The sequence below is a fragment of the Primulina huaijiensis genome, chromosome 1, assembly GCF_012295235.1.
Source record: "Primulina huaijiensis isolate GDHJ02 chromosome 1, ASM1229523v2, whole genome shotgun sequence".
In the NCBI taxonomy this organism is placed as follows: domain Eukaryota; kingdom Viridiplantae; phylum Streptophyta; class Magnoliopsida; order Lamiales; family Gesneriaceae; genus Primulina; species Primulina huaijiensis.
Window position 1 is genome coordinate 19959624 of NC_133306.1, and position 72089 is coordinate 20031712.

The 72089-nt window shown below is 32.5% G+C and overlaps 4 protein-coding genes and 2 pseudogenes across 9 annotated transcripts in view; 2 read left to right on the forward strand and 4 right to left on the reverse strand.

Annotated features, from left to right (window-relative positions):
* LOC140982935 (nonsense-mediated mRNA decay factor SMG7-like) overlaps positions 1–3712 on the reverse strand; it is a 7643-nt gene extending 3931 nt beyond the window's left edge. For 2 of the 4 annotated variants that reach the window (XM_073449747.1, XM_073449729.1), the window contains exons 1-6: positions 3432–3712; positions 2343–2501; positions 1565–2176; positions 1316–1438; positions 579–814; positions 1–497 (exon numbers count right to left, since the gene is read on the reverse strand). The exon at positions 1–497 is cut by the window's left edge and continues 1470 nt beyond it. In XM_073449747.1, the coding sequence (XP_073305848.1) occupies positions 1–497; positions 579–814; positions 1316–1438; positions 1565–2176; positions 2343–2417 (1543 nt within the window). In that variant the 5' untranslated portion in view covers positions 2418–2501; positions 3432–3712. Of the gene's footprint in view, positions 498–578; positions 815–1315; positions 1439–1564; positions 2177–2342; positions 2502–2699; positions 2723–3431 lie in introns of those variants that run through there. The other 2 variants (XM_073449737.1, XM_073449742.1) reach the window with 2 other exon arrangements.
* Positions 3713–20758: 17046 nt separating this feature from the next.
* LOC140982956 (uncharacterized) lies at positions 20759–23987 on the reverse strand. Its single transcript, XM_073449753.1, has 6 exons — positions 23612–23987; positions 22970–23076; positions 22066–22174; positions 21779–21940; positions 21524–21697; positions 20759–21033 (listed from the first exon to the last, which is right to left on the reverse strand). The coding sequence occupies exons 1-6, from the start codon at positions 23906–23908 to the stop codon at positions 21004–21006; spliced, it is 879 nt and encodes a 292-aa protein (XP_073305854.1). The 5' UTR covers positions 23909–23987; the 3' UTR covers positions 20759–21003.
* Positions 23988–27748: 3761 nt separating this feature from the next.
* LOC140982962 (protein STRICTOSIDINE SYNTHASE-LIKE 2-like) lies at positions 27749–32548 on the reverse strand. Its single transcript, XM_073449766.1, has 3 exons — positions 32174–32548; positions 28756–29022; positions 27749–28393 (listed from the first exon to the last, which is right to left on the reverse strand). Exons 1-3 carry the CDS (start codon positions 32509–32511, stop codon positions 27790–27792), a joined length of 1209 nt encoding a protein of 402 aa, XP_073305867.1. The 5' UTR covers positions 32512–32548; the 3' UTR covers positions 27749–27789.
* A 1985-nt stretch (positions 32549–34533) lies between these two features.
* On the reverse strand, positions 34534–35401 carry LOC140972314 (protein STRICTOSIDINE SYNTHASE-LIKE 10-like; annotated as a pseudogene).
* A 3814-nt stretch (positions 35402–39215) lies between these two features.
* LOC140972324 (two-component response regulator ORR10-like) lies at positions 39216–51819 on the forward strand (annotated as a pseudogene).
* A 15717-nt stretch (positions 51820–67536) lies between these two features.
* Positions 67537–72089, forward strand: part of LOC140982967 (uncharacterized) — a 5402-nt gene continuing 849 nt past the window's right edge. For 2 of the 3 annotated variants that reach the window (XM_073449792.1, XM_073449776.1), the window contains exons 1-5: positions 67573–67682; positions 68715–68881; positions 69697–69802; positions 70866–71048; positions 71736–72089. The exon at positions 71736–72089 is cut by the window's right edge and continues 117 nt beyond it. In XM_073449792.1, the coding sequence (XP_073305893.1) occupies positions 68834–68881; positions 69697–69802; positions 70866–71048; positions 71736–72089 (691 nt within the window). In that variant the 5' untranslated portion in view covers positions 67573–67682; positions 68715–68833. Of the gene's footprint in view, positions 67683–68714; positions 68882–69696; positions 69803–70865; positions 71049–71735 lie in introns of all 3 variants that reach the window. The other variant, XM_073449785.1, reaches the window with a different exon arrangement.

The window sequence follows — 72089 nt, forward strand, 5'->3', positions numbered from 1 at the left end:
TGTTTGAAAAACATGTTTCATCTTCATCCTCATTCAGAAACAAATAGCCACTTGATAAGAGCTTGTTTAACAAGGAAATGCATTTGTTCCAGAAAAAAGTCCTTGCATTGACTTGTTTCTCCTCCAGCTCACAGCAAACAGCAACATCATGACGACAGGCCAACCACTCTACAAAAACCATAATGCCAGGCAATAGAAAGCTCGACGCTGGATCATTTAACTGGTAGCACCTTTCGAGCATGAATCCCATAAATTCAAAGGTAGCAGTGAAAGCATTTTGAAGTAAAACTGAACGCTGTAGTATATCAGCATATGACTGGTTTTCATTATCCTTATTTAAATTGTGCACCGTAAATATTACAATGGCAACCAGCCTGACAGTTGTAAGCTTACACTCAGCATTATCTGAGCCAAAGGTGAACTCATCAGGCCCAGAAGAAAGAAGTTCCAATAAATCATTTTTCACCATTGAAAACACTTCCGGAAAAGTTTCCAAGCTGTCATCACAGTTAATAAACAACAATAAGTTAAAAGTATATTAATATTTCTTACATTTCTCTCCAAAATTCAGAACTGACCTTGTGCGAGTAAAGAGAATTCCATTCAGTCTAACAAATCGCGTGACAAAGGCTTTGAAGAGATCAGATTTATTTGAGGCTCTTTCCTTGACTGAATTAGTAGATACCCGATTATTCTCTTTATAAGATTGTCTTGTTTCCCCTTTGCCTCTTCCTTTCCCAGGAATTCTTGAAGGTGTTGTCTTCGCGGAAGTAACTTTAGCATCACCAAGAAGTTTGGTATAATTTTGCCGATTCTGCAAAATAAAAGATAAAAAGATGACGATAGTTCTGATATCATAAAGATCAAAAAGCATCATCCTTCTTCCTAAATCCTACCGCATCCTTGCACTTTGCATTTGTCACAAAATCTATTGACCATAGTTAACAAAATTCGACACGAACCTAGATTTTTAATGACAACAGACTCTCATATAAAATGCAAAAAACATATTTAATTACACCATTCTTGCTAAAACACATTTCAATTAGGTGCAAAAGGAACATGCTTGAAATGCCAACACAAGTAAAACATAGACAAGTCGACAAGGTAACAAATGCATGATTCGTGCACTATTAACTACCTTGCTATACAAAACCCTATGCAATACGGGAAGTAACAACTTGATAGAATATAGGTAAAAGAAATTATACCACCAATCCGAGCCGTTAAACTATGTAAAACCTTAAGAAAGACAACAAACAAGTCATAAGTGAGTCTTGTGCAGTTAATGTATTGTAATCACATAGAAGTTTACCTTCTCAAATGCAATTATCAAATTATCTCTTGCAGTAATAAACGGGTTATCAACAGCTAGACTTCGGAAATAGCGATATATGGATATCAGCTCATCATTTGAATATCCAGCAAGTATAGCAAGCTGAAAATAATAAAGGACAATTAATAATAAGTAAACAATCAAAGGTAACTATAAAAACTGGAGGAATATTTTAATCAAATGCTCCAGGGTAACAAAATCTGTTCAATAAAATACGAACTGACTCACCTGATGATGTGGATTACCACTTGAAGGCCAGAGTGAAGAAGCTTGCATATAATAACTAGATGCAGCCGTAAAATCCCGAGCTTTAGAATCTCCTTCGCCATATAAGCCCTTGTAACGAGCAAGATCCCCAAGATAAATCAAACAACGATGACAGGACATCAAGCCTTTTTTCTGCTCAGAAGATTTTTCTCCATCTTTTGACACCGGAATCTGATTATCAGAATCATCAGAAAAGAATCCCAGTGGCAGACCATATTTTGCTCTGATCTTCAACATCAAATCGTGATAAAATCCAGTCGCCTCAGAAAGGAAAGTCTTAAGCTGGGAACGGATCTTTGTAAGTCGATCAGGTCCGTCACGAACTTGACCTTTCCCATTTTGGGATGCGGCTAAACCTGCGGATGCTAGAGCTGCGTTGAAGAGTGTCCTCAGCTCCTCGATCCTCCTATAATGAAGCTGCCACAAAGTATATTCTATGTCATGTTGCTCAGAGAAAGCATGATCTTCAAGGACAATTGCTTCATAATTTTCTCGCATGTGTTGCCATGTGTTAGGCTCTGAAGGGATCCTGGCCTGTGCTGCTTTTCTTCGTTTATTTTCCAATTCGATATTCTGTAGAAATCGAATTCACGTGGCCGGAGGAAATAATTATTAATGAAAATGCAAGTGTTCCAGGAAAAAAATATATTTCTAATCAATAATGACTTGCGTGCGTTTACAAACACAACACCAACCAAAAACGACTCTATAGAACTTTCATAGTAAAGAAAAGACATACCTTGTTAAAGAGGCGCTGAACACCTTCTATTGAGGAACTTTTTTCTTCGTTGTTATCCATCAGAATGGTCATCATCCATCAAACAAAGAAATGAAAGAATCAATTCCACCAAATGAAACTTCTGAAGACACATAACACATACGGTCCATGAAAAATTGCCTGTAGCAACGTTATGAACAGAAAATTAATCAAGAAAGAAGACTAAAAAGCCAAAGCTCTTAAGCGTCACTCTATTCGTGTGCCAAAACAAAAGTATTGACTATCTGAAAACCCAACATTTAGGTATAAATGTTGTCACACCAATAATCTAGCAAATCTTCTTGCCCAAGTTATGCATATAAAAACAACAAAACATACTCCAGACAAAATTTATGAAATCCATAACCCAGATTACAGATCCATGTGCCCTTATACTCCCTAGATGCTCTATTTTATAGGACTGTCTGATTTCCAAAAAAAATTCTACAGAACACGTTTAATATGTGCATAAGAACAAGTAGAGAATAATAATTCAACTTATCGTTATATGTCTGGCGGAACCCATTCATAAAAAAGGGTCAGATAAAGACAAAGACAAAGACAACCATAAGCTAGACCACAACTCCGCCATTCCGTACCAAGGTTATTTCAGATGTAAACTCGGGTAGGGACCTTCGTGTTCAAAGGACAATGAACTTCACCAAAGCGATTGACCCACAAGCTAAGTACTACTAAAAACTCCAAAATCAAAGGAACTTTAGTGATTAATCGGTATTTTAAAATACTGATACTAAAAGAAAAAAGATAAATTTAAACTACACATATTAATACTAAAAGATAAATTTAAAATACACATTAAACCAAAAATAATAACTGCACAAAATCATATCGAAACTCAATGATTTACCCCTATACCCCCTATACCCCCGCCATCACCACCAAACATCTCCAAAGAAAAGCACAATTCAAAACCCTAAAACAGATAACCAAGTTCACAAAACAAATAAATAAACGAGGTATCCATGATTTAAAAGAAAATCTCGAAGATAATTAAACCATGAACAACGAGATAAACAACAAAAAATAACATTATCAGATAAATAATCTAACCTTAAACCAAAAAAAGCACCAGATCTGCAAATATCTCACCGCGAAAAACCTAATTCCACGAAATCGATAAATTCCCTGTATATTACAAACACCAGAAATAGGAAAAATATATATGTATAGGAATCTTGATTGGTGGCTGCAATTTTTCAACGTATAAATTTGGGTGGTATCCGGGGATTTTCTGGCATTAGCTTTGAGAGAGAAGAAAAAGATACGCGAGAGGAAAAGAAGAGGAAGAACAGGAGACGACCCTTGCTTCTCCTTTTTTTTTTTTTAATCTCTGAAAACATCGTAATAAATAAAAATTCATTTTTTCTCATTTATAATAGTTTTAGTCAAAATTTAGTCAAATTTATATGTCAAATATATAATTATAAATATAATTAAAAAAAATATTGTGACATTGTTTTATAAAATATTTTTTAAAGTTTTAAAATTATATTTTATTTTTATTTTTTTAGTATAAGATAAGAAATCATCTATACGATTTTTTGTGTCTGCTGCTCAAATTTATTTATTTTTACTGCTTGACTTTGTAAAATCATTTTAAATTCTCAAAAAATACATTAACAAGCCAAATTTTTACACGAGATTATTCTTTTTACAAGTAGGTCTCTTGTGAGACGGTCTCACGAATCTTTATCTGTGAGACGGGTCAACCCTATCGATATTCACAATAAAAATAATACTCTTAGCATAAAAAATAATATTTTTTCATGGATGACCCAAATAAGAGATTCGACTCACGAAATTGATCCATGACACCGTCTTACAAGAGTTTTTGTGTCTTTTTACACCATTATAATGTACAAGTTTAAATTATAATTTTAAATTTTCCTCAAAATATTAATTTTAAATTGCTTTAAAAAAAATTAATTAATTTCTTGATGCATTAGCAATAGTTATAAAAATAACTATTAATTTTTCTTAATTTGCTTAGTTTGTAATTTTTCTCAGTCAGAATACCAATATAATTTTGAGAGTAAAGTAAACCTCACCAATCATCACCCCATATTTGTAATTGGTTAGTTTGACATATACCTAAGTTTGGATAATGACAAAATAGTATCAAGCTATTTTAGGTTTAATTGTAGTTTGTACATATTTACACGACTCTAATCGCCGGACAAGTCAAGTCGTTTATCGTTTACTGTAGAAATTTTGATAAATCGAGTCGTTTATCGTTTATCTGAACTAAGGGTTCTACACACAAACCAAACAATTGTGTCTTTGTTGTGATGATAATAAGAGTTTCGAATTAGGCAATATGATGAGTCATAATCCATGTGGATTTGTATAAAGATTGTATGAATCTTTTTTAATGCAATCTTTCCTAAGTGGAATTACGGATGAAGTTGGAGTTATTTATCTCCGAACATCTATTACACCACTGTGTTTTTTAATTTTTTTTCAATGAATTAATTATTATATATTATAATTCACTTCTAATCGTTCTGTTAATTGATTGATTGACAAAAGACAGTGAAAAGCTAACATGAAATCAGATTTTATCCAATGGAATATAGTCATAAAAATACAGGTAAAACCAAAGAGTTTTGGTTACCAAGTGTTGTTGGACGATTTTTCTGATGAACTCAGGCACAAAAAGAATTGGTAAAATTGTACCATAAGACATAACATTTCAAGAAAACTGGAGATTGCAACGAATTTTTGTGAGATATGACAATATATAATCCAATATAAACTCAACTGTACTTCCTGTATCATGTATTATGTGGGTTCTGCTCAAGTGTGTGCATGGGACTTGCACAAATGCAGAATTTCTATGTTCGTAATCTATGGTGGCTCAAATGGAAGTGTAATCAATAAAAATTTGAGTGCAAATAATTGTTGTCTGATAATATTTTGGCAAAAATTTACGTGAGACGGTCTCACAGGTCGTATTTTGTGAGACGGACATCTTATTTAAGTCATCCATGAAAAAATATTACTTTTTATGCTGAATATTGGTAGAGTTAACCCGTCTCACATATAAAGATTCGTGAGACCGTCTCACAAGAGACGTACTCTAATATTTTTTGTATAATAATTTGTTAACTTTGCGAGAATTCAGTAGCCCGAAACCGGGGGATCTCACTTCAACATCTGTTCCAAACGAATTTATCTTCAATAATGATATTAATTTTTAGGTAAAATATTTTATTTCGATATCTAACTAAAAATAAAAATTCAGAGCATATGCAATCAATCTATTCAATTTTACTTATTTGTTGATACAGTTAAAATAAATTAGCACATAATTAATTGGCACTTGACATTTTAAAATTTTTTTTAGGGAAATTATATTTCTGATCTTGTAAATTTGAAAGTTTCTGTTTTTTCATGTTGTCGATCAATTCGTAGTAGTCCATTAATTTGCACTTTTTAATNTTTTAACTCAAAGATTCAATTTTTTTTATTTCAGTATTGTTATTTATTATGTTTCATTGATGCTCTTCAAAATAAACGAAAAAAATTACTCTAATGTAGTCCTAGCATTTGAGCACTAAGATAGTATTTTTTTTAAAAAAAAATAAATAAATAGGCTTATGAGAACGAGGGAAAATAATTTTTTTAAACATAATTTGTTCAATTTTGGGTTTGATTCATTATATTTTCAGAGTTAGTTTTAGTAAGCCAAATTTTAATTTTTGTCTATTTTTGTGCAATTGTTGACGTGATATTGTACAAGTCAATAATTTCTCATGCAACATCATCATTTTTGGTACGATATCAGAATTTTTTGGTGTCACGTCAGCACTCCGACAAAATGGGACTAAAAACCAAATAAACTCAAAGTTAGTGCATCGAAACCAATATTTCATAACTTAGTGGACCAAACTCAAAATAGGAAAAGTTAGAGACCCAAAAAAATTATTTTAAATGAGAATGAAAAAAGACATCTAAATTTATGGAAAATAACCTTTTGGTCTTCTAACTGGTTCTATTTTGAGTTTTGATCCACTAAGTTTTCAAATTTTGGTTTTGGACAATAACTTTGACAATCTTTTTTTGTGTTAGTCTTATTTTGTAAGAGCATTGACGTGAACCAAAAATTGCTGGCATGTCTTGTATCACATCAAAAGTTTGACAAAAATATCATTAAATTAAAATGTAGTGCTCCAATGTTGGATCAGATTATGAAATGAAATCCAAAATAAAGGAAATAAATGTTATTATTCGAAAAACAAACTTTATAACATAATCAATAGCATTAAATACAATATGTTGTATCAGAACAAAACAAAGTAAATTGATAATAAATTGAATAAATTTTAACTGAAATAGATGAACACCACACTCTAAACAAAACTTGTTATTTCAGAACCCACTGCAACAAAATATAGGCAAACAAAAACACCAACCAAAAAATTGTTGCAACCTAAAATAGAATATACATTCAAATGAAAACAGAAGTATAAACCAGCACGGGTGTGGAAAGTAATTTTAGCAACAGAATTATAGTAGGTAAAATAATCATGTAAGTAACAAAAGAATGAAACAAACAAACTAAAAATTATAGTAGGTAAAATAATTATGTAGTAACAAAAGAATGAAACAAACAAACTAAAGTCAGTAACAAGTACAATTTTTTTAAAAAATTTGTCCTCTCCCCGTGGTGCTTGAAGGTCGACATAGATGTCTATTTCCTAGAATATAACTGTTCAACCGGTAGCGAATTAAGCTCAAAATAACTGATATGATATGTTGGGATACCATGGAGATTAGCATTAATTTGATATAACATTGCATCAAAATATAACATGCATATCATCAATAATGAAAAGAATGCATGTGTATGTTTTAAAGTGATCAAACATGCTCTCATTCATTCCATTCTCTTTCGTATAGTTATGTTTCTGAAATTTAAGAAACTCTTGATCACACCTTATTTTGTTGATCATGCCTTCGATCATGCCTTTGATTTTGTTGAATACACCTTCATCCGATGATTATTTTTTATAAAATAAAAAACATCATTTTTAAGCATTATTATTAATCGAAATCTGAGTGGAAAAAAATTTAAAATATGGTATGATATGGATCTAACATGGTGAAATTATAACTGTTATATGGACCTAACATGACAAGATTGTAACAATTATATGAACCTAACACAGTGATATTGTAACTATTATATGAACCCACTTTTTAGAGGAGTAGCATATAAGTGACACACATCATTATTTGTGAAGAAATCATAGCAATTTAGGTGCTTATATATTTATGTTTTTGTTTTTTTTAAATATTATGAAAGAAAGATATGTTATGCTCTATCAAGCTTTTGTGTTTTTTTTCCTGAAAATTTACGATTTTTTTGCACTATATTTTACCTTCTATCACCACATGCCATTTTAGAAAGTTACATGTGTATATATTTTTATTATTTTTTGTTTTGATCGATCCTCATTTGTGAAGTGTTTCATCCAAACACCATCCATTACCTTATCTCTCTACATGAGAATGGAGAAGAACAATTATGAGGCTTTTTTTCGAATTTTATTTGTTAAAAACGTCAGTGTCGATATGCTTTGGGTACGGAGCGTGACAAAATAGGTGGATATTTATTGGTAAGGTTTAGGAAACAAAATAAAAAATAACACATCATTGTTTACATAATCAAATCAATCAAATTTGACTAACTCAAACATGTTCTTTAATATTTGTCAAAGTTGTGTTTGAATTCTCAAATCATGGCTTGATTATTTGGCGATTCTCCCCCTCAAGCCCATTTTGTGAATTTGATCAAACTTGCAACAAATTTACAATATTCCAACTTCCATTTCAATGATATCTTGGTAATCATATCATATACATCTTTATTTATGTGAATCTTCTCACACTACAAAAAAAAAAAACGGGGCCGTCGCTAAAAGGGTTAAGCTATTATAGCGTCGGTGTATAAAAACCGTCGCTATATGAGCGACGGTTGGTCAAAAACCGTCGCTAATATAGCAACGGTTTATCAAAAACCGTCGCGAACTTTTGAAGACGATGGTTTATCGAAAACCGTCGCGACAAAAGCGACGGTTTATCAAAAACCGTCGTTATAGTAGCAACGATTTATCAAAAACCGTCGCTATTCCATCCGTTTTTTTGTAGTGTCAAGTTTTAATTAACAACTTCTTCTCTAATATATCTCGTATCCAATGATAGAGAACATAAATATATTTTGAGCTTGAATGCGATGAAAGATTCTTCTTAAGATGGATTGCAAACTGAATATCACAAAACAACTTGTATTGATATTTCATAAAACTTAATTCCTACAAGAACTCTTTCATCTACAACAACTCCTTGCATGTCTCGGTTGCTTCAATGAACTCTGCTTCAATTGTTGAAAATGCTACACAATTTTGCGATATGACTGTCATGACACAACTCTCTCTGCTAATCTAATCATATATCCTAATGTTGACTTTCGAGAGTCTACGTCTCCTGTCATTTCTGCATCTGTGTTGCCTATAAGATCAAGTTTAGATCCTCCAAAACTCGGTCTATGTTTAGAGGTACCCCATAAATATCTGAATTTCCATTTTACTGCAGTTAACTCTCGTTGTAAAGTATCACCAAGCATCCAAAACTCAGTCTATGTTTAGAGGTACCCCATAAATATCTGAACTTCCATTTTACTGCAGTTAACTCTCGTTGTCACTTGTCAAGTATCACCAAGCATTAGATGACGGAAAGAGAAGATATATCCTTGAAGAAAATCATTGTGCTAAAAATATTAATAATAAATTAAAGAAGGATTCAAGTATTGATGCGGAAATTAGTGCAAGAAACCAAGGAGAATGCTAATTCATTGCATAATGTCTATTTGAAAAAAAAAAAAAAAAAANATTTATTGGTAAGGTTTAGGAAACAAAATAAAAAATAACACATCATTGTTTACATAATCAAATCAATCAAATTTGACTAACTCAAACATGTTCTTTAATATTTGTCAAAGTTGTGTTTGAATTCTCAAATCATGGCTTGATTATTTGGCGATTCTCCCCTCAAGCTCATTTTGTGAATTAATTGATCAAACTTGCAACAAATTTACAATATTCCAACTTCCATTTCAATGATATCTTGGTAATCATATCATATCCATTTTCATTNATTTACATGAGGTATTTTTAGACAATTGAATTTATCGATCCTGAAATTATGGTAAGTACGAAATAATATTAAACATCAACGCAAAATTTTCTATTTATTGGAATTTTTTAATAAAATATTTAATTAATTGATATTATAATATATATTGTGTGCAAATCATAAGATTACATCTTGCATTATATTGAAGAAAATACTGATATTTTTTAGCATTTGAAATCAAATCTTATGATNCAAGCTGTTGAAAGTTCAAGATTATCCGCGACGTACATGTGCACGCTGTTAATACTATTATTCACGACGTCCTTATGTACGCCGTTAATATAACTATCCGCGGCGTGCAATGTACGCCGTTAATATCTTTGAACATATAAAAATTAGCGACGATTTTATCACAAATTGTCTCTATTTAGCGACGGTTTATAAACGAATAGATCGTCGCTAAATTAGCGACGATATTTTAACCGTCGCGTATTTAGCGACGGTGTTTAAATTTAGCGACGGTCATAAGACTGTCGCTACATTTAGCAACGGTTCAAAACCCGTCGCTAAAGTTTNTACACTTTTCAATTCAACTTCATCAAATTCCAGAAGATCGGCGAAGTTCAAAGCGCGATTTAAGGCGTTCATCACATACCTCTTCAAATTTTGGAGCTTAANTTTGATACAATGTTACACACTTTTGCGATTTGACTGTCATGACACATCTGTCTCTGCAAATCTAATCATATATCCTAATGTTGACTTTCGAGAGTCGACGTCTCCTGTCATGTATGTATCTGTGTTGCCTACAAGATTAAGTTTAAATCCTCCAAAACTCAGTCTATATTTAGAGGTACCCCATAAATATCTGAATATTCATTTTACTGCAGTTAACTCTCGTTGTCAAGTATCACCAAGCATTAGACGACGGAAAGAGAAGATATATCCTTGAAGAAAATCATTGTGCTAAAAATATTAATAATAAATTAAAGAAGGATTCAAGTATTGATGCGGAAATTAGTTTGGAAACAAGAAACCAAGGAGAATGCTAATTCAATGCATAATGTCTGTTTGAAAAAAAAAAAAGCATAAAAGAAAAAAAANTAACTCGAATCGTACCTTCACTTAATTATCACCAAAACTAACAGATAAAATGAAAACCTAGCAATATAAAATACAAGAAAATGTTCGAATGAGATTTTGAGAGTGTGGAATGTGGAAATGAACATAATCTTTATAGGTTCCAAAAGTCACACTTTGTCATGTAAGATTAATTTTGCAATTAAAAACAACATTAATCTTATAATTAATTAAAAAATGTAGAGAGACTGAATACACTTTCACATGAACCACGATTTTTCATTCGAATTTAATTCCCAAAATTCCATTTTTCAATATTTAGATCAAAGTTTGACAAGTTATTCGACTAAAACCCTAAATTAGACAAGTTATTGGAGCAAAAAATTATTTTTCCTAGGAAATTTTTTTTTTCCAGATTTTTCTACTTATGATTAAGGCCATATCCTAACCCGACAATTTACTTGTTAAATGGAGATCTTATTCGGCTCGTTTAATTTGTATATAAAATAACATTTAATACAATAAAAAAAACGGAATAAAAGATTATCGAAGATGTCAGAAGTTTAGTAAACATTTTACTTCTAATGTATTTGATTGATATAATGATTTCAAAGCTCGTGAGTTTACGTAATTAATTGAATCTTCTCACGTCATAATATATATATATATATGTATTTGATTGATATAATGNATCCAAATTTATACATCAACTAATCATTCAACAAGCTCAGAGAATTGCAAAGTCGGGAATTCATGGCGGAGCTATGGCTAACTATGCAAACACCATGCGCCGTCGTAGCACCGGGACGAGGAAGATCATAAGCCGCCGCTGCCACGGGAGGAAAGAAAAAGAGCCAAAAAAAAATTTATATGATTTATTTCTCGTAATATTCCTTCATCATCACAGTCAAACAAGGACAGAAAGCACCGTGGGAGCGTTGCGACGACTCCTAGGCTGAGAATACTACTACAAACACCGCCATGAATTGAATCTCGCGCTCTCTTGCGATATATATATATATATATATGTTAATTCACTTATCATGGAAGCTCAGCTCACTCGGCGGACGTGGCGGGGCGAAGGCTAGGAGCACGAGAAAGGCCATGATGGCCACGGGTATGAGGAGGAACAGCATCGGAGGCGGTGGAAGGGACGGCAGAACAAGCGGCAGAAACAAGAGAAACATCGTCAACAACACCATTAAAACAATCGACCATCTGAAGCTGAAGAATCTGAGCATCAAAGTCTTCGATGGCGGCTGCCCTTGGCACGTAGAATCACTTTTAACCTTTTCTATTTTGTAAATCATCCTCCTCCTCCATTAATTAAAGCTCCCAAGTTTTTCCTGTGGAGAGATGATTGTATTCGTCGGGGGTGAGTTAATCTGCATAACATTTATAAACTGAACTTGTCAAATACGTCTAATATATATAATATAGGGTCAATTTGGACGTGGAAATATTTAAGGTAAATTGCATAATAATAATGTGTATTATTTTAAATTGGATAAAACCTTATATGATAAATAAATAACTTTATAACTTAAAATTTTTAAGTTTATATCTAATTATTTCTCTTCTTATCGACAAATTAAAAACGAATTTAAAATAAATATATTCGTTTGTATCTCTTATATTTAAACACCACAAAATTTTAAATATTTTGCAAAGACGTTATGCTAACACCAATATTATTTCAAAATTTTGAAGACACCTAATTTATATTAGATTCATGCACACGTACACAATAAAATGTTCCACAAGAAAAGTTAATAACAGGATTTTTTTATAGTGGTATAAAAAACAAATCCGACCCGAAAAAATCATGTTAGGGTTTGGGGTTTTCTAAATGATGATGCTATTATTTTGTAAACTATTGATTTTTGAAACAATTAATTGAAAGTTATTTTGACATGGGTGGAATTTTTTATTGTTATTGATCTCATTAATTTTTATCATATAATATTTATTTTGTGAAATATTTATATTTCATAAAAAATTGCTTATTTTAGGAAATAATTAATAGTTTACACATATATATTATACTCTTAAATTTAAATATTTAAACCAACGAAACATAATTATCATATATTTAGGCAATAATTTGTTATTATGTGTTTAAATTAAAATATTTATTAGGTGTTTTGAATCTTTTTAAAATATTTTTTTAAATAATAATGTTTGCACACTTGCATATTAAAAAAAGCATAAAAATTATTTTTTTTAAAAAAAAATCGGGTTGGTTGGATGGGTCAGGTTAGCGGGGTTGGTTCGAATTCCTAGTTTTCGAGTTGGTTCAGATTCGAGTTGAAATTTTTTTTGTAATCCTTCAATCCGACCGAATTAACACCCCTAATTTTTTTAGCTATAAACTTCAAAACACGTGAAAGTCTAAGCCTTTTGATTTTGTGCATGGGCAAGAGCATATTTAAAATGTCACATGGAGTCTTTATGAAATTTACCTACTCCTGAAATTTAGCTGAAAGGAAGAAAAATAAAAAGCATTGTTGTGTTTGGATAGAATAGAAGTTGTTGGAACATTTCATGTTTACAATCTTTATTTGATTTTGATGTTAACAAAACTTGTCATTGTGTTTCTAATAATCTACCTTAAGTGCGCAGAAAACTGGAACTGAAATAATCAGTTGACAGCCCAAACTGAAGACTATTGGATACGCCAACTGAGCGCACCAACTGATCTTATGAACTGAACAAAATCCAACTGATATATCTTAAATCAGTTCAACTGACTAACCAGCTGAAAGGTAGTTCAGCAAGAAACCTTCAGAAGCCCGGTCAGCTGATGAAGTGTTCAACTGATGAAGATCTCAGCTGATCAGTTCAACTAAACCAGTGAAATCAGTTCAGCTGATGAGCCAACTGATTTTACCTCTTCAACTGCAGACCAGTTCAACTAACTAGTTCAGAAATTCAGTTAGGAGCAATCAGTTGTGGAACACGACAGTCAACATTATTGGCTTCCAGCTGTGTGCAAAGGTACATAAGCTTTTGTCCAGTCAAAGGACAATAATGGACCGTGCAGCAAAGCTTAAAGACAAATTGTTCCAGAAGAGATTTCGGAAAAAGATGAGACACAAACTCCAAGGAACGCATTCTAGCTGCAACGGTCACGTGTGCTGAGTCTTGGTATACGGTCATCTTGCTGCTATAAATACAGGCCAAGATCAGCAGCAAATACAACAACACAGAGAGAGTGTGAAAAACAAGAATGGCACGATTATTATTCATCAGCTTTCAAGAAGCATTACGCACAGTTGCGAGGGAATACTTCAAGATATATCAGCTTAGTATAGAAGCTATTTTCTCTCAGTGTGTGGGAACAACTTTCTGGTGTATTCATTATTCAGTTTTCACACACATACACACACACCACCACTCAAATACAGTCTTGCACAAAGACAATAAACTTGTGTACGTAGTCTTTGACACATAGACGTTAAAAAAGTGTTGGTTGGAAGGTGCTGGCTTCAGTCTAGAGTAGGAGTTCAGTTAGACAGTAGTGTAAGTCCTAAGCTGTGTAGGATTTACACAATCAGTTGTATAAATCTAAATCTTTTAGTGTATCCTACCCGTGAAGGTAGAAGGGGTGACGTAGGAGCAGTTGAAGTCTCCGAACATCCATAAACATATTTTGTGTATTTAACTGATCAACTGTTGTTTTCAAACTAAATGGATTAGCAAGGATATTCATCAGTTCAGTTGTCACCATAACTGAATTGGTAAATGCAAAAACTAATCTACCATTTAATCAGTTGTTCAGTTGCATATTATATAAAATATATCAGTTTCCTTAACGAATGATTACTTCGAGTGTTTATCACTTGATTTCTAACAAAACTCGATTTAATTCATCGTTGTAAATATTCTTAGACCACGAGCTATTGCAGCTCTTGGAGAATATTGTGTTTGAAGTACTTTTGGTGCCCAGCACACGATCCAACAAAAGTAATTTTTGGGATCGGTCATTTGGCTCACTGTATGCCTCTATTCTCCATGGTAATAACTCAAGTTCGAGTCTCTTCTTTCATTGTGTAGAAAATAAAAAAGAATATAAGTGCTTTTCTTCTCTTTTTTTAATGAAAATTTTACCTAAAAAGAGAAATTGAAATCTTACAAGATACAAAATTCTCTATCCTAAATAATATATAACAATATTTACTATTTGAATGAGTATAGTCGGCTACTTTTTGATCAATTTGGATAATTATATGAATATATATATATATCGATCATCATACAAGTGTTGTAGAAATAATGCAATTTGAAAAGTAAAATTCAAATATAAACATGATATATGATTGTATATTGATCGGATAAACTCTTTCGTTTTCTAAATGCATGCATACTCGTGACTTTGTCATTACAAAGGTCGAGTCTAGATTCATTGTCTCCTTTCAATTTAATATTCAATTCCATCATTCCATTTTCCCTTGCCAGTTTTCTATTTTTATTATATATTTATGAAACATATTATTGATAACATAATCTCTACAAAGAATTATGTAGGACCGAACGGTTGCCGCTTTACCAAAAGCTATAGCTGCTGGTAATTGTGCAACTCAAATCTTTTAAACCGTACAGCAGCTCAAGCACCACGGTTCGATCGCTCTTCCAAGCAGGGACAATTATTGCACCCAACAGATTATATAATATCTATAACTCATATATTAATTATATATATATACTATGTAATTAACAAATATTCTTTTCGATCTAACACGAAATATCATTTTGTTTATATAAAAGAATACATAATTAATTTCTTTCATCCATTGATTTCTCATCTTCTACATAATTAATTAAGCAAGAGCTACATAGAATAATTATTCTTGTTATGTATATTTGATGTGGCTCTTTTCATTTCAAAATTTTAATAGTTATAATTTTATATATATACTATGTAATTAACAAATATTCTTTTCGATCTAACACGAAATATCATTTTGTTTATATAAAAGAATACATAATTAATTTCTTTCATCCATTGATTTCTCATCTTCTACATAATTAATTAAGCAAGAGCTACATAGAATAATTATTCTTGTTATGTATATTTGATGTGGCTCTTTTCATTTCAAAATTTTAATAGTTATAATTTTATATATATACTATGTAATTAACAAATATTCTTTTCGATCTAACACGAAATATCATTTTGTTTATATAAAAGAATACATAATTAATTTCTTTCATCCATTGATTTCTCATCTTCTACATAATTAATTAAGCAAGAGCTACATAGAATAATTATTCTTGTTATGTATATTTGATGTGGCTCTTTTCATTTCAAAATTTTAATATTTATATTTAAAATATAATTATTTTATAATATATTAAATATTAAACATTTAACACGTAACAAATGTACAATGTTACTCGGTATATTGGGGGATGTTCGGGGTTAGGATTTTATGGCTGGGTATGTTTTTGTCAAAGCAACACGTCAGTATACCAGAAAGAAAAGTCATGTCAAAGGTTGGGGTGGATTCATAGTACCTAATGAATGATTGTGTTTTTATAATAATATATAGATATCGTATAAGGTAATATTCTTGGGATTAAAGAAGCACTAGTTATGCTTTATCATATCTTAACAATCATCAATTTTAATAATAAAAAAATGTTTTAAATTTTATTATTAATAGTATCTATATGCGGAGGTTTATATCAATAAATTTTAGTGTTATGGTATGTTGAGTCATTTTTAGTTTTAGTGATGTATTATTTATAAGTAATTAAACTCAGAAACATTAAAATTCAGCACATCGAGTAAATTTAGTAACCGTTAAGTTGAAAAGATAACGTATTTTTCTGAAAACTATCTAAGGTCTGCAAAATAAATGGGCAATCCTTCATTGAATGTTTACTTTTTACATTTATGAGCTCAAACTTATTTGCTTATTAATTTAAGAATGAATTCAAAAAATCAAACATTCAAAAGAATGTTTAGTACATTATTTAAAGATGATATATTATAACTCTTGATTGTTAGTGTCATAAGAATTTATTGTCGTGTATTATTTTTAAAACAAGATGGATGATATGTGGCATCTTGTATGATTTCAGTTATGGTCATAGTACAACTTATTTATAGCCGTTCAATTCTGAACGCTAGAGATCGTCTATATAATATCATTCCAAGATTCAGAAAATGCTAGACATTTGATATTAACTTGCCTGCTATTATCTTCTAAAACATTCACAAGTCTTTTTGAAAACATTCGAAGCACACTCTCAAAGCTTTATCAGATCATCTTAGAGATCATATTGTGTTGTTTCATACTCACCGATTAACTCAGTATTCATTTTATCATTTGAGTGAGCTATTTAACTGGCAAAAAGAGTCTTTTTGTTAAGAAGTTTGTATAAAGTCTTGAAAAATTATTACTAAGAGTTTCAAAGTTAGTATTTAAGACCTAATAAAGTAGATGTTTGCAGAAGACATAAATATCAAAGTCTTTTAATGAATACATTCGAGAAACAAAAGAAGGGGGACGTAGAAAGATTTTAGCATTTGAACTTCGAGAAACAACTTTTGTGCATTTCATTTTATGCTATATTGATTTTCTTTTGTTCAGAAAGTTTTGGTAGACATATTCCGCTATCAATTATCTGCTGAACATTGAAGGTCAAGATACGATTTCAGTTGCTAACACCAATTGACTTTATCAACAGTCAGATCAAGAAGGAAAATTTGTGAGGTGTTTATTCACCCCCTTTAAACACCTCCACCGATCATAACAAATGATATTGGATAAGGTTTTCTTGACCTCTGAATCTATATACATCAATGGCAACCTTCAGCAAGATTTGCTTGTTCTCTAAAAAAGATTTCGATGATTAAATGATCATAATGCAAACTCATTACTGAGTTCTATCCAGATAATGAAGACCAACATTATAGTAGCCATTACTGATGGAGCCCCACAAATGATAGAGAAGCATCGATCAGAGTGAACTTCTGATGATAAAAAGAAGACGAACTTTGATAATGTGGCAAAGTATATATTATACAAAATTTTTAAAGAAAACACATTTAGTAAGATTAAGATATGTGCTACTACAAAAGAGATTTGAGAAAAATCTGACTCAACTCTATATGAGTAATTATCAAACAAAGGAAAGTAAACTCACATAAGCATGCAGTGTATAAATTTGAGAATATTAAAATGAAGCCCGAAGAAACTCTAAATCATTTCGATGAAAGATTCAGTTGTATTATCATTTACTTGACAACTCTTGGAGTTGGAGTAACTCGATGTTAAAACAACCTTCTTACATGGAGATTTGGAGGAGAAAATTTTTTTGTGACACTGGAGGCTGGGAATTGGATCTTTAGGTATCTCAGGGGAACATCTAAAACGAGATTGTTGTATGAAAGAAGGAGAGAAAATACATTAGTAATAAAAAAGAAGGAGAGAAAATACATCTAGGCGCCACCATATTAATCGGGCGCCGCCTCGGTCCGGGCGCCGCCTGGCGCGAAAGCCGCCTAGGCGATTTTGCAATTAAAAATCCGCCTAGACGGTTTACACTTAAAAAAACAAATTATGATATTCATAATTATAGTATATATGCATATACTAGAAGAGTTAGATGTTTAGGTTTAATATCAATATATTATGTTGGAAAAAATGTTGAACAAATTTAATTTTCATTGTACAACGGTTGTAGTAAAGTAGTAAACTGATGTGGATGATTCATATATAAAAATTTATTAATATATATTTATTATTACAATTTTAAATTTTATAATAATATATATTTCATATACAAACATAATACTCATGAACCACTTAATGAATTTAAGCTTTGAAAAAAACAGTCTAGACAACCGCCTAGGCCCCGCCCAGTCGCCTAGGCACTACGCGGTAGGTAACCGCCCGTCTACCGCCTACCGCTTTTTAGAACACTGATTTTGATATATGAATATTAATAAATTAGCAAATTGATATGTAAAATATTGTAAATGGTTAACTAGTACATTATCCAACTAAAAAGCCAACTTTACTCTTAAATAAAATTACATTTAAGTCCAATTATTATTAAATTTGAATAAATACACATTTTATTTTAAAGATTATTTTGTTGATTAAAATTGTAAATTTAGGTTTATATTTATTTAAAAATTAAATTATAATAAATAAGTGTCATACTCTTTGTATAAAAAAGATATAATTATTAATTAATACAAATATATATCAATTGATAAGTTAGATATTCAAATATAATATATTTTCAAAATATATAATAAAATAACATTTTCCTCAATCTATATTACATTATTATAATTATATATTACTAAAATTACAGCTCAATAAATAAATTATATATAAAACTATAATATATATATATATGTATATATAATACAATAATAATAAAAAAATAATATAATTATATATTACTAAAATTACAGCTCAATAAATAAATTATATATAAAACTATAATATATATATATATGTATATATAATACAATAATAATAAAAAATAATAAAATAGATATCTTTTTATTTATATTCAAATTAAATTTAAAATCAAAAAGTTACAAAACTTATCAGGAATTCTTTAATCAAATGCAAAAACTTTTAACTATCAGAATCATATAAATTGGGATACTGAGAGAGATTTTTCATGTCCTTTCGTCTAGGGGCTTCAGCCCTCCATGGGCCGGTAGCTTTTTTCCCAAATATCTTTTTTTTTTTTTTTTTTAATGATCTATAACTTCCATGTTGAAATTTTTTTAAAATTCTAATAAATCAATACCAGATTTTGAAAAATAAAACAATGATTATGTTTGTTTCGGTCTCCGAAAACAATTACCTCTGTGATCCGATAACATATATTTATTTTATTATTTTAATATCAGCATAATAAAATATTTTTAGCTGTATATTTTAGTTGATAATTATTTATCATAATATCATTTTTGAAAATATATAATTTTTTTAAAATAAATAAAATAATCTTGAAATAAAAGTATATACATAATTGAATATATTAATAATTATCCAAATTTGAAAGCAATTTAGGTTAATGGTAAATTTAATTTTTTTAACTTGATCATGTATCAATTTATCAATAGTTTATGCAGCAAAATTAATTTTACTCATTTTTTATATTTTCCGCGAATTTAGAAATTGAAGGAGAAGTCATTAAAAATGTTGGGGGATATATATCATGTTTATATCACCCCATAAAAATATTTGAAGAAAATAAAATAAAAGGATCTAACATTTAAAATCTCAAATTAGAATTAGATCTCAAATTTAAGGCCTAACAAAATTCTCTCAACACAAATAAATAAAATAGATAGAATGAAATTGTCCTTGAGAATCTGAAAACCTGACATTATATAAGCAGGGCTATAGGCCAACGAGTCTCTTCTGCTAGTTGGCCAATGGAGTGAGTAGCCAAAAAATTTAATTACAAAATTGATTTGCATTAGGATGTAATTATTTAATTTGAAGAGGATTTCTTAATTTATTTGAAATTACGCTTTATTTTGAGTGTATTAATTTCAAATTCATTACAAATACCACTGTATTTACGTAAATTGACAAATGAGTGGTTTTGAAATTCGATGTTTATCCAAATTCCAAACAAACAAATGAATTTGATATCCATTGGTTCAAATTTTTCGATCCAAAAACACAGAAATTTCATCATCTCTCTTGAAGAAACAAAAACCCGAATATCAATCACCAATTTATAAACGATCTTGTTGCAAGTAGTATATTGCTCGCTGTTTTTACATACAACTATATGCTCCTAACAACTTTTTTTCAATGTCAAAATTCAAACTTAGACTCAACAATATAAAATAAATTGTATTCAATTCGACTCGATTCATTTGCACCCATGTCCATATTAATTTTAACGTTTCTTCAAGTGGAAGCATTTTGCAGAGAGGCCAAACTTAAAATGTTTGATGGATACATCTCAATTTATCTTCAGCATATGTAACTAATATCATTTTCAAGAAAAATTGTAGCTGAATTGTCTAAGTTCATCGGGCTCTGCATTTTCAAATAGAGACGAGAAAGGGAAAAATGATTTGTCTAAACAAAAAAAATAAAGAAACAACTTCAATTTTTAAATTACGCGTAAAATTTGATTTTTTTATGTTGGATAATGCAAAATTTGATTCTTTTTGTTGGATAATGTCATCCTTTATCCACTGCTAGATTTCCTTCTGATTCCGCCACAATTCCATTTGCATATATTATACAAAAGTGACCTCTCTGACCACATTTTTCCCTTTTTAACACATGAAAAAAGTAACGAAGACACCAAAATATTTACAATGCAACTATTCCAAGGATCAATAATTTACACTACCAGCAACTGCATCTCCACAAGTTTCTGGTGAACCAAGAAACCAGTTTCAGACCAGAACTCCTATCCTCTGAGCAACCTGTATATCCCAAAACACCAAGTCATGTTGTTCGTCATGTATTTCGTCGTAGAAATCTCATAAGAACAAGGTTATTTATCAAATAGTGTTATCAAAGTCTTCAAAACTTTGGCGTAAAAGGTGCAATATCTAGTAAGTATGCTAGATCGGTGAATTTGGAAACAGAAATGCCTAACCTTTAAAAAAAAAAAGCAGTTTATTGATTGCATGTGAGTAAAAAACGAGGTTTTCGTATCTTTCCCAAACAGAAATCGAACCTAAAGACCTACATCATATTGTATGTCTCCATTTTTTATCTTATGTTTTTCGAAAAGAAGCCAAAGCAGAAATCCTAATAACCATAATCTGTTTCCTTAATTTCGGCTTTCGAAGAGTTTCTTTCAAACAAAAGCCAACCAAACACCACTTTCTTTGAAATTAACATGTTCCAAAAACGCTTGTCCAAGACTAGAAAGAGAAACAATGGTTGAAAAATAATTAACATATATACCTCTTCAAAGGAGTTAACATCACTTCCCCAAAGCCAAGCATCGCAACCAGCATCTCTAGCACCCCATATGTCGTTTCTACGATCATCACCAACATGTACAGCATCCTCAGGTTGTACACCCAGTAACTCACAAGCTTTCAAAAATATCATGGGGTTTGGCTTCTCGGCTTCGACCTGATTTGGATAGGAATTAGGTTATTTCATATATTAGGGGCTTTAATGTATGGAAATGCAAAAAAGGGTCACTTCACTTACTTCAGCTGACACGGCCACAGCATCAAACCAGTGATCACATTTGAGAGCTCTCAATAAAGGCCTTAACCGGGTATCAAAATTAGAAACTACAGCCACTTTTATTCCACATTTTCGAAGAGAATAGAAAACTTTCTCAGCATTTGGATCACAAAAGTGCCAAGCCTGTCCAAGAAAAAAGAATACCAAATTATCATCATCTACTGAGAAAAATAATCGGTACTGTTTACAGAACGAAATAAGATTATTGAACTAAAAGCAAAAACAACATTTGCAGTTCATCGACGAACCTTTTCAGTGGTATAATAATCATATAGCTCCTCGAAATACTGCAAAGCTGAACAACCGGTTGAATAACTTACTATGAACTGCCAAAATGGTCTCCCATCATCAACATATCTGCAAGCACAAGTAAATGTCTTCATACACTACCAAATCAAAGCAAGAATACTCATTAAGGGTATCCATTGATGTTATGGTGCACGAAATGAAATTGGACTAAATGGGCTATGAAATATTTAAAACTAGCATAAGTAAGCTAAATTATGCAACAAATGATAGCAAGATCCATGTGCAAGGCTCAGAAAGTTTAGCGAGGAAATAGAAGCTTAAATGAATAGGAGAACAAAAGACAGAGGAAATGAATTGAAGAGTGAAAAAGATTCAGTTTGGTTTCTTGATATTTAGTCTTATTAGAAGTATCCCTTCAGACCAAAATGGGAAGACAAAAAACTAATAAGTCCACATACTACTCTCAGATACGAAGGATAAAACTAAACAATCAGTAACACTTGTTCAACAAATAGCTCCTAACCCTCCTGTAACTAACTTTTCCTCATTCCTTTAAAACTCTTATTCCTTTTGTTAACAAACAACAAGGCCATAAATAAGATTGTAGCAAGGGTGAACCTGACAGAGAGCGAGAGAGGATCACCTTTCTCAGATTAAAAATTTTTGAAATTTACAAATATTTTTCTAAAAATCAAAGGCTTATCCCGACTGTCCGCCTATACCTAAAACAATTCTTGAATTCACCCCAAATTATGATAATAACAAAGCTGCAATGTTTAGTTCAAACAAGACAACAGGAACTAATCAACAGTACAACCTTAAGGCGTGGTCGCTGTTTCGCTTACAAGGGAAAATTGCTAAATATTGAAACTTCATTAAAATCTATGGAGATGAGAATAAGACCTGAGGCGAGATTTACCCCAAGGCTGACCATAAGCACGCCTATATCTGTTTAGTATCTCAACTTCTGAGTAATCCACTCCATACTTTTCACCAATCTCCCTATAGATCTGGATCGCAACAAGAAATTTCAGTAAAAATATGGAACTTAAATGTCAATAAAACAGATGGAGGAGGCACAAGGTCCACTCTAAACTGAATATGCAAAATACCCAAAAGAAATTATTCATGAATTAGTAGGTACGAAGGATTGAACAAAAAATCTGCCCAAAACATCAAAAGTAAATCATGTGCATAAATTTTTACAACGGTGCCGCAAGGAATTAAGGAAGGCGGAAATGGCCTGTTGCCATGTAAAGTTGATATCTAAAAACTTCATATAGGAGAAAGTTTTTATCTTTTTAGCCCTGAACCCCAAACATAACCATAACTCATGCATACAAATAGTTTATTCGCTCAAGCATCTCATGCATGTCGCACACAAAGCAAAACTGAAACTCCCATACCACGAGATTATATCTCGTAGATTATAAACCATTAAATGAATTACAAATCACATCCCCACCAAAAAATGAGTACACAAGTTACCTAAAATTGCGAGAATGAAGCCAAAAAAAATAAAATAAAATGAAAGAAAGAAAGAACCTGGGCCATGGGTTGAGAAGGAACAAGAAGAGTTCCCACAGCATCAACAAGCAAAGCTTTATGCGTCAGCCCATCATAGAGATTCCTCCGATAATCCTCGTACTCCTTAACCAACCCCAGTATCCTCGACCCATTCAAGTCCTCCACCTGAGGCGTTAGCGGCCGCGGATCCACCGCGAGAGCGGCCGCGGAGGTCGAGAAAGACGACGATCGGGCCTCCCATGGCAGCTGAAAACGCCGCGCGCCAGAGGGGATACTGAAGAGTTTGCTGATCTTGGTTCTTGCTGACGAAGCCATATTCCTTGCAATCGATTCGAAAATGATCCTACATTGAGCTGTGCGCAAGGGGAATGGGTCTGTCTCTGTATACCAACTACACAGTGTGATGGAGAAGGATAAATTTACAAAGATGGTTAGTGTCAAATTACCTTATTGCCCCTGCTTTATGTCTTTGTAGAAGAATTTTTAAATTATTATTACATTGAGCCAATGCCATGTAACAAATGTTGAATTTACTTTATTTTCTTTTAATTCAAAAAAAAATTCAAATTCGTAATTTGAAATAAAAGTTAATATAAATAATTCACTTATTTATTTTCACATTATAGAGAAATTATGTCCAATTTAGTTTCTTAACATTCGACTAAATAGAATTGGCAAAAACTGTGTAAGACAGTCTCACGGGTCGTATTTTGTGAGACAGATATCTTATTTATGTCATCCATGAAAAAGTATTATTTTTTATGCTAAGAGTATTACTTTTTATTGTGAATATCGGTAGGATTAATCCGTCTCACAGATAAAAATTCGTGAGACTGTTTCACAAAAGACCTATTCATAGAATTGATGGAATTGAAATAAGAAAAGTACATTTTCAAAAATTCTATAACGATTTTAACTATTGAATTTTTTAGCCATGCATTAATATTTGTCCATAAAATGAAATTTCAGAAGTTGTAAAGCAAACAGTCCATTTCATATTGCAGAAATGAGGCCGACATCCAGGTTATTTATTGGAATTACGATTTGCTATTAAAAAAATTGTATACTTTTAGAATTGAAACGATCTTACGTATTATATTCGTGATACGGATGAATCATGTACATATTTACAATAAAAATCAATATTTTTTACATAAAAAATAATATTTTTTTATAAGTGATCTAAATAAAATATATGTCTCGTAAAATTCATCTGAAACTGTCAAATTCGAGTTTTTGTGATTTTAAAATAGGACCAAATTAATTATGAAATGATTCCTTTACAATAAATTAAACTTCTTTTCTTCCCCCGACGACACCGATTAATTGAATTTTATATTATGAAGGTTGTATCTATGAAGGTTAAAGAAATAATCAAATGATATGATTGATATGAAATAAATAATTAATAATTTTATATACGTATAATAAATAATTAGTACATAAAATACAAACAAACAAGTTATGAGATTTGATTATTTTAAATAATCCAATTCCATTAATAACATGTCTTTTTTTTTTGTGAAATTATATTAAAAAAATCATATAAGGGATGCATTAGAGTGCAAATAACAATTACATTGAATACAAATAGTACTTCTCAAACTTTATAAACTAGTTCATATATTAATCTACTCGAACTTTTTATTTACACAAATTTATCTCCTTCAACCACAAAATACTTCCTAATCCAATTTATTATCAGTTACATTATTTGTTTGATAAAATAATTGTCCATGTTGATTAAACAGTCGAAACACACTCCTTGAGCTGATGTACGATTTAAAATATTTGAATTGCAAACTTACCACCGTCCGCCAAAGATAATTTTTAGTGAAGCGTTATCACTTATCTAATTGTTTTAATATTTAATGTATTTAACATACATTTAAATACACCCACTTAAATTATAAATTTATCATTAAAGGACACAATTTAAAAAAAATTATAAATGTCTAATATTTTTATATTTTTAAATAAATACAAATATAAATAAATTAGTGTGTGTGCAGGACATCTGGAAAAAATATGTGATGGGGAATAAACGACCAATCAGAATCGCACATTTCGTCTTGGCTATTCAAACAATTCAAGGGACGCCTGCGTTTTTCACCTTTCCCAGCCATAATTATTTTTGCTCTATAAAAAATTAAAAATATATCGATACTCAAAAATAAATTAAATATCTTATTGAAAAATATTAACGTCAAATTTTAAAACAACGGACATATTTTTTATATAACCACGTGAACTTTTTTTTTTGTTATAGAATTTTGTCATGTTCATATTTTGGTGATTTTTTTTACAATTTTATTGATAAAAATTGGTCAGACATAAATGATCACAAATTCGATTCATCCTATCAACATTTTTACAAATAAATATTAGTTTACATGACTAACGCAGTTTGTATGATATTGTGTTGGTCTATAAGTTTATTATTACGCATTGAATTAGATTTAGATCCTCCACTGTAGCTGAAAACAGAGCACTTGGTGTGCATTTTTATACAAGATGATCAGTTGATCATCTGAAGGACTTCACACAGTGTCAGATAAAATTAAAAAATTGTCAGAGAAAACGAGATGATCAACTGATCATCTCGTGTAAAAAATACACAACACCAGATGTTGTGTTTTCAGTCACATCAGAGGATCCAAATCCGCATTGAATGATAGTTATTGCGGGTTCTCACGTCATCAAAAATAATATATATGAAAAAGTAAAGATTTATAATAATTTATTAGAAGAGAATTAAAAAAGCCCACAAATACTCATGAGGATATATTTATATAAAATTTTCAAATGTTTTCATTTTTGCCTGCCGTCTCAAATGTACATCCTTTTTTCGAGCATAGGACTTGTTAATTTATTTATTGTAAATATGGCTCAATTAAAATGAAAAATATTTCTCCATGTTATATTAAACTATACACCTCAAGTGTGTGTATATATATATATAAAATAACTATGGTATTTATGTAAGATTCTACATTATTATTAAAAATAGCATAGTTATGAAAGAGTCAAGAAAAATATTTATTGTCATTTAATTTGGGGGAGGAAAAAATAGAAATTCTTGTGGTGCAAAAAAGACAAAAATGAATGGATCAAAAGGCAATGCGGACTGTAACAGTTGTTCTCCACTTTTAAAAGAATGATTCCAACGCTCGATGCGACGGGTTCAGTATAAATATATTTTCATATATGTTCTTTCGAATTAATTTAATATGATTTATTTTCATTTTAAGGAAGTTCCCAGATCCAAGCTATTAATCAATTGTTGATGACTCATTGGTTATACCTTATTTTACATTCAAATCAATATATTCGGACGTGATATTAAGTTCGAGATCCAATTATAATGAATTTATTCTCAAACTTTAAAAAATAAAATAATGATAAGTAGTAGTAGTAGTAGTAGTTGTTGTGATGGTGTTGTTTTTGTACAGAAAGTCTTGTTTTCTTAAGTGAATAATTACTATAATCCAAAAAAATTAGCAATTATTAAATTCAAAGATGACGATTAAAAACAAGTATGATATCATATACAATTCTTTTGCCATCTAATATCATAGTGACATTTTTGGCGCACATAATATGCATACGACATATTTAAAATTTATATAATTAATAATATTATTTGATGTACATTTGAATAAAAAAAATAGACCAAGTTTACATTTAGAGTAAATTTATTATAATTTTGTGTTTAACAAACATGATGATAAAATTTGAACAATTCAGTAAATGATTGATTTTTCCAGTGCTCCAAATTGGGTATGTACAAAAGAAGGAAGGCCACTAGATTTTCAGAGGAACAAAGTCAAAATTGATTTGTGGACGAAAGGCTGCCCAAATTTGTGGTACATTTTCTTAGGGACCCGTTTTTTTATTACAACCTTGAATTCCGTTTCCTCCTATCAAAATTCATGCATATTGTACATATACTCAGAAGATAACACACAAACGGATATTATAATTAAGTTATTTATGAAAAATATTACTTTTTATGTCTCACGAATAAAAATCTATAAGACTGTCTCAAAACAGAACTGTTAACTCTTATTGAAACATAATAACAAGCTATTTTTCCGACTATATATTTTTTTCACTGTTTTTAAAATCTAGTATGGAGTAATATAAATTGAACCAAAATACAACTAAAAATATATATACTTAATAATCAACAAACTTTAAAGAAATTGATATTTATCTGAAGAAGCCCTCGAGATCTTTTGTTTAACAACAAAAGGTCTTGTTACCGATCCAATCCACAAATTCCCATTTTCTTCCTCAACTTCACTAACATGTTTCCATTTGCTTCCCTTCGTGCCATCGAATATCTCCGCCACATTCCCATCTTCATCCAACCTTATTCCCATTCCAGGGCTCCTAACAAACCGACCCAAAAGCAAGTGTAATTTTGTCAAATCCACGGAAAATTTTACTAGGAGCTTTCCAATCCAAGGATTTGATATGACCAAATCCAAGAATTTAGTTCTCGGCGAATTGATTCCTACCCAAAACCCGCCCTTTTCATTCCTTTTGATGTTATCTGGGAACCCGGGGAACTGAGTCAAGACCTCAAGAGTCCCTACCTTCCATGTTTTGAGCCAAAATTTGAATAATTTGCAAGTAGTTGTCTCTACCAAGAGTAGGAATTCACCATTTTTGCTCAATGCCACTCCATTAGGAAACATGAGATTGCTCAAAAGTAGAGTCGTTTCCTTGGTTTTGGGATCAAATTTCATCAATCTTCCGGTGTTGTCACCGCTTAAAATCACGGAAATATGGTTCCTATAGATTTGGAGTGAGGAACATTCATGTAAACATTAGTGTGGAAGTAAAAAAATCAGACGTATAGCTCATGTCTTAGAGTTGATATCTTGTTATACAGTTTAACAGGTCTATATCTGTGTGACGTGTCAACTCGATCCATACCTACCGTGAAAAATAATATTTTTCATGAGTTTGATCGGGCCGGAGATCCGTATCACAAAACGGAGTTGGAAGACGATTTACAAGAGTTTTTTGTGCATGTCTTATACTTTCATATGCAACATTTTGCAAAACACTATAAAAAATCACACATACAATTTTGTGACATATTTCAATCTAATTAAGATTTAAAAACAATAATGATTATTATATTGGCTTACCTTCGTGAAAAACGTGTGCTGCTGTCTGTAAAATACACAAGCCCATTACTCTGATCAATGTCCAATGAATTTGCGAACCCAAAATTAACTCCGTCCACTTGTTTTGCAAGTGGGGTACCAAGCCCACCATTTGGGCCTACTTCAATTAGGCCCATATAAGCATCGGCTACATAGAGATGGCCTGTTTGCTCGTTAAACCGCAGGCCCAATGGCCTCCCACAAATGTGCTCCATATAAGAGTGGTCATGAGGACCTCCACATCCATACCTACCATTAAAACTTTATAAATTAGTTGTAATCCAAAAATTTAATTAAAGGCCGGGGGTTTAAAAGATCATAATATTATGATTTGTGGGTCAAATTGACAATTGTTTGATTATCAGGGACGAAGCCAGAAAATATCTAATTACGCGGAAAAAAGATACATTTTTAATCAAAAAATAGCATAACATAGAAATTAGAGTTACCGACCAACTATAAGTCATATGACGTTGTGACATAGAAAAGAGTCGAAATTAAAGAAAGAGAAGTAGAAGAATTCGGATGAATTGGTTCACATTTTGTCTTGTCTTCTTAATCATTTTATCATTCTAATTGTTTTATATTTATTTTAATATATACATTAATGTATTTTGTAACAATGGCTCAATCATCACGGATGACAACGGGACGAGACAAAATCGGATTCGTCATCCCTATCCCTGCTTCCAAATTGCATCACCGCCCCATACTCTTTCCCATCCCCACTTCTTTGGGTTCGGGAAACCTCAAATCCTAACTCGTGAGATCTTAATATTCATATCCGTTTCAAAAATAGTATTGAGAAAAAGTGAGCGCAGGGTCTAGTTCGAGGAATAATCGAACCCGAACTTATTATTATCGGAGCGAATTCGGAGATGAAGATAGTATTTTCGTACTTATCCCAAACTATTTTGGGGGGAAAAAAAACTTGAACTCAAACCCAAAAATTAGTTCTCAAATCCCTCCCGTTTCAAGTGTTCACCACATGACCCACAAGAAGAATTGTCTTCCCTATCGCGGTTTGATAATAAAAGATGCACGGACCCGTGGACCCAGTCAAATTTTTACCATTAGGTGTTGCGTGGGTGGTGTTGCGTTAATGGTCGGCGTAGGGGCACACGCTTGACCGCCATCGAATTGTTTAATATTTTCTTTAATTTAAGCGTTTAATAAATTTTCATTTAATAAAAAAATAATTATAAAATAAATAAATTATAAAATTATAAAAACATAATATAGAGCATAAACCAATTTAATTCCATTCTCGTACCCTTTTTTCTAATTCGATTTTCAAATCTCTTCTCTCCACGACAGACATTTATTGATTCTTACCTTTCTACTTTTAAAATGTCTACGTTTTATTTTTACATTTTAATTCACATTTTTGGTATTGAATTTATGAAAAGTATCTAATCACTAATATATATATTAAAAATAAAATTGAACAAATTTTGACTATCAACTGTTACAGGAATTACAATGATTAAATTAATTTTATCATTTTAAATATGTCATAGATTAACCATTCAAGACTTTTGTATTGTACCTTGCTACTCATGTTTATGTAATTGATTTATTTCAAAATTATAAATTAAATTTTTATTATTATTTTCTATTGCACTGAATTCATATTATTTTTATATATAATAACTTCTTTGTTAGAATATATATTTACCAATATACCAATAATTACTATTTTTTGCACAGTTTTATATTACTATATTCAAATTTATATTTTTATGATAATTTAATAAACTATTAAATAAAACAGTCTCCCAATCGAGTTTTCTGGCGCCGTCCCTAGCACATATGGATTTTAATACTTCGGATTTTTAGGTTTTGTTTGGGAGTACTTAGGAAGTGGATTGAAACTTGCTTGGATATAATCTTGATGAAAGGAAAATGTGTCTAGATTTTAAAGAAAAGTTTCTTATAAAATGTGGATAGAAATGAAAGGAAAACTAAAAAGTTTCTTTTCTCTTCTTTTATCTCACAACTTCCAAACTAAGCCTAAATGTTGGGATGGCAAACCAATAGATTTTAATATAATTAATAAATATTTAAATAATATAATAATTAATAAATATTTTTTTTGATTACAAAGCACGCTTGGGAGGGAGATCGAACTCGGAGAGAGACATCTTAAGCTGATGGGTGAGATCATTGGGCTTGATCTCAATAATTAATAAATTAATAAATAACTTAATATCGAATATAAAGTTCTGTCATGATTGGATGTATATTGGAAACTTCAAATAAATAATAAAAATCAACAAAAAAGGACTACTGATTGCTTTATTTTTCTATAAATAAATTTTATCTCACTATATTGAAAGATGTGGAAATGTGGCCCCTAACCTCATTTACAAGAAATAACGCCACATGGGCCAAAATTATAGACTGATAAAAGAAACTCCGAAATATCTTTCTTTTTTCAAAGTATTTTTTTTTAAATAAATAATTTACGAGTATGTGTATGGATCAGGTCGATCGTTTGAAATTATATCAAATGCATTTAAATTGTTTACAAAAAAAAAAAATTAATGGATTTTTCATGTGTTCAAATGTCGATAGAAGCTAGGGAAATTAGAAATCACCTTAATTAAATTGATGTGTACAAATTAAATGCGTTTGAAATTCCTACTTTAGATCAATGCATGTTCAAATCAACTTCCTCTCGTCCAAACCAAGAAATAGAAAATTCCCTTCCCTTCCCTTCCCTTCCATAAAGCTACTAACTCAATTTAACACTTGAATTATGTCTCAAGTGAATGAGTAATGGATTTTAATTTGCCCAAGAACTAAAATTTCGAAAATTCCAAACTTACCAATCAACTCATAACTGTGATTAAATTAGGTTCCCACCATTTTTTTAATGCGACATGGAATTCGACTCACTATATTATTATTATTATTATTATTATTATTATTATTATTATTATTATTATTATATGGCGCCCATCTAGTTTCGTTTTCATGCAGCTAACTTTTTCAATAAGAAAGATCAGTTTTTTTTTTTTGATGAGGCGTGAAGGTAAGAAGAGACAGAAGACTAGATACAGTTGGTTGGTTGTAAGAAATCTCTTCTTTCTTGTCTCTCAGTTATTGAACTCTTCTCCCTTCTTTCCTTTCTTCCTCCCTTTCACATATTATGTTTTAACAAATTTTTTAATTTATACATGAATCCCTTGTAAAAAAAAAAAACCGAAATCGATGGAGAATCTTAAAACCGCCATCGACCCCTTATCCACTTTTCTTCACTGTGTGTTTTTGGTATAAACAAGGACATAATATAAGCAAACTGCACGTATGTATATACCATATCTTCACGAAATGCAAAACTGAACATACAACACAACACGTATGGAATAATAATATAACCAGATTACGTACTCACCTCTCGGGCGAGGTCACGGCAAAATCCACCCAGCGGCTTTCGTTTGCTTGCCACCGGATAATCCTCCCATCAGAAACTCCGGTGTAGGGGCCGCTGCCGGTGACGTCGAACGCGAAGCTCTCCGGCCCAACGGCTCCATCGGGTAGCCATATCAACTCGTGTTCATTTCCCGACAGTACTAAGGTTTCGTTCTTGAAAGAATTTTTGGTCCAAATCTGAACATTGCCGAATGACACTAAAAGGGTTGCTACAAACACAATCGCCGTTGCAATTGAATGGAGCTTTAAGGTCATTGGTTTGGCTAAAAAAATTGGTTGGATTCTGGCCATTAAGGTCATTGGTTTGGCTAAAAAATTGGTGGGATTCTTGCCATATATAGTATCATATATACATATATATATATACACACACACATAGTACGAGACAGGAATGTGGTGGAGTTGTTTACGTTAACTTGAAACGTGAGTTAAGCCTAGTGTGTTGGCAAGGCTAAAATATGGGGTCTCTTTGAACGTCGTGTCCCTAAGCTGGCTTAGCATCTCTTGAAAATGTGGCACACAATAAATTTCCAGTCATCTTCAATTAATTGGCACGTAGTTATAGATGTAGGGTTTTAAGTAAGTAAGCCTGAACATCATTCAGCGATTGCTTTATGAAATTCAATTTTTTTTTTAAATTTAATTGATATGTCATTGAAATCCATATATAAAATTGGAAAATTACGTTTTTGTATTGTGACTTTCATATTTTTCAATTTTTGATCTTGTTAATTAAGTCAATTCACGGTTTTATTCAAGTGATTTGGAATTTTTTAGTTTTAGTAAATTTTCATCCAACGTGACACTGAAAAATATGAGATATCACTGAAAATTATTGACCACGTCAACAATTTTAAGTGATATGACCATAGCTATAGTACTGTCAACACGCACATCAACATTTATGTGAAAAAAGGTTAAAATGAAAAAAAGAGAGTTTAAATTAGTGGTTAACACCCCGAACTTTAGATAACATGATAGAAATAAAAAAATCGTGGAAATTACATAATAAAAAATTTAATTTCACACGTTAAATTTTATTCCTTAACCTGGAAATTAGAGCTGAACCTATGTTACACTGGGCCTGAGGCGATTCTCAAAAAATGGGTTCAAGGAAAGCTGAAAATCGAATCTAAATTACTCCTAATTCGGAAGAACGGCGGTGGAAGCTATGGTAACTAGCCGGAAGCTGAACACAACTAGCGACCGCCGATTTTTCGGTTGTGCCAAAACTTCACAAAATTGATATGAAAAGATAACACTCATAGTGGGATTTCCAAATCTGGGCCCGATTTGAAATTTTGTTCAACACCAATGGAGATATCGCAGGTCAAAGTAGTGACAATTTCATCGTAAAATTTTGAAAAATATTTTAATATGGTGCCAAAACATATAATACATCAAGAGCTTTCCGAAAATATGATTGCTTTTTATTTTTGACTATCGTGACGACGATAAACCGATCAAATGTACCGAAAATGATTGAAGAAGAAAATTGGAAAAAAAAAAGGAGAAAACGAGTGAAGAAAAGAGAAGTTTTTAAATTGACAAATAACAATCGATAAACAACAATCAACAATTAATTAATATATAAAAGAAATTTGGACCCTGTGTCAGACCGAGCTTTGAGATCATTGATTCTCCAGCGTCATAACGTACATTTCCGAGCCTTGCTGGAAATTTACATTAAATGAATTGGTCAAATTTTACTTTCTTGGTAAAACATGGGGCCCGGATCAAGAATGATTCCAATTTGGACATATATAGCGCCAGTAGGGTACGTAGAATGGGTAAAGAGATATTTATGAAGGGGGATAGATATTCTTTGTATGTGGCTTATTTTTTAACTTGGAAAAAGAACAATGCGCATGTACACAAATAATGAAACGTCCAAACAAATAAATATGGCATGGCGTGCCACTTCTTGTCTTTCTGAAAGACTAATTTTTATGATGTGGACTGAATTATTTCAAAAATAAAAGTGCCTGAAATTGTTGTATAGATATAATTTGTCTTGAGAATAGAGGTGCTGAAATTCCAAGCCATTCGTATATCATTTAACTACATGCTAGTGTTACCATTTTTATTAATGAGACGAATCAATTCGATCTATATTTATAATAAAAATTAATATTTTTAGCAAAAAAGTAATATTTTTTTATAAATGACTCAAATAGAATGTTTGTTTTACAAAAGTGATGGTTAACACTGTATACAAGACTTTTTGTGCGAACAAATTAGCAAGAAATGCGTTTCAAACTAGTTTTCATAGTGAAAACGCAGCAAGATTCAGCATACATATTCATGTCAATTTTACTCATTTCATTTTGATTCAACCGTAATTAGTACCATATAAAATATATCATTAAGCAAATGAACCAAATCCATGAACTCAGGTGTATCGATCCCAATGTATGGCATAAGCACAGAACCGATCCTCTACTTCACTCATAAACTTCGATGTCTTCTAAAATGCGCAGAACGTCTCCTTCGTTACTTAACTTTACCGCAACAGCGTGAGGCTTGCCTCCAACTAACAAGTAGTGTAGTGAGGGGGAGTTTCAAAAGCGTATTTTCCGAATCACACGAATAAGAAATTGCCCATTTAGAAAGAACTCCAGTTTTTGAGTGGAGAGCAACCCAAAACTAACCTATCTTACATTGTCATGAAAACCTAGTAGTTCGGCAAACGTCTCGTGTTTTCCTGCTTCAGGACCCCGAATCCAGAATCTCAGTATTCGATCTGCATGTCGTTGTTTCCTCCTAAGCTACTAGGAGGAAACAACGGTCTTTACTCAGGGTCACGCCATTGGCAAAAGCAAGTAAAACTGTGACTTCTTTGCTTGATATATTGTACTTCATCACCTTACCGGTCTTTCTTGGGGTTTAAGATTGAGGGTACAAATTGTCTTACATCAAACATAAAATGCTTATTAACAAAAATCACATGAAATTTCAAATTTTTTGCATGAGAGAAGTTTGATCTCTTCCTCCTGCTGGAACTGTCCTGAACGTGATCCAATCTATAAGTATTCATCTCTGAAGTTCAGGTGAAGGTATATACATCGAAAACCATTTGGAAATACGTAAGAAAATTCTCCTGAACCACAAGAACTCCCCCTTTTCCACCCTCATTAAAAAAGGGTCTCATTCTGATGACATGACATTTATTCCTCCTAATTTTAAAAATGTCAAAATAGACTAAACGCGGGACAAAAAATTACTAACTCAGTCCACCTATTTTATGTGGTGGCTAGCCAACTTTAAGTTAGATTAGACTGGTCGGGAGTTTGCCAACCAACCCACATATTTAATAAGGCGGGGTGGTGCATTCTCGTTTTTACACGTGTATAATTTTCAAAACATTACCAATTCTACGATTTTGGATACAAGAAAGACTACCCTAGAGTCATTATCCAATGTCAATCCATATTACTAGCTGTCAAATTAGTATCTCATGTTACAAAAGAAAAGGATTATTTCTTAATCATAGTATAAGCCAATACTTCAGAGTTTTAAATCCAAATACCTTCTGTAGAACCCTGGGCTAGTATCCGTGAAGTCCCAAGTAAGCACCCGCACAGCCGCACTATAAAGATCTCAGGTTTTCAAGTTCGTATGAAACCGTAGTCCCAATGGCCTGCCGCAGACGTTCTCCTTTGCTGGATTGAATGTCCTTCAGTACAGGCATAGAAATCTATTTTTCAAATGAAATCTTACAAGTAAAACTATAAAAAGTACATTTCAGCATCAAATACTAGTGTAACTCAAGATAATAAATAACCAAAATTTGGAATTTCCACTTTTTAAATGATCTTCTAGATGTTAATAAACAAGTTAAGGGTTTCAGTCCCTAATTAATTGAGTATCTGATTGGTAAAACACAAGGATGGATCATGATATTTAGGAAAACGCAGTATAATTAATGTCTCCATATTATTCAAAACTCAAGCTTCACTAAAAAGTTCATCCCAAAAGATCGTCAAAACAAATATAATAGTTTCTACCATTTGTGAAGTCAACATAATCTGTATGCCTTCATATTTGACAAATGCACTTAACTAACCTGTAATGTGAGCATGGTCCACACGATTGACACTAACAAGATGAAGCTTTCAATATTCAAGATCGGATTAATGCTACCTAAAAACTGTCTCTCTGATCGATAAAACATGATGGATGAATCTTGTTTTAAAAAGTCGGCACACCAATATGTCTCTGTACTGTTGTAATCTACGGTTGACATGAGATGTTTAATATTATCCACCTTTCTAAAATCATCCCTAAATTTGCAACGGTTTTTTAAAATCTGAGCTAGCTCAACTCAAGAGATTAATTTATGATGTCAGAAAACATCCAAACCTTAACTATCAATTCCGTCATTGATTGTGGAACCAGTGAGGGACTTGTAACATGTTGCAAAATATCGAATGATAAAGTAGTAAATTTTTCTTTGAGAAACCAGTTAATAATATGAAAAAGTAAACACAGCAAACTAAAGCATGAAAAAAAAGTAAACCAAGGCCTGTACGAAATTCAATGTCCTTAAAACATATTTGTCCCCTCCGATATGTGCTCCTAGGATAAACTTGGACGTCTGTTTCCCAGAATACAACAGAACAACCAGCAGTAACCTAGCACGAGGCACAACTACGGTGAACTGAAAAAATATCTGAACTCTATCACGAGGCAGAACTGAGCAGCAGAAGCCGAAACGAAGAAAAGAGTATAAAGAACGATAATATAGGAGAGTCATGTGTTGTGTGTACTTGAAGGACTTGAGGATGTTTATGTATATATAGAACTTTTATCACTCATGCTATTATTATTTTCATATGTGATACATTCCTATCTACTTATCAATGCCTTACTTGTCAAATATTTCATTCAAATGAACTAGCCTAATTGGCCCAAAATGCTTTTAAGTCCAACATAACATACCTAAACCAAGCTGTATCTCCGAAAAATGTCCCATAATGATCTGTGGTCTTGTATATTTTCCTTTTAAGATCGAGGTAAGTTGAATATATTTGCACTGATTTTTGCTGCTTTTTTTAGATTTCTTCATCTGGGTTTTAGTTTTTGTTATATAAAAAATTTCACTAAAATCATCACTGTCTATGTAAGTTTTTTAAAATTTTAAGTTTGAATTTGATTGTGCTACAAATCGGAAACTCAAATTCAACCAATTCAAGTATGAGTAGAGCTCAATTCATTTATTAACTAATTGCTAGCTAACAAAAAAAAAATAAAATGGATGCACTGAGTATTTTGGTGTTGTCATGTCGACCGATCTCACAAATATACATTCATGATATCGTTGCACAAAAGATCTATTATTTTGTATTCCGAGTATAATGCAANTCCGGCTACCCACCATGTGATGCACAAATAATTAATTTACTGAGGGGAAGTAATAATTCATTCCGACTCAGTGGTTGAGAAATGGTATTTGAGTTATTATATGGTTTAAAATTATTAATATTGCGGGTTCAGGCGGGCAGTACCAGAGCACAGGCGTGCGTGTTGTGTGATTTTATAGTTTTTTTAAGACAATTCAATATGATAAAATATGGATAATATCATAATGGTAAAAAGTAACTAAGGGTCATATTAGACTTTGAAATCATTATATTTAAATGAGTCAAATCATAATTGTAAAAACTGAAGACAGACTAAATGCAATTTTAAATAATGAAAAAGAAAGAAAAAAGACAAAGGGACTAAAATTTAATTTAAAATAATGAAATTTAAAAAAGAAAATGACAAAATATAAGACCCATGAGACAATATTTTGACTTTATGATCAATATTTTTAATAAATAGTAATACATTAAATTAGAGATGATATATCGTATCATATTGCATATCGATGAAATGCGGTTTCTGATTATATAACTATAAAAGACTAGGAACTATTCGTAAACCTCAAAAAACTTGTGTGTAATGTCAATATATAATTTTTTGGGCTAAAAATAAAATTTTGTGTAAACAATTATATTATAAATGAAGTAGAAATCATGATTTGAAGATGAATTTTACAAAGTAATGATTCTCATTCTTTGTATTACTTGAATAATATTTTAGCTAGGTAGATCAACAATATTGGTCAACAAATTATAGAATCAAATTCTAGAGATTTTATTTGGGTACCTCAATCAAAGTCCAATGAATATTTCTTTAGTTCCTTTCTTCTTTTTAATTTTATTTTATATTCAATAAATTACATATTTCATTAAAACTAAAATAATTGAGTCAGGAAAAAAATCGCTCTTTATTATTTATATATTTATCGTTCTGATTTTTTTTTTCTAGAATATCATTCATAATGATGACTTTGCTTACTTTATTCGCTTTTATTTTAAAATTGCAAAAAACTCCGATCGTGTCCAAAAATGTCGAGAATAAAGTTATGAAATAAAAGTAATTATAAAACGCCACCTTTTCATATCAATATTTATTTAAATTTTGGATATCATAAACTTTATTTATTTTAATATACCAATCATTTGCTAGAGTCACGTACTTATATGATTTACAAATTATCGTGTTAGTCTGAAATTTTACAAAATACACGTAAAAAAAATAACAGTGGCGACTCCTGTCATTAAAAATTAAGAGTAAGTCTCTTGTGAGACGATCTCATGAATCTATATCTGTGAGACGAGTGAACCCTACTGATATTAACATAAAAAGTAATACTCTTAACATAAAAAGTAATATTTTTTCATGAATTATCTAAATAAGAGATCCGTCTAATAAAATATGACCCGTAAAACCTTCTCACACACGTTTTTGTCAAAATATGTATCGCTCCACATCAATGTCAATGCGACCCCATGTGATTGACTTAATGGGACACTTCAGGTGCGGTTGTTGTAATTAGATGGGTAGATCCCACATCTGATGCTAATTCTAATATTGTCAATATTCTTATCACATATGTTATATCCGATGTAACGAAGTTACCGTGGTAATAATTGGAAAGCGTAAATTGATCACTTCCAAGTTGGGAAAAGTTTGAGAAAATCTTTGGAGCAAATCTGGTCAGATCTTGCTTTGTGTGTTGCAGATTTTGGTGGGCCTCACTGAGATTCTCCATTAATCTCTCTCCCTTCACCGTATTCAAAAAACCAAATCAAAACCCCACTCGTAATATAATTTTAAAAAGCATGCACAGTTTCTTTCTTTTTGTCATTTAATTATTACTTGAGAATATTGGTGGCAATGGGTATGGCTGCAGCTGCAACGAAGTCTCAGTTTCATGTTTTGGCTGTTGATGATAGATTAATTGACAGAAAATTGATCGAGAAATTGCTTAAAACTTCTTCTTACCAATGTACAGCCAGATTCTGGTTTCTTTGAATTACATAAATTCATAAAAATCACTCATAAATGTCTTAAACGTCATTTCTCGGCTAAGTAGGCTGAAGGGCTACAACATAAATTTATTATTTCTCGGTTACTCGAACCTTATGTTTATCATTTCCTGTTTACTCGAAAATTGTGTTTACCATTTTCTGGTTCATCTTTTTACCTTATGTTCTAACCAAAGACTCTTTTATTTCATTAAATTCCGAAAATTAAATAGATATTTTATTATCTCAATTTCATTCCAAGTTACAAATAAATATAGATCATGTCATAGTAAGGTAGTATGATTTAGCACGAATGATTTAGCTTGTCATTCAGGCTTATATATGAAATATAAATATTAAAAACAGTAAATAAAAACAGAAAATAAAACCAGTAAACTTACAGAGTTGTAATCAATAGAAAAGCCTTGATTGAATAAGTGGAAGCTTTTATTAAGAAGGGTTGTTTACAAGAGAGGAATAGAGGGGAACAAACTCGACCATATTTCTAAGAACACAGAATAAACCAATATATAGATGGAAGAGCCGGACATGAAACGCAGGATTCCAACTAAAAATATAAACAGTACAATGCTTTATTAAAGCAAATAGTAACATTGTTACAAAATTCAAAAAGTCTACAGTGATTGTGATATGCCACTCACTTGTTGATGCGATATGTCACTTGTTGATGTGATATGCCACCCATTTGATGACGATACGGCTTGATTAAAGACGAATATTCTAATCATCTTTAATATTATTTTTTAGAGAATTTTTGAAATTTTCAAAGATATCATTAATCTGAGAAAATTGAGGAATATCATCTTCTGGGTCTTCTGCATCTTGCATCTGCATTAGATGAATAAATTGATTTTCACTAGAATCAGACGCCATAGATTTATCTGATTTTGAGTCTGAGCATCCAATATTCTTATAAATATCCTTATTCATTTCTTCAATATAAACCTCAATCATTTTTTCTTTTGAATAAATCTCAGAATATTTCTGAGTAAGAATATTAAATAGACTCATAGAGGCTTTCTCCTTCTCTTGTTGATTATGAAATTCTTTATGATATAACAAAATTTTTTCCTCAATTTGATGAAGAGTGTCATAGCCATAAGGCTTTCCTGTTTCTGGATCATCTCTCAATAATTTGTTCCAAAATTTAGTGGAACTAACTTGCCATATACAAGGGATACCTTCATCAGTGTACCCAAATTCTGGTTGTCATTTCCAGATCCATATGATTTCAAATTCCATGAAAAATAAACATAAAGTTTTTCCATCTATCCAATGTTCAGAAAATGATTTTTTAATACTTGAGGAAACATTTAACCTAGTATTCATGGGTTTTATAAAAACCTCTAGCAAAATTTTTGCTGATGTACCAAATATTTTTCACCAAATTAAAAACCAATTTGGAACAGGGTGATGAAAAACATTTTCACAAATCTTTAGAAACCATGTATGTTTCTTTTTTCATTTTCATAAAATCGAGTTTTATTAAAACTCTCAATATAATCCCAAAATTTGAATTTAAAACTCATTTTATGACTTTCAGAATAAAATTCTTTTTCAACTAATGGAGATATACTCCATTATTCAATAGATATTATCTTTTTAATAATGAACTTGGAGAAGTTATAACTTCCTTTTTGCTGGGTATTACTGAAAAAGTGATTTATATCAACACTTTTTGTAGATATAAGAAGATTTTCACAAAATCCTCTTTGTTTGTAAGAACCATATACATATGATGTATTTGTTAAATATCTTTCCATGATAGTTCATGGAGTTTTCTCCCATTGAGTATCTTTTTCTTCTATAAGAAGAATTAATTCACGATGTTTTGTCTCTGTATATAGAGCTGAATAATTATCATCATCTTTCAAGATATTAGCATATGATGCTGAAGCTTGAGAATCTGTATTATTTCTCTACTTTTGTTTCAAAAATTCTTGAAACTCATTGTATAACTCAGTATTCTGCTCAGTATTACTGGCTGATGAACTAGATAAATTCTGGGCTATTAGCCTTTGTTTACCATGTTGTGCTATAATATTAGGGGGTTTTCCCCTACCACCTCGTCCTTTATAAGAGGACTCTCATCTGCTTCGAGAATTCATATCTGTAAATAAAGACATTAAGATAAATATTCTCGAGTTAAAAAATCAGGTAAGTGATTATCTTCACTTTTTTTATAAATGATTTCAAAATCAAAGGGGGCTAAATGAGCCTGTCATCTTGCAAACATTTGTTTAGACACATCATGTTTAAAATATTTATTAAACATAAAATTTGCAGATTTGCAATCAGTTTTTATAAGAAAATTTTGATTATATAAATCATCTTGAAATTTTGAAATTATCTAACAATGACTAATATTTCTTTCGTCACTGTAGAATAATTTTTCTGGGCATTATTCCATTTCTCAGAATAAAATCTAATTAAATATTCCTGTTTTTTTTTTTGGGTCTATTTGTTTTAAAGTACCTCCAAAACCTATATCTGAAGCATCAGTTTCAACAATTCTATCCCATTGGGGATTTGCAAGCAATAAACAAGGAAGATTTTTAACTTTTTACTTTATATTTTTAACTGCTTCAGTATGTTTAGCAGACTAAGGTGAAGGATTACTCTTGAATCTATCATATAAGATAGCTGAATCATTGGTTAAATTTTTAATATAAGGAGAAATATAATTTAAACTTCCTAAAAATCTTTGTAACTGAGTTTTATCAGTTCTAATATCAGGAAATTTTGAACCAAATTCTATACTTCTTTGCATAGGAATTATTTTTCCTTTTCAATCATATGAACAAGAAATCTAATATTTGTTTGAAACAAAATCATTTTTGATTTTGATATAACAAGATCATTTTGAATAACAATATTTTTAAACATATTTAAATGTGTTTCAATATTATTTGAAAAAACTAATATATTTATTCAATATAAACAATGATAAAATTGTTATAATGATAAAAAATATCATTCATAATTTGTTGAAATTTTGAAAGGGCATTTTTAAGTCCAAAGGGCATAACTGTCCATTCATAATGTTCTATTTGAACATCAAAAGCAGTTTTATATCTATCAGATTCTTTTATTTGAATCTGCCAAAATTCTGATTTTAAATCGAATTTTGAAAATATAATAGCATTAACAAGTATATCTAATAAATCTTTTTTATTAGGAATAGGATGTCTAATCCATTTTAAAATCTTATTAAGATGTTTATAATTGATTACTAATCTAGGAACTAATCTTTCCTGCTCATAATGTTTATTAACATAGAAAGAAAAACAAGACAAAGGAGATTGAGAATGTTTGATTAAACCTTTGTTCAATAAAGAATGAATCTCATTCTTACATAATTCTAAATATTCAGAATTAATTTGACAAAGTCTTGCCTTAACAGGAATATTTATTTTCTTAAAATCTTCTTCATATGAAAGAGAGATTATATGTTTCTTTTTATTCCAAAAAGCATTTGGAAGATCATTACATATTTCTAATGAAAATTTATTATAAATAAATTTAATCTTTTCCTGTATTTTAGAATTTTTTAATATATCCTCTGTGGTTAGAATTTTTATTTCTTCTTTTAAAGAATTAATTTGAAATGTTTTCCTATCAATCTTTTATTGTAATTCATTAAGAATTCTATGAACGTTATAAATTGAAAAAAAATAGGATTACCTTGATAAGTTCCTATTATACCTGTTTCATCAACCTGTTTTAAAATATATATTTGATAAATAAAAGGTAAACCAAGTATTAATTGGCTAGAAATATCTTTTGCTAATAAAAAACTAGTTTGAATACAGTTTTTATCTTTGCAAATATAAGTTTTAGGTAATTTATAATTTATTTCTAAGGGTTCTCCTCCTGCATGAGAGAGAGAATGAGTAGTTTTATGAAAATATTTTGTAGGAATCAATCCTTCCTGTATAACATTTAAATCTGCACCACTATCAATCATGGCAATGAAATTTTTTTTATAAGAATTATCTATTAACAAAATAATATTTGTATAACATTTTTATGATATTATCATACTTAAAACAGATAAATGTTTTTTATTTGAATCAGGAAATGAATATCTTGAATATTATCAAAACTTTCAGAATTGATTGAATTGTTATTATTATTTTCAATAACTGAAATACGATAATTTAAAGTATTATTTTTGTGTTGTAAAATTTTTACTTGTTCTTTAAGATTATCTATTTCTTTAACTAAATCATGTATAGTAAATGGATTTTGTTTAATTTTATTTAATATATTTTTAATTATGAATAATGTTTCTATTATATAATCAATATTATATTATTAATAAATTTAAATAATATTTATAGTTTTTAATATAACTATTTATAATAAAAAAAATAAATAAATAAGCAAATTTATAATAAAAAAAATAAAAAAAATGAAAACGTCTGTGCCTAAAATAGCGCAGCCCCCATTTGAAGACAATGGGCTGCATCATTTTTGGTGCAGCATTGGAGATGTCTTAAAAACGATCAAATTTATAAATGAGACTTGAAAAACATTTTTATTTGAGTCCAAAAACTATTTCTTATTCTAGGTCTGATGTTTCTTGAAGGAAGTGGGAGTAAACCTTGTTATTACAGACTATTGTATGTATGCCTGGAATGACAGGATATGATTTACTCAAGAAAGTGAAGGTATGTTGACCCATCTTATGTGGGAAATTTTAGGATTTTAGAAAAAAATGGTCAATTTTGTGAGATTAATTTTTTTTTTTAGTCATTAATAAAAAAAAACGTCATTTTTACATCAAAATTATTATCTATTATTATAAATACGAGCAAATTGACTCAAGAAAATGAAGGTATATTTACCTATCTTTTGTGGGAAATTTTAGCATTTTAGAAAAAAATGGGCGATTTTGTGAGATTAATTTTTTTGTTTGAGTCATTAATAAAAAATCGTCATTTTTTACATCAAAATTATTATCTATTATTATAAATACGAGAAAATTGACCGTATCATGTATGAGACTGCATGCTACTTTAGAATGTATCGAAATGTGAAATACAACTGAAATTTTAATAAAATAAATGTAGATCTTTTTTAGCTGGGTAGGGTTTGATAAAATTAAGTCTCGAAATCACATTCGACTCAAACTTCAAATTTTGATATAAAATTTGATTTCAGATATATTTACAACTAGTTGGCGAACTAACAAATGTAGAATTCGTGTAATTAAATGTGTACGCATGAAGAATAATTAATTCTGGTCTAACAGTGAATCAGATTTAATTATTTTTTTAATAGATTTGTATATTTTTATATATGACATGTAAAAATTTATATAATCTTGCTCCCCTATATATTTTTTAATTTGATTTATATCATTTTGCTAATTTCTACGAATTCCCAACTAGGATCCTTATTTCAAAAATATTAATTGGGTAAGACGATGACGGGTACAGAAATTCTCCGAATCAAAACTTATTATTATCTATCGTTATTAATGATAATATTAATATTAATTATTTAAATAAATCTCATAAAGATGATATTTTAAATTCCATAAAAACTGAGAATAATACTTATATAGAGAATTCATTTATTCACTCATAATGACAATGATTGAATATTTTACTGATAGATTAACATATAATAGTGAACAAATACGTACTTTATTAATTAATCTAAAATGTAAAAATCTTACTATTTTAGATGGTATGAAGATACATTTTTATCTCTTATTTGTTAATACCAGACTGTAATAATAGTATTTGAAAAGCTAAATTTATAGATGATCTACCTTTTCTTTTTGCTAAAAGAATCGGAAAAGTATTAAGAAAAGATGATATTTATATTCCATATGAAAATTATACTTATGACAAGTTAATAAACACTTGTATTGAAGAGAGTTTATATCTTTGTAATGAATTTGTTGAGCTCTGGGTCTGACATCCAATATTAATAATTATAAATGTAACAAACCAAACGATTTAGTAAAACACATAATCCGTGGTTCACAAACCGACATAAATATCGTCAAATTAACTTAAAGGTATCAAATGTTTGAAATATAAGTTTTAACATGCCAAAATAATTCAAACATCATCATTTAGCTCTTAAGACCCGAGAATCCCACTCTAACTCGTATCTCCTCGCCTGGAGCTGGACTATGGCATCTCAAACCTCGCCTCACCTACCGTCAAGCACATGAAAACAAGAGGTAGCCGATGTGCCGGTGAGTATAAACCTAGTATGATACAATCAATAACATATGAGAATTAAATGACAAATAGTTCATATGAAATTCATAAAAATGCAATATAATACAATGCATGATCAGAAGCTGTGGGCTATCAATAAATCTCAAGATCAAGTGAATCATCTGGTCATAGGGTACCCAAGGGAAGAGAATCCCCCAGATATCCGGAGTTATGTCTCATATTGTCTTCTAATTCTCAAGTTGCCTCCTCGGCATCATGTCTATTCCACTGTACTTTAATTAATGGTATCAATTTATTTCTGAATTGCTTATCTTTTCTGTCTAGAATCTGAATCGGTCTCTCAATATAGCTCAAAGTGTGATCTAACTCAACCTCGTCGGGTGGAAGTACATGAGAAGGATCTGGATGATATTTCCTCAACATAGACACATGAAAAACATCATGAACACCTGATAATGCAGGAGGAAGAGCTAATCTATAAGCCAAATCACCCACACGTTCCAAAATCTCATACGGACCTACAAATCTCGGTGATAATTTTCCTTTCTTTCCAAATCTAACTGTACCACGGAAAGGAGATATTTTCAGAAAAACTCTGTCACCTTTCTCAAAAATCAACGGCCGTCTCCTGATGTTCGCATACTTAGCCTGCCTATCCTGAGCAGCTCTCATACGACTCTGAATCAATTTCACCTTCTCTGTCATATCTCTTATCATATCAGGTCCTACAATTGGTGCTTCAGATAAATCGTCCCAATACAAAGGAGATCTACATTTCCTGCCATATAGTGCTTCAAATGGTGACATTCCAATGCTCACTTGATAACTGTTGTTATAAGAAAACTCGACAAGTGGTAACGAATCCTGCCAACCAATACCAAAATCCATCACTACAGCTCTCAACATATCCTCTAATGTCTGAATAGTACGTTCTGACTGTCCATCTGTCTGAGGATGATATGATGTACTCAAATGCAAACGAGTACCAAGAGCCTCTTGTAAACTCTGCCAAAAATGAGAAAAAAATCTGGGATCACGATCTGATACAATTGACTTAGGCACACCATGCAATCTCAAAACTTCTCTGATATACAATCTGGCCATCTGATCATGCCTATATGTCATCTGATACGGAATGAAACATGAAGACTTGGTTAATCAGTCAACGATAACCCAAATTGCATCGCAACCCCTTGACAACCTCGGCAATTTCGTGACAAAGTCTATGGTGATATGGTCCCACTTCCATTCTGGAACCTTAAGGCTATGCAAAAGACCTCCTGGTCGCTTTCTTTCTGCTTTCACTTGTTGACAATTCAAACAACGAGATACAAATTCTACTATGTCAGATTTCATTCTTTTCCACCAAAAATTGTTTCTTTAAATCATTGTACATCTTTTTACTTCCAGGGTGTACACTGAATTTACTGCAATGAGCATCATGAAAAATCTGCATCCTCAACTCTGAAATATTAGGAATTACAATACGATCATTCACAAACAAAATACCCTCATTATTGAACTGAAATTCTGATCGATGTCCTGATCTGACGAGTTCAACTGATTTTTGAATGTTTTGATCTAACCTTTGGGCCTCTTTAATTTTAACAAACAACTCGGGTTCTGCCTGAATCATAAATACTCTTACAGGTTGAGTATCTACCACAAAATCCAAACCAGAAAGACAACATTCTTCTACTAGATCAGATACACTGCTAGTGATCAAAGACATATTACATACTTTTCTGCTCAAAGCATCGGCTGCTGCATTAGACTTGCCTGGATAATATTTTATTTTGCAATCATAGTCTTTCAACAAGTCTAACCAACGCCTCTGTCTCATGTTCAGATCTGCTTGTGAAAAGAGGTATTTCAAACTCTTATGATGAGTTAATATCTCAAATGTCTCCCCATACAGGTAGTGACGCCAAATCTTTAGGAAAAACGCCACTGCTGCTAGTTCCAAGTCATGCACTAGGTATCTAGACTCATGTGGCTTCAACTATCGTTAAGCATAGGCAACCACACGACCATGCTGTATTAATACACAATCCAGTCCTTGATGTGAAGCATCGGTGTGCACTATAAATCCTCCTACATCTGATGGAATAGTCAGAACTGGAGGACTAGTCAATCTCTGCTTAAGTTCAACAAAACTAGCCTCACATGCTTGCGACCAAATAAATGTTGCATTCTTTTGTGTCAGCTGGGTAATTGGCCTCACAATCTGTGAGAATTCTTCAATAAATCTGCGATAATATCCTGCCAAACCTATAAAACTACGTACCTCAGGAACTGATGTCTTTCTAGACCAATGGATGACTGCCTCAACTTTACTCAGATCAACCGATATACCAGCACTTGAAATCACAGGTTCAAGGAAAAGCACTCTATCCAACCAAAACTCACATTTGGATAATTTAGCATACATCTTTTCAGTTCTCAAAATCTGCAAAACAGCTCTCAAGTGCTCGGCATGCTCAAATTCAGATTTTGAATAAATAAGAATATCATCAATGAAAATCACAGCAAATTGATCTATATACCTTTGAAACACACGGTTCATCAAATACATAAATACCGCAGGTGCATTGGTCAACCCAAAAAGCATAACAAAAAAATTCAAAATGCCCATACCTGGTACGAAAAGAGTCTAAGACACATCTGCCTTTCTAACTCTTAACTGATGATATCCGGATCTTAAACCAATCTTAAAATATACTGATGAACCCTGCAACTGGTCAAAAAGATCATCAATGCTTGGCAAATTCTTATTCTTTACTGTGGCTTTATTCAACTGTCTATAATCGACACAAAGTCTTATAGACCCGTCTTTCTTCTTCACGAATAAAATCGGAGCACCCCAAGGTGAAACACTTAGTCTTATATATCTTTTAGCCAATAGATCATCAAGTTGTTCCTTTAGTTCCTTCAGTTCAATTGGCGCCATCCTATAAAGAGCTCTAGAAATAGGTTGTGTACCTGGCATCAACTCAATCTTGAACTCAATCTCTTGGACTGGAGGAAATCTTGGAATTTCATCTGGAAATACATATGAAAATTCACTAACACTTGGAATATCTGTCAATTTAGGTATTGACCTTGAAATATCAATTGCATAAACCAAGAAACATTCTGCTCCTTTCTGCAACAAACGAGTCATGGAGAAAACAAATATCAAAGGAATCTTAGCTCGAGAACCCTTACCATAGAACGTCCAGTGATCTGTCATATCAAGCCTAAACTTAACAATCTTTTGAAAACAATCTACAATAGCCTTGTGTATTTTCAACATGTCAATACCAACTATGCCGTCAATATCAGATATCTCCAACACAATACAATCAAGCTCAATGACATTATCCTCATAACGGAATTCATAACCACTTATCATTTCAGCTGACCTCATCACTTTGCCAAGTGAAGTAGAAATAGATAATGTAGATGATAATGGCATAGAATGCAATGAATATAAGGAGACAAAAGTGTTCAAATATGAAAGTATGTGATGCACCAGTATCCATCAAAACATAAGCAGGATAACTTGAGAGAAAACAATTACCTGCAATAACATTATCTGGAGCATTATGTGCCTCATCCTCAGTGAGTGCAAAAACTCGGGCCTGCTGTCTAGGTGGTTTTCCTACCATGTGGCTACCTCTCTGTTTGCTCTGACCTGACCGGCTCATTCTCTCTCTCATGCAGGAGGAGAACCCTTAGAAATAAATTATAAATTACATAAAACTTATATTTGTAAAGATAAAAACTGTATTCAAACCAGTTTTTTATCAACAAAAGATATTTCTAGTCAATTAATACTTGGTTTACCTTTTATTTATCAAATATATCCTTTAAAACATGTTGATGAAACAAGTATAATAGGAACTTATCAAGGTAATCCTATTTTTTTAATTTATAACTAAACAAGTTCATATAATTCTTAATGAATTACAAGAAAAGATTGATAGAAAAACCTTTCAAATTAATTCTTTAAAAGAAGAAATAAAAATTCTAACCATCGAGGATACATTAAAAAATTCTAAATTACAGGAAAAGATTAAATTTATTTATAATAAATTTTCATTAGAAATATGTAATGGTCTTCCAACAATTTAAATATCTATTATTTTTATAATAATTATTTTTTTTATAATATCATCACGTGCATCGCATATGTTAAATACTAGTTATTAATCAAGAGTGAGTATATTGTAAGACAAAATCTCTGAGACATGTCAACTATACTCATATTTATAATAACATGTTATTTCTCATTAGTTTTATTGAATTTGATTTAAAAATATTTATTTATCACATGTTAAAAAATAATAATATATATATATAATGTCTCGAAAATTAAAGAACTAAATATGTATTTAGGTTGGTGGTCGACATTAAAACATTAAACACGATAAGAACTATATCATAATTATCATTGCCTTAGACTAACACAATCAATCGACATACGTCGTATTTAAGAAAGTTTTTCAAAATTAACGAAAAAAATAGTTTCTTATTTTTATTTTTTATATATTATTTTTTTACAATTTAAATATCTATTATTTTTTATAATAATTATTTTTTTATAATATCATCACGTGCATTGCACAGATTAAATATTAGTTATTAATTAAGAGTGAGTATATTGTGAGACAAAATCTCTGAGACATGTCAACTATACTCATATTTATAATAATAAATAATACTTTTGGTAAAAAAATAATATTTTTTTTATAGATAATCCAAATAAAATATCTATCGCACAAAATTGACTTTTGAGATCATTTCACAAAATTTTTTGTGTTTCATATATGACATGACATCATGCATTATCAAATACAAGCTTTAATTTGATCTACAAGAATATTGCTTTAACTTATGTATATTATATTATTAAGTTAATCATCTTTTCTTTCCAAATTGCACCTATTTATAATACCTTTATTTTTATGAAAAATTAAATAAAAAATATATATGCAGCAGAAAATCATTTTAATATAACTACGTTTTATGTAAAATCTTAAATTTTCGTTAGCATTAAATGCATGTAAAAAAATTACCAATTTATTTGAAACTTTTATCTCTTATAATTCTCTGGAACTTCTGGATCAGCCCCTCGTGGTACTTTTATCCTTTGGTATGAACTAGTGGGCTACGTAGATGTTTGGTAACCTACTTAGAACGTCGATGAATTCAATTAATAACTCGATCTTCTTGCTTAATATCTTTGTTTTACTTTTCTTTCTTTCTTTTCATTTATCAATAATTTTATTATTTAGTCATTGTTTGGTGCGAATCATGTGACGATTACACATTTTTGTTTCATCCAACATTTGACTCAAGTTTATATATATATATATATAGACACACATAGTTATTTATAAGCATCTAATCTGACGAATGAATGAAACGATGCGTAATAGAAGAAAATGGGATTTGATTTCATTTCTCAGGAGTCTTCATATATATTTGAGAAACATACCAGTGGTCATCATGTCTTCTGAGCATGTGCCCTCAAGAATCAACAGGTAAGTTAAATTTTCATTATTTCATGATCTGCTCGTGTTTTCAATGTAAAAATTAAGTGTTAATATTAATAGTTAATCGCAATTAACAGATGCTTATAAGAAGGAGCAGAAGAGTTCTTCCTCAAGCCTTTGAGGTTGTCAGATGTAAATAAACTCAAACCCCATTTGATCAGAACCAAATTCAAAAATATTATGGGAAATCAAGAAACAAAAATGTCGAAAGAGTTAGAATCTGGAATCCAAGCACAGAAACAGCAAAAAGTTCGATTAAATAAAATTAACATCATGAGGAAATCTAGTGATCATAAAGAGCTTTTACTAGACAGATTAAGGCAAAAATACAGTGGTTTCACTGTAAAGACTTCGTTATTATCTCTGGCGTTTTCTCTGTGTTTCTTAATTTTTGGCTGAGGTTTTTTCTATGTTGGATGCATGGAGATATGTGTACATGTAGAACTAGATAAGGATGATCAATAAAGCGTTTCATTTTCGGTATCATGTCATTCATGTGCAATACTAGAACAGTGATATATATAAAATTCTTCAAATATATGTGTGCGCAGGTGAACGTGTGTCTGTGCGCCTGCATGTATACCTATTGATATCCCAGGGATGAACCCATCAAGATCCGGCCCAAACTCCCTGCCCATCTCTGAGGCCCACAGGTGAATGGCCCATGACAAGCCCATGTATTCTCCTATAAATACCAAGTTTGAGAGCATGATTAAGGATTCACTATATTGTTTTCAGCAGCACCCTTAGCTGTTCCCCCCATATATCCTCAGTCTCTGACTTTAGCGTCAGAGGGGCTACGCCGGGACACCCTCTCGGCCCCCTTCTAACGATCTTATTCGTGATTTCAGGCTCAGGGTAATTTCGAACCTGCGTCTGGACTAGTGACACTTGCAGGAAGCGGACCCTAAAATTTTCCGTGAGTATCACTTGGCGCCGTCTGTAGGAACTTTGAGTTGAGACGTGGAGATGGTAGGCAAGAGAGGGAGTAGAAGAGCTGCCTCAGCATCATCGCGTCCTCAGAGGGGACCCGAACAATCTCATGTTGACACAAGGCAGAAACAACCACGTCTTGAGACGAGACAGGAACAACCTCGTCAAGAGACAAGAGCTGAGCAGCCCCTTCACGAGACGAGGGTCGAGCAAATCCGTCCCAATGAGAACGTGGGGAACTTGACCCTGGAGCAGGTGGCCCAATTTATCACCCGGACAGTGGATGAGACCATGAAAAAGAATCAAGAGTCTGTGTTTGTAGAGGAACAGGCCGCCCGTCAGGAGCGTGTGGAAAATACTGAGGGCCGCCCGAGCAGGGTTTAAGAGACACAGCCCCACCAAAGTGGGGAGATTAGTGAGATGGGAGAAATGTGGAAGGAAATACAGATGTTGAGGCAGCAGTTGGGAAGCAGAGCGCCGGCACCCAAGAGAGGAATTCCTTTTTCACTAGCCATTTTAGAATAAGGGCTTCCTCCAAATTTTTGACAGTCGAATGTGGAAGAGTACGATGGACATACCGACCCAGAAGAACATTTGGGGAGATTTGAGAACGCGGCTCTGTTGCATCAATATACAGATGGAGTGAAGTGCAGGGTGTTTTTGGGCACGTTGGTGAGGTCAGCCCAGCAGTGGTTTAACACCTTGCAGCCCAACTCCATACGTTCTTTTGAGGACTTCTCAGCTGCCTTCTTGCACCGATTCGCTAGCAGCAAAAGGCACCAGAAAAATTATTTGAGCCTGTTCGTGATGAAACAACAAGAACCTGAAACTTTGCGAGAGTTTGTCCAGCGTTTCAACAACGCAGCGTTGGAGATACCAGCGGCCACTCCTGACATCATGATAAGTGCCTTTACCCAGGGACTTAGAGGAGGAGAGTTCTTTAAATCGTTAGTGAAGAAACCTCCATCAATTTATGATGATCTGTTATCTCGGGCGGAAAAATATGTAAATCTCGAAGATGCCCAGCGGCATAAGAGGATGGAGCAGCGACCTGGGAAAAGTAGAGTTGAGGGAGTGGAAAGAGGAAGTGGGAAGAGAGGCGCGGGCGAGAGGGAGGATGATAAGGCTAGGGGCAGAGGACAATTCTCATCCCATGTTCCTCTGGATGGGAGTCGGGACAAGGTGATGGAAGTGAGGGAGTCCGAGGGGAGGTGGGGAAGTCGCAAAGGATTGAGTGTAGTGCTAGATTGCCTTCGCGGGATAGACGAGAAGGATCCTCATCCAGGAGTCGACAGAGGTCTCGCTCGTCCCATAGGCGTGGTCAAGGCCCTCCATGGATAAATCAGAGGATCGGAGAGCAGAGAGAAAAGTTGGAGAATGCGCTGGGTAAGGCTCTAAAGAGGCCCGGGAATGCTTACAACCTTAGAGAATATTAATCTTGACTTTATTTTTGGTGAATTTCGTTTCTGAATTTGTCTTACGTTATCAGTTGAAATTTAATAAAGCCAAGTTCTTATATTAAGTTCGTGGATGTTCTTGTATTATGGGGATGATATGAATTAACTTTTCCTACTAAGGCATCGCCTAGTAGAGGAGCAGAGTGGGGGAGAAGAAAGATTTTATTTTTCTGCTTAAGCTGCGCTTAGTAGAGGAGCAGAGTTGGGGAGAAGAAGAATTTTCATTATCCTGCTAAGGCATCGCCTAGTAGAGGAGCAGAGTGCAGGTGACAAATTAACTTTTCCTACTAAGGCATCGCCTAGTAGAGGAGCAGAGTGCAGGAGAAAAATTAAATTTTCCTGCTAAAGCCTCGCCTAGCAGAGGAGTAGAGTGGAGGAGGAAAAATTTTATTTTCCTGCTAAGGCATCGCCTAGCAGAGGATCATAGTTGGGGTGGAGAAAAATTAAATTTTTCCTGCTAAGGCATCGACTAGCAGAGGAGCAGAGTAGATGAGAAGAATTTTATTTTCCTGCTAAGGCATCGCCTAGCAGAGGCGCAGAGTGGAGGAGGAGAAATAAATTTTCATGCTAAGGCATCGCCTAGCAGAGGATCAGAGTTGAGGTGGAGAAAAGTTAAATTTTTCCTGCTAAGTCATCGCCTAGCAGAGGAGCAGAGTTTGGGAGGAGAATCTTTATTTTTCTACTAATGCGTCGCCTAGCAGAGGAGTTAAAGGGTGATGGTGGATAATCTTTATTCTTCTGCTAAAGCGTCGCCTAGTAGAGGAGTTAGAGGGTGAGGGTGGAGAATCTTTATTTTCCTGCTAATGAGTCGCCTAGCAGAGGAGTTAGAGGGTGATGGTAGAGAATCTTTATTTTCCTGCTAAGGCGTCGCCTAGCAGAGGAGTTAGAGGGTGATGGTGGAGAATCTTTATTTTCCTGCTAAGCCCCTGCTTAGCAGAAGAGTTACGAGATGATGAGGTGAGGGTTTTATTTTCCTGCTAAGGCATAGCCTAGCAGAGGAATTAGATGGTGAGGATATTGAAATTTTATTTTTCCTGCTAAAAACTATTTTAGCAGAGAAGTCAAGGGCACGGGGAAGTGGAAACTATTTCCCTTCAAAAGCTTAGTAGAGGACCTGGAAGATGGGGGCGACGAGGACATACTGTGTTAGAAAATTTTATTTCGTTTGTAGTTAACGAACAATGTTTGCCGCTGCGGAATCAGAAATCACAACACCCTTCGCAAGGGAATATATCAAAATTCTCAACGTACTGGACGAGGATGGGCGATGCGAGCACTCGGGCGCTCGGGCGAGCGCGGCACAGGCGAGGGGCGAGCGTGGCACGACGTGGGCAAGCAAGCGAGGGGCGAGCGCGGCTCACGGCGAGGGGCGAGCGTGGCACTGCGTGGGCGAGCACGAGGCGTGGGCGAGCACGCGGCGTGGGGCGAGCGCGGCACGGCACGGCACGGGCGAGCGTGGCATGGCGTGGGCGAGCACGCGGCGTGGGGGAGCGCTCGGGCGAGCGCGGCACGGGCGAGCATGGCACGGCGTGGGCGAGCAAGCGAGGGGCGAGCGCGGCATAGGGCGACCGTGTCACGGCGTGGGCGAGCACGCGGCGTGGGGCGAGCACTCGGGCAAGGGGCGAGCGCGGCACATGGCGAGAGGAGAGCGCGGCACACGGCGCGAGCGAGCAGACGAGGTCTCGAGCGAGAGAGTAAGCGCGCACGGCGAGGGCTCGGCGTGGGCAAGCAGGCGAGGCTTCATGGGCGAGCGTGGGGAGGGGGCGATGCTATGATAGTGGAGCGTGTGTGAGTTGCAGAGGAAATTTTGCAGGGAGAAGTGAAATTGAAGTGAAGAGATGACTGCTATCTATAGGAGAGCTCAGACCAAATCTTACCATTCAGGAAAAGATGGCGAGAAAGACACACAACTCACATGTTGTAAACCGAGAACAACGCAATTAATCGAACTTTGAACCTACGATTCAGTTCGACTTGGGAGGGGGAGACTGGTGATACCCCAGGGATGAACCCATCAAGATCCAGCCCAAACTCCTGGCCCATCTCTAAGGCCCACAGGTGAATGGCCCATGACAAGCCTATGTATTCTCCTTTAAATACCAGGTTTGAGCGCATGATTAAGGATTCACTATATTGTTATCAGCACCACCCTTAGCTGCTCCCCCCATATATCCTCGGTCTCTGACTTGAGCGTCGGAGGGGCTACGCCGGGACACCTTCCCGGCCCCCTTCTAACGATCTTATTCGTGATTTCAGGCTCAGGGTAATTTCGAACCTGCGTCTGGACTAGTGACACTTGTAGGAAGCGGACCCTAAAATTTTCCGTGAGTATCACCTATATAAGCATATATAAATATTTCAAGAAAAGATAGACGCTGTCCATCTCCTCCATCAATCTTTGTGGCCTTGCCATAGTGCACCAGGGATAAAATTATGTTAAGCTTGATGGATTTCATTGTTAGAATATGTGTCCAACAAACCAATTTGTGGCTTAGATTTTATTGAATCTTGTGTAAAAAAATCTTTATTTTAATAATATTTATGGTTTTATCCTAATAAAACATTTATTTTATTTGTATACAAATACAAGTTGCATAGATAAATTCATTGAGTATACAATAGGTATCATGAGGTCCGATTCTCAATGTAAGATCATGAAACTCATTAGGAAGCGCATTGTATATTTTAAATTGACTCCTAGTCGATTCAACCACCTAAATAAGGATAAAAGTCGCTCAAGTTAAAGACTAACATATATGATGTAAACACCATGTTTCATTAGTAAGGGCATTAAGATATCCATTCATACAGATGAGTGATCATTTGATGATGCACTGAACAATCCTCAATCGGACTTTCTAAGTGATTATCACTTATAGAGTGGAATATTCCGCGGTTATGATTGTACACCATTAGTCTTATGATTCAGGAAAACTTGGAAGCTCTACGTATTAGCATGCACTTTGATCCGTTTATAGACTCCATTGAGGACCATCGGGTGGTTAGTTTGAGTGTAATTTCGAAATAACTAGAAGTCAATACATTGTAATCGGGGATTCACCGCTCACCTATGTGTGAAGTTATCCTATATGATATGATGAATTAATAATGCAAGGAATATCTGGCCAGAATAAGATGTGTATTTTGGAAAGTTGTTTCCTCAATTGCAAATATCATGTCAATATTATTACTAAAAGATACATCACATCATTGTCAAATTCATTTGCAACTCCCGATCTACCAATGATTGCAGATTCGATCGGGATATATGAGTTGAAGGGACTGTAGAGTATGTTAACCATAACTTAAGGTTTTTGCAGACACTATCAGTGATACTTAGGGGATCATAGAGCGATACTATTAGACGCTCTTACCATGATCCGAATGGTGTAATCAGACTTGAGTTGCGACATTCTTGATCAAAGAGTTGATGAAAATAATGAGTCTAATTCTAGTAAGTGCGAATATGAACAAATATTGTTATAAATCACATGAAGTTGTAAACCCACGATTAGCTGTATGTATCTCTGAGCCATTGAGGGTCACACAAATATTGAATTATGTGTTTCAAATTCAAGGAGTTGATTTTGACTACTGTAGTTTGATGAAGATCAAACATATTATTTATAAAAGAGTTTATAAGCCGATTACATGTAATGGAAGTTGTCAAATTTATCTTAACTGCTAACTAAATGAGGAGAGTTGAACTGCCTATTTTAGTGAAGAATTTCAAAAAACTAACAACTATAAAAAATGGATCAGTGGAAAATTTCATTTTTCATTATGTGAACGAGATTTGTACCCTCGATACATCGGCGTTGTCTGATCATCGATCAGGATTATGAGTACACAGTTATTTAGTAGCAGTAACTACTAAGTGAAAAATTCTCACGAACATTGTAGAAGAGATTAATTGATTGAGTAATAAAATAAAATATATTTAATTTAAAGCAAAAATAAATATATATGTAACATATGCTTGAATATGTATGTATGTATATATATTTTTATATTTTTTATTATCAAAATTTGATAGTAATTTAATTATACATGATAATTTCAAGAGTTGAAAATAAATACTTGAGATTTTTTGAATAATGAAAAAACAATGTCCTGATAAAATGAAAATCGTGATTAGATAAGAAAGAAACTTTTATATATGTAATTAATATTAGAATTATGCACATTTTATATACAAATTTTGTTAACCAAATTTAGTCCTACAAAATTTGACCACACAAAAACACTCTCCTTTCTGCCTCACAAAAAGATTCGGCTGACCACCTTCCACCACATCACTGCCATGACGCTGCTGCCCAACTGCCGCAGCATCGCTGCCATCTCTTCGGATTTCTGAAATTCTGGCGATCAAATATCAGCGCAAATTTCGTTTAGATCTCTAGTACAATCTACACGAGAAATTCAATTTCTGATAATGGACCTGGTTAGATGATTGAAAATGGAGAAAGATCGTTCGTAAGGATTTATAACAAGGACTATCTTCGCTTACAATTCAGAATAGTTGGAGCCGGTGTTATATAGGCAAATGTAAACTATTCTAAAACATCATATGAATTGTTTAAATCATACGATGCTAAAGGAATGTTTTGAATGTCAAAATAATTTTTTTTAAACTTTTGTTGTTTTTTGAGTGTGATAAAACGATATTCTAACTATGGTATCAGAGCCAATTTGTCTTAATCGTATGATTTTCTGTTTTTTTTTGTTTTAAATTGTGTTGAGTTTAATTATTTTTAACCAAGTAAGAATTTTTTCAGAAAAAAATGCACCTCCTGAAAATTTTGTTTTTCGAAACAAAAGAAAAATTGTGCACTTCTCAAAACGCACTTATACAACACGCTACACATATAGGCAGCGACGACTGCGCAAAAGGTTTTAAATAAAAAAAATTGTTTTCTGCTGCGTAGGGCACTTGATGGGCAGTAGCCCTTCGGCGGCTGCCTGAACTATTCAGGCAACACGCAAACAGTTGGTAAGGTGCCCAAGGCTTGTTCTCTGCGGACTCGAGTTCAATTGGGTCCAAGGCGATTTTCCGATCTTTCAAAATATTGGGTCAAATTGATATTTTAGAAAATTTTAATCAAATTAACATTAGAAAATAATGTTTGATAAAATTATGGAATTTTTCCTTAGAGATTAAATAATTAAAATTGGATTTCGATTATTTATTATAAAAAGTGTTTTACAAAAAATTTAATTATTAATGAATAAATTGAAGTTAAATAAATTTATTTATTTAATTTATTAAATTATTTATAATTATGATGGTTAGTCATAAATTTACAAGTTACATGATTCGTTAATAATATGTGATATTATATGGTAAAATAATTATCGAGAATCATGACCAATTTGATAGATGTATGTTAGGATATTTTACAAATTGTAATTATTAATTATTTAAAGTGAGTCTGGTTTATGACCCACTCATACCTTTAAATTTGTATCCAAATGTACCATTAATATTTAATGTAAATATTAGATTTAGCGCGAGATCAAGATTTGGAGATCGTGGTCTCCCAGATTCTCAAGAGTTTTGAAGATCGAAGACATATAAAATATTGGAAACTAATGTGTTATTAAATTTGCATCCCTGAAGTTACTTATGTTTTGGACTTATATCCATATTTGGCTCATATGGATTAATTAGCTCTCGATTATCGATCATCTTTTATTATTTATAATACATGTGATATATTATAAATAATCAATATGCGAGTTTTTATTAATATAATAACAAGATTTGCGTGAATGTCGAAAACATACAAACAAACATGACATGATATTTAAAAATTAACGATGGGAAGAATTTTCAAAATTAAAATCCATCATTTTAAATAAGATTCCAAATTAAAATCAAGCTCATAAAAGAAAAATTAGACAGAGCTTAAATTTTCTTTGTCTTCCATCAATGATGGTTGCATGATAAACGTTACCCGTGGTTAGTGTCTGGCTCATATTATTGGAGATACCTGGACGCAGAAAGTTGTAACTTCCACCAATATACTTGAAGTGAACTACATGAAACTCCCTTGACCTCGGCTCATATTATTGGGGGATCTTATGGCGACTGTCCACTAGGGTTCAACATTGACGGGTCAAGCTCAACACGTGAAGAGAAATGACATCACATTATTGGGCTATCGTCAAACGTAAGACAAAATACGTAAGGGTTTCAAGAGGTTGCAATTGAGCTCTATCTTTTCGAAATTATGATTGACTGATATTATTCGGGATCATAATTTAGCATTTGGGCTTTGCGTACTCACTAAAGAAATTGGATTTCCCGTTGTTATCATAGGGTGTTGAAAATGTCAAAAGTGGGAGGCAATTCATAAAAACAAAATACGATATTTTATGTCTTATAAATTATTTAAAATAGTCAGCATTGATTATTTGTTTCATATTCAGTATATTCACGATTTCTTCACATGATCTATTTCTGTTATTTTCGATTAAAACAACCTAACCGGACCCTAATTTTCAAGATTGGCTAAAAAAATTAAAATTGTTCCGAATCTGGTTAAAATTACATACACACTAATGTCATTCTCTTTGAACTCATAGAAGCATGCGAGATGGTTGGATCTCGTTGTTCAATTTCGTGTAAATTGAACTGTAGAGACAGTTTGATGAAATAATGAATGATGTTGACATTCACTTCATCAATGAATGATGTTAACATTCACAAGCACATACAAGAGTTGTATGGTACTCAAACTCGTATAGTGAGACACACTACTATCAAAGAACTCATGACTACACGCATAAAATATGGGGCTCTAGCCCATGAGTGTGGTGTACATATGATTGGGCTTATTGAGAAGGTGGTGGGTGTGAAATTGATGATTCCGAAGAAGTTTGATGGTGACAATGTCTTGTTGTCACTCCTTTCCTCATTTAACGGGTTTATGCTGAACTTCAATATGAACAATATATAGGTTAGCCCTGAAAAACTAGTCAAGATGCTTACCACATACGAGGCCACTATAAAGAAAGAAAAAGTATTTTTCCTTGTAGACTTCTTGTCTGGGATGAAAAGGGGCTCACGTGATAAAGGAAAGAATTGTTTTGCCCCTCACAATAAAAAAACAAATGTAGGACCGAGTGCTTACCACTTTACCAAAATCTATAGCTTGTGATAATGGCGCAACTCAAATCTTTTAAACCACACTGCAGCTCAAGCACCACGGTTCGATCACTCCACCAAGCAGGGACAATTATTACACCCAACAATCTCCCTCCCAATAATTGCACTCCTTGCAATCAATGAGATTTGAACCCGTGATCTTGGTTCTAATATCAATTGTAGGACCGAGTGCTTACCACTTTACCAAAAATTATAGCTGGTGGTAATGGTGTAACTCAAATCTTTTAAACCACACAGCAGCTCAAGCACCACGATTCGATCACTCCCCCAATCTGGGACAATTATTGAACCCAACAACAAACCTTATAAGAGGCAAGTTTTGAAGGATATTAAAAAGCCCACAAAACCCGATAAATGAGAACATGTTTGTTTCCATTTCAAGAAGTTTGGACATTTGAAAGTATCTAGACCAAAAGTGTTATGTCAAAGAATATGGTAATATTCCACTAATAATGTCCAAACGATTTAAAAAACAAACAAAATTAAACAAGATAGTCTTAACCAAAGCTCTTTTTTTAGGTAAAGTGGAACATGCACATGATCTATTAGATTTGATCCATACAAATGTGTGTGGGCCACTGGGGTTTAGCATAAAACATGAGCATTATTACTTTCTTACATTTACTGACGATTTATCGAGGTATGAGTATGTATATTTGATAAAATACAAGTCTGAAACATTTGAAAGGTTCAAAACATTCAGAGTTGAAATATAGAAACAATTAGGAAAGGATATTAAAACACTTCGATCTGATGGAGGTATAAAATACTTGAGTATTGAATTTCAGGACTACCTTATAAAGAACGAGATTCTCTCACAGTGGGCCACACCTGGCACATTCCAGTTGAATGATGTGTAAGAATATCATAATCAAACATTGATGAACATGCTCGATCTATGATAAGATTCATTGAATTGACGCCCTCATTTCGAGGATTTGCACTTGAGACTGCGATAATGTTGTTGAACAAAGTTTATACGAAAGAATTGGATAAAAGTCCATATGAGATATGGATGAAAAAGCCTCCCAAATATTCTTTCTTAAAAATATGAGGATGTCCTGCTTATGTGAAGCATACAGTAAGAGACAAATTGGATAGTAGAGTCAATTTGTTATATTTCGTGGGATATCCAAATAATTATGTTGGATATTACCTCTATGATTCAAATGAAACAAAAATGTTTATTTCAAAGAATGCCACATTCTTGGAGAACGAGTTTCTATTGGATAAGAAAAATGAGATGATAGGACTCAAGGAAATACGAGAAACAATCATGCCTGAAATAGTAGAACCCACACCCCAACAGCAAGTTGAAGTAACACAAGCTCCTAAGAGATTTGAAAAAGTTTCAAGGCCACCTAAGAGAATGAGTCTGCTTCTTGAAGAGGGCCAAAATGAGTCAATTCGTGGATGTGATCCAAGAAACTTCAAAGAAGCATTATCAAATGTCGATTCATCTAAATGGCTTGAAGCCATGCAATCCAGGATAAACTCCATACATTCAAACCAAATATGATCCTTAGTAGATTCACAAGAGGGAATTGTTCTTATAGGAAGCAAATGGATTTACAAAAAAAGCATGGGGCGGATGGGAAGGTAATGACTTTTAAAGCAATATTGGTAGCAAAATGATATACTCAAAGTCAATGTATTGACTATGAGGAAACATTTTCTCAAGTGACAATGTTCAACTCCATTAGGATACTGCTAGCAATAAAAACATGATATGACTATAAAATATGACATATAGGTGTAAAGAAAACATTCTTTAGTGATGTCATTATGGAATAGATTTATATTTCTCAACCCGAAAAATTCACATCAATATGAAGCTAGCATAAAATATGCAAATTTTAGAGATCCATCTACGGATTCAAGCAGTCATCGAGGATTTGAAATCTCATATTTGATAACACAATCAAAGAGTTTGAATTTGTTAAAATTTTGATGAACCTTGAGTATACTAAAAGTTTAGTAGGAGTACAGTAACATTCATTGTACTCTATGATGACATGCTAGTTATCGGGAATGATGTAAGGATGATGCAATCAACTAAAGTGTGGTTAGCTAATAAATTTTCTATGAAAGACATGAGTGAAGCATCCTGTGTATTAAGAATACATATCTATAAGGATAGATCAAAGATGATGTTAGAGCTCACTCAATCCAATTATATTGATACCATACTGAGGAGATTATCTATGGAGGAGTCTAGGAGATAATATCTCTCAATGTGTTATGATATGACTCTATCTACATCTATGTACTCTAAGACTGATGAAGAGATAGAAATCATGAATCGCATTACATATGCATCTGTCATTGGCATTATTATGTATGATATAATATCTACTCGGCATGATATTGCCTTTGTACTGAATGTTGCAAGCATATCAATCGAATCATGGCCATTACATTGGAAAGTCGTGAATGATATTCTCAAGTATTAAGAACTAAGAATTTGTTCATAGTTTACGGGAGTGGAGAATTAAAATTAGAATGCTATAATGATTCTAAATTCTAATCATATGTGGATGATTTGAAATCAACATTTGGATTTGTATTCAAGCTCAATGGTGGTGTTGTCTCTTGAAAAATTTCTAAGCAAGACACCAAAACGAATTCAACCACTGAGACCAAATACTTAGTTGCAGAAAATGAGGCTGTTTGGATGAGGAATTTAGTTATAGAGTTTGGTGTCATTCCTCAAGGAGTTGATCTAGTCTCGATCTACTTGAGACAGCAGTGGTGTCGTTGCACAATCAATTCAGGGATCTAAAAATATACTTAGGAAGTTTTACATAATCCCGGAGATTGTAGGAAGCGGTGACATATAAGTAAAGAAAGTCGTCTCTGTAGATAATGTTATTGATCCACTTATGAATCTCTTCCAGGACAATTGTTTAAGAAGCATCTTGAAATAATTAGTTTGAGATCTATAAGTAGTTGGATATACAACAAATGGAAGATTGTTAGACTAGATGTCTAGCGAGCCAACTTGTGACTGAACTTTATTTTAATAATACTTTATTTATATACTCATACAAGCTCCATTGATAAAGTCCTTGAATATATAATAGGTACCATAAGACCTGCCTCTCAACGTAAGTTCATAAAACTAATTAGGAAGCATATTTTATATTCTAAACTTGTTCCTAGTCAATTCAACCGTCTAAATAAGGATAAATATCGCTCGAACTTGAGACTAACATCTGTGATGTAAACTTCATGTTTCATTAATAAGAGCATGAAGATAACTTTTATACAGATAAGTTATCATTTGATGATACACTAAACAACGCTCCCTCAGACTTTCCAAGTAGTTATCACTTATCGAATGGAATAGTCAAAAGTTATAGTTGTACAATATTAGTCTTTTGACCCTGGACAATGTGGAGGCTCTACATACTAGCATGCTCTTTGATCCGTTTACTGACTCCATTTATGGTCATCAGGTGATGAGTTTGGATGCCGTTAAAAAATACATAGTGGTCAATGCATTGTAGTCGAGGATTTATGGGTAAAGATGTCACATGTGATCCGATGATTTAATAGTGTAATGTATATATGGCTAGAGTAATACATTTGTATTTTGGAAAGGCTTTTCCTCAGTTTCACATACCTTGTCACTATTATTACTCAAAGATACATCACATAGTTGTCGAATATATTTACAACCCTCGATTATTAATGGCTGCAGGTTCGATCGGTATATATGAGTTGGAGAGACCATATTGTACATTAACCATAACATAATGTTCTTGCAGACAATATCAGTAATACCTAGGAGATCATAAGACGATGCTACTAGACGTTCTTACCATGATATAAAGGGTGTAATCAGATTTGAGTTCCGACGTTCTTGATCAAAAGGTTGATAAAAAGAATGAGGTTGATAAGGCTAACCTCAAATAAGAATAAATATTGTTCAGAATCAAATGAAGTTGTGAACTCATGATTAGATACATCCCTGAACCATTAAGGGTCATACAAGTATCGAATTATGTGTTCCTGTTGAGATAGTCAAATTCAAGGAGTTTAATTTGGATAATGTAATTTGATTGAAATCAATTAGATTGCTTATAAAGAAGTTTATATGTCGATTACATGTAATAGAAATTGTGGAATTAGCTTAACTGCTACTTAAGTGAGGAGAGAGGAATTGCCTATTTTAGTGAAAGAGTACACAAAACTGGAAGCTGCCAAAAATGGATGAATATAAAATTTTGTCCTTCTAAATTTTCATTTTTCATTATGTAAACGAAATTTGTACCTTCAATATATTGGCGTTGTCTGATAATAGATCAGAATTATAATGAATTCACAATTATTTATTTAGTTAATTTAGAATACACTAATTAAATAATAAATTAGTAGTAGTGGCTACAAAGTGCAAAATTCTCGTGAAACATTCTAGAAAAATCTAGAATATATTAATTAATTAATTAATTAATAATTAATTAAGTAATTAAATAAAAATTATTTAATTTAAATCATAAATAAATATATATGCATATATATGCATGTATATGTATATTTGTATATATATTTTTTATTATCAAAAGTTGATAATAATTTAATTATACATGATTTTTTCAAGAGTTGAAAATACGTAATAAAAATACAATATCCTGATAAAATGATGGTCCTGATTAGATCACGAAGATAATTTTATATATGTAATCAATAGTTGAATTATATGCTTAACTTTTACACACAAGTTTTTGTTCATGAAATTTTGTCTTCCAAAATTTGACAACACAAAAACACTTTCCCTTCTCCCTCACGAAAAGATTCGGCCGACCACTTTCCACCACATCACAGCCGTGACGCAGCCACCCAACCGCCGCAGTGTCGCCGCCATCTCCCCGGATTTCTGAAATTCCGGCGATCAAATCTCGATACAAAATTCGTTTAGATATCTAGTGCGATCTATACGATGAATCCAGATTCTGATCATAGAACTGATTAGACGATTGAAAAATGAGAAAGATCCGTTAATAGGGATTTACATCAAAGGGCTATCTCTGTTTAAAATCTTTAATAGTGGGAGTCGTCATTATATACACAAATTTAAAATATTCTAAAACACCTTATGAATGGTTTAAATCATATGACGCTCAAAAAATTTGCCCAAAAAACATTTTGAATGTAAAAAACAAAAAATTTTAAATTTTTGTTATTACTTAGTTGTGGGAAAACAATACTCTATCATCTACAAACAATAAGATTCATTTTTTTTAGGCCGAAGCACATTGAATTGTATTTGTATTAGATATATTATGATTTCATTTTTTTTATTAATTATTTTAAATTGATTTAAATATATCATTTAATTAGACTAGAGGTCACGGGTTTTAAAATTTGGATCACAATTAATTAAAATTAAAATTCTACAAAAGTAATTTCGGTTTTTATTTATTTATTCACGTTACGAAGTCCCCTTAATTTATCTGTTGCATCACAGACAGCGAGGTGTAGTTGGGCCCAGGAAGAATTTGGGCCTTCAACTTTTAGCTTTACAGCCCAATTTCTCATCATCCAGTAACGGACTTAACGGCCCAAGCATTTATTGTTTTTGTCCTTTTAGACATGATTTTTACAAGTTGAGAGTTATGTTTAGGATGGATCACGTTTTGCCCATCAATTGAGTTATTAATGTGATTTGGGCTCATTTTAATTCACATAATTCACTTCATACATTATTGGAATCGATAATAACAAACGATTAAATTTAATATAACTGATGTTATCAAAAAAATCACACCTAATAAAATACCTTAAACCGATTATCACGAACCAATTTCTTCAATAAACCGAATCAAACCGGTCCAAAAATATAACGACAAAAACTTGTGTGGGACGGTCTCACGGGTCGTATTTGTGAGACGGATCTCTTATTTGGGTCATTCATGAAAAAGTATTACTTTTTATGCTATGAGTATTACTTTTTGTTGTGAATATGGATAGGGTTGATCTGTCTCACATATTAGGATCCGTGAGACGGTCTCACATAAGACCCACTCAAATATAACTGACACATCAAAGAAAACGGGTGAGACGACTCCGTCCAAAGGCGAAGCCACTCTGACGCTGAAGTCAGTATAGTATTTGAGAGAAAAATACAAGACTAGCGTAAATAATTGTACATGAGAACGTACCTTGATTAGGGTTAGGAGCCCTTTATTTATAGGTATAGAATCTTAGATGATATGAAATTTTGTAATATATGACAACTAGATTTGTGAATATCCATAAAATATTTTGTAATATCTCTAAAATATAATTGATGATATGATAGGATTTTTACCATATCATCCATAACTTTCAGAAAATCTCGAAATTTATAAACGATTCGTGTACCACACACATACGTTACAAACTTGACCTCAATATTAGCTACAAAAAATAAATTTTTTTGGTGAATTTTATTTATATATTTAATTTATAAAATAAAAACGAACGTGACAATTTAGAAAAGGTTGTGTGAAAGTGTGTGTTTTGACTAAGCGCAGCCATATTAAATATTTAGTTTGCAATGGATAACGCCAAGGGATCTTTTAATGCCAGTGTGTGCAATTTGCTTTTGTCGTATTATTGTACGTTGTGGAGAAAGAGTTGTACGTTCGTTGGGCAACGATATTCGTGAAAAAATATATTAAAATACATCGAAACGCGACCCAATTGAGCAAAGCCCATCACTTCCTCTCCTCCGAAAATATTCTCTTGCAACCGATATTGCTGTTTGAGGTTAAAAAAAAGTGTGAAAACCCAAGAATTTTCAGGTGAATTGAGTTTCCCAATTTGTAAATATTTGTGCTTTCACGTGTTTGTGAGGGTTTAATCTTTGTTTTTTCATTCACTTTCTCTTGTGATTTGCATGTGTGATTCTTTTTTATGTTTTTTATGATCTTTTTCTCCTAGAGATTATTTTTTTGCGTTTATCGTGTGCGGGATCATAGCTGAGTTCAAAGGGATGCTGTAATCTTGGTTTAAATTTGATTTTTTTATGATGGCGGTGTTGAGCTTTTACGAAGTTTTTGGTGATAATTTTTTCTCTCTAGTTTTAGTTTTAGAGGGTGAACGCTTATTTTGTGGAATGCATTCTTATTTGAAATTTTGAATGATACTCATATTGGTCATGCGATACAGGTAAATGGAATGGCTATTGGAAAATGAGTGTTTTTCTTGGTTTGTTTGAAGAAATTTGGTTTGTTTGAAGAATTTTTTTTGAAAGCTTTTTATTATAAAGAGAGATAAAAGGTGGAAACAACTAAGAAAGAACTTTGAAATATACCCAGATAAAATTGTGGCATGCGCTAGGAATTAGTTAGAACCAGATGGTCGTTGCTTTGTTGGAATTCGCTAAGTCCTACATTCTTACCGCAACAATAATTAGCCAGGATTTTCAACAGTGTTGATATTTTTGTAAAATCAGTTTTTTTTAAAGATCTAATTTATATGGACGATGACCAATAATAATGTTATTCTTTAAAATACTCCTTCATATGTAAGCTGGATGACGAGATACATATGTTTGGAATTGATGTCCGAGGAGTATGATTGGACAACATGAGCAAAAACACAAGTACACATTACCAACATAATAGAATATAAAGGGTTTGCATACCAAGAGTTTTAAGCCATTATACACTTGATTGACACTATGTTATTTATCATTTATCCTATGAGGCACAAGCTCGAGCTCATGAACCTTCCGCTCATGCATTGTTTATTGTGATTGCCCCTTGTTACCATGTTATTGTTCATATGTTTACTGTACTTGAATCTCCTAACATCTTGAACAATGGTTCCAGGCTTTATAGATTGCACATTTTGATCGATAAACAAAGTCAAAGTTATATTACTCTGTGGCGCAGCTGTTGTGACATGATATATAGGCTTCCTAATTTCATTGTATCGGTGAACTTGCAAGATGTCTAATGGTGATGTAAGAAGAGTTTCAGTACAGGATATACAGCTTGTAAGGTTCTATTGCATTTGTGTAAATATATTGCAATTGTGATTTGTGCTCATTCTTGGGGAAAAGATGGATAAATATGTTCAGGCATGTGCTTTTGTTTATTATTTTAAAGATAAACATGGGCGTGGAAGTACAATAGCTGGGTAGCATGTGGATGATCTTGACATCAATTATTACTAAAAATATTACGGTTGTAACTCTAGAAGTGAATATTTGTCCTATATTTCACCTGAAATTCCGATACAAATCTTTGTGCTACACTGTCAACTGTATTGTGATTCATATAATTTGTTTGGTAGTCCTAATACAAGATGAATTCTTGAATCATAACAATCTAGGGATATTTGATATAGGATAGATCCCTATGACTCAGGTTAATGAGATCCGAAATTTCTGAAATTGAGAATGTTAAAGTGTTGCTACACAGAATAATGCATTTTCTCTAATGAGTAGCCGAAGCTAGTGCATGAACAATCTGAAACATATATTCTGAAATGGAAGGTAGAGGAATTGTTTGTGCAGAAATTTTGGTTTGTTTTATCAAGACAATGACTATATGCAAATTACATATGAAAGAATTTTAGTAGTTTTTCAGATATTGTGACGCGTGGACACTTGATTACAGAATGGATTATTTGTTTTGAGCTTCATAAAATTGTTTTGATGAGTTGACTTGTGGATTTTTACCTGCTCTGGTGTGTGATGTAGAATGGTTTTTGTCCAGTCAGGTTTGATCATCGAATTTAAAGCTCTGTTAGTTGATACTAAAAAGTGTACTCATTTTCGCAAACCTCATGTTCTCTCTATGATAACAGGTTCAAAATCTCATAGAAAGGTGCCTTCAGCTGTACATGAGTCAGGGTGAAGTTGTGAGTACCCTGCTACAGCAGGCAAAAATTGAGCCCGGTTTCACTGAACTTGGTACTTACATTTCTTCGCTGCTTGTTATTTTTTTCCTCCTCCGGTTTATGATTGTTTTAGGTAATGCATTGTGCTCAAGAATCAATTTTAGACAAGCTACATCTAGTTATTAGTAAATATTCTTATCATAACTTAATTATTCACATTAAGGAGTCTGTGGAGTTGCTGAGAAATTTTGAGAAATTATCCTCTTCTGCATATGTTTAACATATATGACCTTCTGTGTGAATATTTTGAATTTCGAACTGTCCCAGGCCTTCATATTACAATGATTTATTCTCTGCAACTCTTTGGATTCATCTTCTATCTTCTAAGAATCTGCACATTTTGTCGTCATCCTTCAGTGTGTCAACTCGTCACAGCTACAGTCTTTTACATTGTTGTTAACTAGACATGTTACAATCACTTGCAAAGTTAAAAGACATTCGCTGATCTCAAGATCATACAAAGGAATTAAAGTCCAGTACTCCAGGGAAAGGAATCAATCTCTCTTTCATTTAATACTAGTTAGAGCATAAGGATTAGTGCTTACATGTTGGGGACGTGGTCCAAAGTTCCTTTATCCCTTAACCCATTCATGATGGTTCATGGTCTAAAACTATCTGGATCCCAGCTTTGTGATATATCTGTTCTTCATATCGCAAAGTTTTAGCTAACATCTGATGGGCTTGTAGCACTTAGTATTGATCTATGTATTTAGTTTCAGTTGGCCGGTAGCCCATCTACATGTTCTACTGAGACAAGAAAAGCTCAAAGTCAGGGCTTTCACAATAGAGTCTCAGACTTGAGAAGACAAGCTCAATCTTCGAATACGCTACTCCTTAAAGCAATTCTTATGTCTTAAAAGCAGGAAAAAATATTTGAGTTACGGAGCCTTGACTTGTTTCTAGCAAATAGATCACAAACCACTACTTTATTTTATCTAAAGGCAGCTTCTCTGTTGATTGAAATACAATTTTTGCAAAAATGTTTGATTCTGTAGCAGTATGTTCACACTTATACCATTCCATAATGGATGTTTATTGTGCAAAGTTATTGATATAAAATCTGGGCAATGTTCCAGTGTGGCAGAAACTTGAAGCAGAAAATCAGGATTTTTTCAAGGCATATCATATGAGGCTGATAATTAAGGACCAGATATTAAGATTCAATCAACTGCTGGAAAGACAAGTTGAACTAATGCGCCAAATTTGTGCAACTGGAGCTCCTTGTATTCCTCCATCTAATGGATCTCATGTTCAATCAAGTAAGTCTGCTTTTAATCAATAAGTTTGATGTATGATGCACGGATAGTTTGAAACATGGCAAAGTATCATGTTGGATGCTACAGATACTTGGTAGGTGTGTATCAAATACTTCAATTGGAGTTTTTGAAGTTAAATTAGAAAAATCTGGATTCTGGCCATGTGTTGTTTGCATTGGATACTTCGATTTTTTAATTTTTTTGGAATTTTAATTTTTTTTATTAAAATCGTTAAAAATTAGGTATAACTAGAATCGAGGAAAGAACAAGTTTAGATTCTGCATTTTAATATGCTGACAATATGTACAAGCAAAACTGTAAATATCTCTCTTCATAATTTAGATTTGAAGCCGTTATTTAAATAATTAGTGCATAACATATTGATTATAAATAGTAAACATATGGATAGTTAATGTTAGATTTTGAATTTTATGTGTTGTTTACTTTTATGTTTGGAGTGTAAAATTGAATTATAACTTTATCTATACATGCATGCATACATATAATACACGCACACATGCCTAGAGCTAAGGTACTTCATTTACATGAATGAAATACTTTTTTAGTGATAATATACCCTTATATTGGAACTTCAATATTGCGTTGACTGAGTAATTATATTTATCACTGATCATAGTAATTGTTCTGACTTGAGAAGTAAATTTTGTTTTGCACAAAACAATGTTGAAGTGTACCAAGCCCCACAACCTACTGGATTATCTATAAAGCCAGAAAACATGCTCCAAGCAATTAGTGTCGTACCTAATGCTTACACTAATGGGGCACCGACCATGCAACCATGCATGCAAGTTGCTGTCAATATGATCGGTGATACTGGAAGAATTGATGTGCCATCAAACACGATGTCGATCCATGGCTCAAACACGGTAATGTTGCGAGGCATGAATGGGGGGATAATCAAATCAGAAGTTGGCTATGGAGGTGATTCCCCGTTTATGTTTGGTTCGGAGAGCAATCTTCTGGAATCTCGCACTGTGATAGGAGAAGCATCGATTCCTCACTTTGATGGTGTAGAGCCCAGTT

Coding starts and splice junctions, on each gene's coding strand:
- LOC140982956 (XM_073449753.1), bottom strand. CDS start 23,908: ATGGCTTCGTCAGCAAGAACCAAGATCAGCAAACTCTTCAGTATCCCC. Junction 23,077..23,611: donor CTTCTCAACCCATGGCCCAG/GTTCTTTCTTTC, acceptor GTTGCGATCCAG/ATCTATAGGGAGATTGGTGA. Junction 21,698..21,778: donor CTGTGGCCGTGTCAGCTGAA/GTAAGTGAAGTG, acceptor TATCCAAATCAG/GTCGAAGCCGAGAAGCCAAA.
- LOC140982962 (XM_073449766.1), bottom strand. CDS start 32,511: ATGACCTTAATGGCCAGAATCCAACCAATTTTTTTAGCCAAACCAATG. Junction 29,023..32,173: donor GCCGTGACCTCGCCCGAGAG/GTGAGTACGTAA, acceptor TTTTAATGGTAG/GTATGGATGTGGAGGTCCTC. Junction 28,394..28,755: donor AGCACACGTTTTTCACGAAG/GTAAGCCAATAT, acceptor CCAAATCTATAG/GAACCATATTTCCGTGATTT.